This window comes from Clavelina lepadiformis, chromosome 3 (assembly GCF_947623445.1).
Source record: "Clavelina lepadiformis chromosome 3, kaClaLepa1.1, whole genome shotgun sequence".
NCBI lineage: Eukaryota > Metazoa > Chordata > Ascidiacea > Aplousobranchia > Clavelinidae > Clavelina > Clavelina lepadiformis.
Genome location: NC_135242.1, coordinates 918,169 through 990,257, shown reverse-complemented (window position 1 = coordinate 990,257; position 72,089 = coordinate 918,169). Strand labels below are relative to the sequence as shown.

At 36.3% G+C, this 72,089-nt stretch overlaps 4 protein-coding genes across 4 annotated transcripts in view; all 4 read left to right on the top strand.

Annotated features, from left to right (window-relative positions):
- Positions 1-3,251, top strand: part of LOC143450386 (uncharacterized) — a 7,412-nt gene extending 4,161 nt beyond the window's left edge. Inside the window, exons 6-19 of the mRNA XM_076950907.1 lie at positions 8-116; positions 210-290; positions 373-507; positions 578-635; positions 705-832; positions 1,437-1,540; positions 1,722-1,746; positions 1,896-1,960; positions 2,029-2,062; positions 2,181-2,233; positions 2,326-2,457; positions 2,643-2,749; positions 2,832-2,962; positions 3,130-3,251. Coding sequence (XP_076807022.1) covers positions 8-116; positions 210-290; positions 373-507; positions 578-635; positions 705-832; positions 1,437-1,540; positions 1,722-1,746; positions 1,896-1,960; positions 2,029-2,062; positions 2,181-2,233; positions 2,326-2,457; positions 2,643-2,749; positions 2,832-2,962; positions 3,130-3,172 — 1,205 coding nt within the window. The 3' untranslated portion in view covers positions 3,173-3,251. The remainder of the gene's footprint in view (positions 1-7; positions 117-209; positions 291-372; positions 508-577; positions 636-704; positions 833-1,436; positions 1,541-1,721; positions 1,747-1,895; positions 1,961-2,028; positions 2,063-2,180; positions 2,234-2,325; positions 2,458-2,642; positions 2,750-2,831; positions 2,963-3,129) is intronic.
- A 35,669-nt stretch (positions 3,252-38,920) lies between these two features.
- LOC143450385 (uncharacterized) lies at positions 38,921-46,344 on the top strand. Its single transcript, XM_076950906.1, has 19 exons — positions 38,921-38,980; positions 39,063-39,139; positions 39,228-39,341; positions 40,036-40,182; positions 42,964-43,000; positions 43,092-43,200; positions 43,294-43,374; positions 43,457-43,591; positions 43,659-43,716; positions 43,787-43,914; positions 44,531-44,634; positions 44,818-44,842; positions 44,992-45,056; positions 45,125-45,158; positions 45,277-45,329; positions 45,421-45,552; positions 45,736-45,842; positions 45,925-46,055; positions 46,223-46,344. The coding sequence occupies exons 1-19, from the start codon at positions 38,944-38,946 to the stop codon at positions 46,263-46,265; spliced, it is 1,617 nt and encodes a 538-aa protein (XP_076807021.1). The 5' UTR covers positions 38,921-38,943; the 3' UTR covers positions 46,266-46,344.
- Positions 46,345-46,576: 232 nt separating this feature from the next.
- Positions 46,577-51,542, top strand: LOC143448549 (uncharacterized). Its single transcript, XM_076948352.1, has 3 exons — positions 46,577-46,655; positions 50,818-50,997; positions 51,091-51,542. Exons 1-3 carry the CDS (start codon positions 46,577-46,579, stop codon positions 51,540-51,542), a joined length of 711 nt encoding a protein of 236 aa, XP_076804467.1.
- Positions 51,543-56,829: 5,287 nt separating this feature from the next.
- Positions 56,830-64,264, top strand: LOC143448548 (uncharacterized). Its single transcript, XM_076948351.1, has 18 exons — positions 56,830-56,889; positions 56,972-57,048; positions 57,137-57,250; positions 57,945-58,091; positions 60,967-61,115; positions 61,209-61,289; positions 61,371-61,505; positions 61,576-61,633; positions 61,704-61,831; positions 62,451-62,554; positions 62,738-62,762; positions 62,912-62,976; positions 63,045-63,078; positions 63,197-63,249; positions 63,341-63,472; positions 63,656-63,762; positions 63,845-63,975; positions 64,143-64,264. The coding sequence occupies exons 1-18, from the start codon at positions 56,853-56,855 to the stop codon at positions 64,183-64,185; spliced, it is 1,620 nt and encodes a 539-aa protein (XP_076804466.1). The 5' UTR covers positions 56,830-56,852; the 3' UTR covers positions 64,186-64,264.
- The last annotated feature ends 7,825 nt before the right edge of the window (positions 64,265-72,089 follow it).

Here is a 72,089-nt window from a genome sequence, read left to right as displayed (position 1 = left end):
GCATCAGAAACGGATGCTACTCGAGCGACGAGGAACAAGTCAATCACTGATGAGGAGCAATCTTCAATCAGTCCTACTTCCACGGTCAGTGTGCCGTGGAAGCAAGAGGAAGAGACGTGAGGGTGCAGAGCAACCCCAGTCACTGGGTGCTGCCTTTTATGTTCGAATTCTATTTGGCCACAGAAAAAAATTCTCACCGATTTTTGCAGTCCCAGGTCTGTCCGGTCAGAAGCAGAGTCAACCAATCGCCACGCATCGGTGCTTGAGGATTCCAACAAAGAAATAACAAAGTATTCACGTCGCGTGCTACTCGCTTGTACAGATTGATTTTCTGTTATAGTTTCGTAATGAAGCATTTTTGTTTAATCACAGAGATCACCAAACTATTGTGACATCATCAAACAAAGCACGAGATGAAGATGACGGTGCTAAGTCGCCTCACAAGGAAAACGAAATCGCTGAGTCGAAAGATGACGCTGAGAACATAGACAATGACACGAACGATAAGTAATTTGCTTGTAGTGAGTTTTTGTGTACAACTGGTCATCGTGACGTCATTCCACTATTTCTCATACAGACCCGCTGATAAATTGAGTACAAAGGTTTACGTCGCAGCAAAGAAAAGAAAAAAACATGTGAGTTGAGGAGACGGAGCACACGGACGCAACCAACCTTCTTCTTATCGTTAATTTGTTCTCGTTCAGGTGTTTTCTCCGACGTCGGATGCAAAACTCATCACTGGAGTGAAGAGGTTTGGTCGAGGCAAATGGAAAAAGATATTCGATCATCTCGACTTCCCGCCGTATCGGAAACCAGCTCATCTCAAAGACAGGTCACATTTATTGCACTTCCCGGTTGCGGAATAATTTTCTGTGTTTATTTAGTTGTAATTACCAGTTGGCACTTTTTTAATTTGATGTTGATGTGGCTTATGCTTGACATCAATTCCCTCATTACAATGATTATTGTTGCACTTATTATCCCGCGTGTAACTGATGTGGAAGTGTACATCAGTGTTGTGGCCAAGTCTTCTTTACGACTTGAGTGTCATCGAGTCTATTCAAGTTGTGACTCAAGACTTGAAGATTTTCCTGACGTCATACTATGCCTTGCGTTAAACCGGTTATCAAAGCATCATGGCTCTTTCCAAATTAATCTGGTTGATATTTTTTGGAGAAGAGTAATTTCTTAGAAAAATATCTGATTACCTATTTGTACCTAAACTTATTTAACCTAAAAATGTAACAAAATATTTTTTACTTGAAAATGTAAAACATTTGATTTTGTTGCTTAAAATTTTTTGCCGTCTTGACTGTCAACCAGACTCGAGTGAAGTCAAGTGAGAATGTGACTAAAGATGACTCAAGTCAATACAACACTGGTATGATACATGACTTACATAGAGCATACTCATGTTGCTATGTATATATGTTTAGATGGAGAACTCTTCAAGAAAAAGGCGATGTTTTAGTGTCTGGTGGATCAGTTGTGATTCAAGGGATAGTGCAAAGAAATGCCTTCAACAAATTGGAAGCATCAGGTATGTTTGGTGATGATTAGGACATTTCAACCCATGGTCGTTGGTTGGGTCGTCCTAAATTCATTCTTAGTTTAATAGTTTGTGGGTTGAATCGGCCTGGAACCAATGAACATGTTATTGCCAGTGAAGTATTTTCCTGCCTAATTGTTATATTCTGTGTCATGTGTTCCTTTCTGTGCAGGAAAGCTGTCAAAGTCATCTGAAAGGTGCAGGTTATGATTTATGAGCTATGAGATTAATTCTAAATTAAACTCAAGTTTTTATTTATCCATTTTTTGCGGTTTCATAAGTTTCGGTAAAAATTATTTTCTTAACCTTATTAATGCGATGTTATTTTCATCTATTTTGACGATAGACTGGAACAATCCAGCTCATCATTTACTTTATCCCACGGCACTGATACCTTTGCTTCTACGTCAAGTGAGTCAGATTTCTTTTTAAAACTTGTCACATTACTTGAATCACAATGTTCTTTAATTGTTATTTAGGCACTCCTACAATTTGCTTGAAAGATATCAACAAGTATGTCGGTTTCTTATTCTATCTATTTTCTATAAAACTGACACATTTCTGTAAAGTGCGTATCTTATTAAATATATTATTAAAAAAAGAGATGTGATGTAAGATGTCTATTGCCCAGGAACGACAAATTATTAGAGGAAAATACAAGCCTTAATGAAGACAATCCACCTGGTAGGGTATTGCCATTTGTTAGTGTCAATGTAAATGAGATATTATGCTGAGAATAATTCAAATTTTGAGTTGGTCAAAAAAATTTTTGCAAGATCTTCGTGAAAGTGGCAACAGTTTGTCAAATAATTCGGAACCCAAGGAGACCTTGCTCGTTGACAATGAAGCTGACATGAGTCCTGTTAGTGGGGGGAAAACTTTGAGTCCTGTCAAATCGGCAAAGAAGGGTAAGTCCCGGCATGTGGTTATCAGTCGAGCGAATAAACAATTACATTTATTTACCATATGACCAGTGTTAGTAGAATACATGTCCAGCCCATGGGTCCTGGACCACTGGTGAGGCACGAATATTGAATGCAAGTGCAAGTGCAATGAAAGAACAATGAGAATTATTAACCACCTTTGTTTCAAGTGAGAAAACGGAGAATATGGGATGGTTCTGGGGAAGCCATGAAGTGGGACGAAGAAGATCCGACTCCTCTGTTCGCTTCGAGTCGTTCGAAAACTCGCACGAAGAAAGTAAGCGAAAAGTTTTTTGTGGAAATCTTATAATTTTAAACGGAGCAGCATGGAAATAAAATTTTCTCAAAATTTTGTTCAGCCTTGGACAGACTGGGAGGAGGAGAACTTGATCAAAGGGGTCCGGAGGTACGGCAAGGGATGTTGGGCGATGATCCTCGACCAATATCGATTCCAGAATCGTAGCGCCATAATGCTCAAGGATAAATTCAGGTCTTATCAGAAAGTTTGTTCCAGTCACCAGCTTGCCCTGCTAAGTCTGGCTTGTTGGTTTATTTCTATGCCCTGGTGACCCTTGTCAGTTTTAAGCTTTTAATGAGGTCTAACACAGCTGTGAGCCAAAATGCAACTTACGCAATGAAATTTTTCTGCTTCCATAGAAATCTATCCTCAAGCAACCGACTGCCCCGAGACCTCTTGTGACGTCATTGTTTATGCTTCTTTCAAATATTTTCCTTTTCGAATCTTTCATTTCGTGTCGAATAAAATCTTTCACAAACGACTAGTTGTTGTGACTAGGACGGACAGCTTTGAGATCACGAGGAGAAAGTCGTTGTTTCATCCAGAAAATTGTCGTTCACTGTGTTCGTCCATTAGGCCTAGTTTCAAGAATAATCGCTCTTCTGGCAAAAATAATGGAGCTGGTAGAGTCCCCGAGGTTTCCTGTGAATTTTCCGGAGCAAAAAAAATTAAAAGCCCTTCATCTTCGCCATAAGAACTTAATTACTAAGAGATTGGAAACATTGAAACTTTCATCCCCGCATATTATGCAGCGTCTCACTTTATTGGAACGTCCGCATGATGGTGCTAAAGGTTAGCGGTGAAAATTTAAAAAAGGAAATTTCTGTCGATAGATTGCGTCACCAATCGCCGACCGACGCAATTTACAAACCTGCTCAAATTGGAAATCTCGCGTTTGCCTGCGATAATGTGCTTGCACTTCGTATGACCTGATTTAAACTTATTACATTGACGTATTGTTTGCCTTTTGTTAAGCTGTTAACTATCTCATATCCATTGATAACTGATTTTTAATTAAAAAAACGTCACCTTCTCTTCTGACGCAAACATGCTTTCAGCTGCCATCATTGAATCGTCATTATTACGCGATTTATGCACCACCTGCTGGTTAGACCGTCCATTAGAGCCGACATACTGGAAATCAATTTTTACCAAAGGACGCCCCACGTCATAGAGAGAAATAATGAGCTAATAAAGACGATAACAACCACAATTTCCGCGATTTTTCGCTCAATACAAAAAGACTAAGGCTTAATCATTGTGAGCTCTTTAGTCAAGTGGAAAGGCTTCCCACAGAGAGTCAGGGCCTTTGAAATGAATTGGACGAATTAAATTGAATCAAAATGTCCAAGTCCTATAACGAAACAAAAGCTGGGTATGACCTCACTCAGTCAAAAGCAATAAATCAAACCATCGTTGTCATTATTCTCATTTCTCACAACTATGTGGCTTGGACACATGTGGCTTGGACGTTGGACCGAAAGTTTTACAGTTTTTTCAACATTTTTTAAAAGTCAGTGAGAACAAAGCTTTCCTGCTGCGTCAGCTGCATAAGGCATTGCATCATTAACTTTCTAGGGCGCTTATCTTAGTTTCTTTTGTTCTAAACTCACCATGGTATAATTGATAACGTTTTCGATCGTTAGGTCAGTATCCCACGGTGAATTAACTTTACGCCCTATTTGTCTCATTTAATTCGTAAAATTTATGGTTTTGTTAAACCGAGTAACCTATTTCTAGATATTGGTTCATTTGTCGTCATTTTTTTCCCACAGTGTATTGTCAAATGGGAACTGACTATATAACGCATCACGTTTCGTTGGAAGAACAGTTACATGATCAGCTTGCCAGGCAGCTACAGGAACACACGTGGCTTGGACCGAAAGTTTTATCGTTTTTTAACTATTTTCAAGTTAGCCATAGTCGTTGATCAGATAGAGCTCAAAAACAGTTAGAGTACAGTATAATGTTTCCCAATAGGCTAAAAAAACCCAAAGTAAATGCATAAGTTAATTTGTACAGGTGATATCAGTAAAGAAATTAACGACTTTGAATATGAACCAAATGTGTTAAACATAAAATATTTATTTTGTATTTTTATACCTTTATTGCAATTGTATATGGTATTTATTTTATTAGAAAGTTGCAGGTATAACTGGTATAATAATATATTATGTATACATAAAGGAATTATTTTAAGTCTACATCTTTTGTTGTTGATATTTTGACAATGGAAGAAAAACCACGTTTGTTGTATAATGTTTTTCACATGAATCAATGAAGTTGAAAAAATTACAGTGAAATAATCCATTCTTAGAATGTAAGAAATAAGCATGTCAATTTCCAGAAAACTGATTTTGAGGCCATAAAATGTTGAATGAATGTTGTCAATTCTTTACCACATAATACTGTAGATACCACAATTTATTTTACAGCTTAATATTCAGTGTCTAGAATATACTAAGGTTAAGCAATATATCATGAATCAAAGGCACGCTTTGATTTTTAGTAATTGCATGCTGCTTGTCAAGAGCCTATATTGTACATATTTTGTGGTTAAATTTGCTCGATATTTGAGATAATATTGTGACCAAAGCTGACTGTCTGCTGAAAAAACATAAATTTAGCAAACATATAACTTATTAGTTATTTTGTGGTTGACGATATTAATACCATGTGTAAAATGCTGTGTCAGTTTGAGGAGCCTATATATGAGTAGGACCGCGCAATGTGATTCCATTGATTTAGACTTGGCTACTTGACCTGAAGTGTTACGTTGTATATATCTCACGATCGAGCAGTTGTAACGCCTTACGCGGAGAAAGCTGAAGCGCATTCCCGGTTAGACATTGTTTATGTCAATACCATGGTTTTTAAAAATGGCCGAAATTTAACTAAATTGGGACTTTTGAAAACGTCGGCAAGCAAGTTAAAGTGAAAGATTATTTTAAAATGATTCAATTAAACCGAACTACTGTGCATAGATTACAAAATTTACCAGAAATAAGTGTTTAAATTATGCTTGTATAGCTACAAGTTTTACTCTCAAACGAAATAGCTTTTGCTGAATGAGGCAACAGTTTTTCAGTTTCAAGGTTTCTTTGAGGAAAGTTGTCAGGTGCTTAGTCATAATGTACAAAGTATGATCACTATAAAGCTATTATTTCTTGGGTAAAAGTTGCGTTAAAATTGGTAAAAATTGGTAAAAATTGCGGTTGGAATTATACTGGTTTCTAGGGAACGACTGTAGCCGGGCATATGATGCTAATTTCTTAAGAAGTAATAAATGATGAAAAATGTTGATTGAATAATCTCTGTCGTTCATTATAAATGTGTATAACCTGCCAGTTTCTGCGTTAAATGTTGAAAGCTGCAGCAAATGGCTCAGGTGCGGTGCCATATGCAGAAAGGATCAGGACCTTTTTCCTTGTAGTAGAAACAATAGCCATGAAAATGCAGCGTGACTTCTGCAATGATTGATTTTTCCGAAATACTAAAGCGTTGAAAATATTTTGAACGATGAAATTCTGCGCTAGGACTTCCCCTGATAAAATTTCAGCTGGGATGTAATAAGCCCTTCAACCTTTCCCCTTTCAAAACAAAAAGCTTTATCTACATTTACAAACACAGCAAAGGTATTTCTTAAATTTCGTTTTAAGTTAATATTTAATTTTTTTGCCAATAATATTATATTTTGTTTGGACCAATAAGAAGTTTACGAAGGTTGCTTAAGGTGTCGAAAACTCTCTAAATGTGCGATTTTAAGTACCTTGTTTTCAGAAGTTTCAATCACGTATCACGCTGCCTATGAGGCGTACCGAGTTATCCTAAAATTATCAAGTGCATCTTTAAATGATTGAGATACCAAAATTCAAGACGTTCTACATATCATAAAGTCAGATCTCCGTAAGCAACTACATGAAAGCAGCTTCTGTTTGCGAGTGAATTTTAAAAATGGCTTACCCAGTCCAAAACAAGCGATTAGAAGTCAATGGACTAGCTTACAGCTTACATCGATTGTCATTGTTCAATATTAGCAGATTTCAATCTTATCTACATCAAACTGTTTTCCCTTGACTCTCACGTTAATGGTGTCACTTAATTATCGCAATCTAATTGTTTTATCGCATCGTTTTAGGTCTGTTTTCTACTTTTCTGCCAACATATACAATTATACAGCAACCAGTCGCGTCACTGTGTCATTGTGTTTTCTGAGGGAAGGCGAAGTAAGAAGGTTATGTCTGAAACATTTTAGTTTCAAAGTTTGTTGCAAAGAACTACAGTATAGTACATGTTGACCTTAGTTAAAAAGCTGCCAGTAAGTTTACCGGAGACTGAGTTATTTTCAGCATTTGCCGCTCACATTAACTTTACTCTTGAAAGGAAATATAACGGATATATCCGTATATTTGGAATTTATCTAACCGGTTAACCGGATATTATCTGCAAAGTGAGACAATCGATTTCACGAGGATTGCGTGAAAAATGGATTGTAAAATCATTACGCAGTTTTATTGTAGATCTATGTACACGCTCAGTACGAGCGAATGCGAGAAAAAACACTCAAATTCAATGTTCACTGCTTCTGCAACGCCCTCCTTATAAACAGGGTTGCCATCAGTCTCAACTCAAAAATAAGGACGACTAGAAATTGAAAGACGAATACCACCTTAAACAGTGTACAACAGGAGAAAGCAACCAATGTTCCTAAAAAATAAGGACGAAAGTGAAAATAAGGACATTTCTTAGAAAAAAGCACAAACATATTTTCTAAGACACGGACCTTTAAAATAAGGATAAATTCTAGAAATAAGGACGGTATGGCAACCCTGCTTAAAAAGCACAATGCATCAATTGTGGAATCCTGTAGACGGGACCGGAGTTTTGTAACAAAGAGTCCACATGCACTGAATGCTCTTTCTGCTTCCACAGAAGTGGGCTGAATAGTAAGCCCCAAACTGGATTATCACTTTTGAAAGGTTTAAATTCAATCTCTAAAATTTAGTCACTTCAAACAAGATTGTAGTCAAAGCTTTTCAACTGACACTTCACAGACTTTACCTTGCCCTCTTTGTGACGTGATAGTAAATTTCACATGTGCATTTTACGAGTACCGTAGTTGAAAGTATAAGACAATAGAAGTGTGAACAAAGGTTTAATTGCACTCATTAATTGCATACATTGCTGTTTCTACAGATTATACGTAGAAATTATACATCGAAAAACTAAACTTTGATATTAGGTAATTTAGTGCTGATAATGTTTGATCATTTTTCATTTTTTCAGAATTGTGTGATGCTGTGTTAATTCACCAAGCAATCGACCAATCATAAAGACAACGAAATTGTTGCGAAACATTTTATGAAGCCCAGTTTTGTATATCGTAAAAATGGGTTAGCGGTAAAAATGGTAACTATGGTAAAAACTATGGTAAAAAAAACTATGGTAAAAATGGTTATTCTCAGTAGCCATCACCAGACGCGCTGAAAGGCCTTCCCTCTCTTTGCGGCTTTGGTTTTAAGTATAATTTGGGGCACTGAGATTTTGACCTAGATCGCCGGCCAATTTGTCGCCGGTTAATTTGATCGCCGGCCAGTTTGTTGCCGGTCAGTTGATCACGACCAATTGAATTTGTTCACCGTCAATTGACGTGATCCCCCAAATAATAATCCTAATTAGCAAATCGTTACACACAGTAGCCATCGGTTAACTCTTTGTGGCAATTGGTAACTGTAAAAGGCAAAATGTTACCGTGGGTAGCCAAATACTAATCCGATTTAGCAAATTGTTACACTCAGTAGCCATCTGTTAACTTTATGTAGCAAATGGTAACTGGAATTGTGGCAAATGTAAACCCTAAATAGCAAAAGATTACAATTGGTTGCCAAATGCCAATCCTTTCATTGCCGGCACAACAATTACACTTTGTATTAGTTTTCACGTCTTTACCTTTAAAAATAATTATGATTTCGTGACAAGTTTAACTCTCCAGGTTAATTGCCAATTGCAATGTATGTCCGGAGTGATTTATTCCTTCAAGTCATGATATGATGTTGTGATGTTCATCATTGATCAAATGTAATATGTTTGTTGCATAATGTTTTTCACATGAATTAATGAAATTGAAACAATTAAAGTGAAATAATCCATTCTTCGAATGTAAAAAATTAGCATGTCAATTTTCAGAAAACCGATTTTTAAGCCATAAAATGTTGGGTAAATGTTGTCACTTCTTTACCACATAATAGATACCCCAACTTATTTTACAGCTTAATATACAGTGTCTAGAATAGACTAAGGTTAAGCAATATATTATGAATATGATTTTTAATAATAGCATGCTGGTTGTCAAGAACCTATATTGTACATATTTTGTGGTTAAATTTGATCGATTTTTGGAGAAAGTTTGACTTCTAGAAAGTAACTTTTTTAATTACAGAAATTGTTTGAGATTACGTTTTTTTTGATATCACTGATTAAGATTATTAGGTATGATTTTGGATGTTTGGTGTTACTACCTCTTATGTTATAAAACATGAGTGCTGTGCAGAGCAGTTTCGCGGTCATTGCCCATTTCCCTGTCTCTTTTCAGGTTTTGATATGCACTAATGCAGACTTCTGTCGGGATCGCACCACTACGGTTCTCGTTCTCTCGTCGTCGTCGAATAACCAGACACTTTTAAACAAGTAATTCTTAAATTTAATGTACGATGCAGGTAGTGGAAAACGCAATTGGAAATTTACAATGTAATAGAGTTCGGCTTGCTCGAAAAACGCATGTTGACTTTGCTGGATTGGGGCGATAACTGGTGATGGCTACGGATGCAAAAACTTTGGCAGTAGGCGATATGGAGCACACCGGCTTGCTAGTATTCTACTGGTGAATCATTCGCCCATTCCGCTTACCGGCCATGAATAGTGTAAAACGTGAATTGTTTCGCCTTAAACTCTACTTCACGCGATAATTGCGTGATTCATTTTGATAAGTCTCCGTTACTACGCTCTGCTCGGATTGTTCAAATTTTCAAAGTTTGCTAAATGTGTTGTTCTAAGATTTTTAAGTGAACTGAGCACGGTTTATTGTATGTAATTTCATTAAAATGATTTCGTATATTTTGCATCTTGAAATTACGCAGAAGTCTTTAGAAGTTTGTCATAACTCATAAGTCTATTACCCAAATTGGCAGTTTGCAAACTCATATGAGAACTCAAACTGGAGAGCGACCTTATCAATGCGATGTGTGCCACAAGGCATTTTGCGTTAGTAGTAATTTTGAAAACTCATATGAGAACTCACACTGGTGAGCGACCTTATCAATGCCAAGTTTGTCACAAGTCATTTATCCAAATTGGCAGTTTGCAAACTACAGGGAACCTTTTTGATATTCATTTTTATATGTGACAGTCACTGCTTTTTTTACTTTGTAATTAATTTTGAAAACAATTATTGAGATTGATGAATTATTTTTATTACAACAGGTACACATTATATGAGTTTACTCCTATCAATAAAACCTTCAAATATTTTAAGTTCTTTTCAGAAAATAGGTTATAAGGTTGTATAATAATAACGCAATGGATCGTCAAGTAGTTGGAATGCAAGTTGACGTTTTGTTAAAAGCAATTAGTGATGGGATTTCACAAGAATTTTTCAACAAAGAAGGACAAGAAAAGCATTTTTCCTGCAAATTTTGTGATAAATTATTCAAATACAAAAGCCACTTGAAAGATCATTTAAGAACTCACACAGGTGAGCGACCTTATCAATGCAATGTGTGCGACAAGTCATTTACCCAACGCAGCAATTTGAAAACTCATGTAACAACTCATACTGGAGAGCGTAATTATCACTGCAAGTTATGTGAAAAGTCATTTACTCAAAGCAGTAGTTTAAAAAATCATATGAGAAGCCACACTGGTGAACGACCTTATCAATGCCAGGTTTGTCACAAGTCATTTACCAGAAGCAGTATTTTGCAAACTCATATGAGAACTCACACTGGAGAGTGCTCTTATCAATGCGATGTGTGCGACGAGTCATTTACGCAAAGCAGCAATTTGAAAACTCATGTAACAACTCATACTGGAGAGCGTAATTATCACTGCAAGTTATGTGAAAAGTCATTTACTCAAAGCAGTAGTTTGAAACGTCATATGAGAAGCCACACTGGTGAATGACGGTTGCATTAAACCTCCTATAGAGGAAATCTAAATAGTTTGAAGTAGTCTTTGGAGAAAACTTAGCATCGAAAAACATTTACAAACCATTCATCCAGATGCTGCATCCATTTGTTTGTGTTTTATTTGTCCACTTTTGCATGTTTTTTTCAATGTTTTATCAATGTCTAGAAGCATTTTGTGTGAGGAAATTTTATCGCATCACGCTGAGGCATAATTTACATTAAAATGATTGTTTAACCAGGTTAAAAACTCAACCAAGCAAGGCATTTCGATAGGTTATTAATCATCATTAAATTAAACAATGCTGAAGTGGTTTCAGCAATGTTTATTGTGTGTGTGGCAGGTGTGGGTTAGTTCAGGTCAAACTGGTGTGTAATGTCATTTCAGATGATTTCGTGTGTACAATGTGTACTTTTTATTTTATAATAGCCTAGTGGACAGAGACTTTACATTTTTCATGTTTTGTATTATTATGTCCCAGTGTGTGTTATTGTTGTCTTATTGATCAATTTTTTAAGCTCATCAATTTTTGCTCATTTTGAAAACAGTAAAGAGGAATTTTTGTTTTTCTGTGAATGATGGGTTTTTGTCAGAGCAGGAATCGAAAAGTTTTGAAAACGCAACAATTAAAGAACCTTGTGCAAGTAGTGCTTTAGAAAATTGTCAACAGCCCATTAATCAAAAAAGTGTAACTGGGAAATGTTGTCGTGAAACTGTGGCGTTTGGACATAATCAAATTATAACAAGTTATGTAATTGGCATTTTAAAAAGGGGATTGTGTGTTCCTCCAGTTAGAGGCAATTGAATGTTTAATCAGATGTATTACTTGTGGTTAAGCAGTTATGTAAACAAAGGAGTTTTAAATGTTTCAAATACCATATTGTATTTTTAACGTTTTGATGGTACTTTGGTCAAGAGCTTCGGTGACCATAGAATACTGTTAGATGTGACATAGTTTAAACGTAAGCATACATAAATAACATATGGCACGCGCCCATTGGTAAATACGACGAGTATAAAATCTAATGTTTGATAAAAAATGGCTATCTTAGGTTTTATATTCTCCCTTCGTGATTTTCGGATTATTCTGCTTGCTGAACTATACGGAATTGAAATCATTACTGAATTCGAGTTATGGCTTTGTTTAAAATGTGAAAAGATGGGGTAAATGTTTCTAATTCGACACAACCTATTCGTACAATATAAGTACTGTATTAGACTTTATGAAGCTGGTGTTGATTTGAAGAAACATTATAGAGACAGCAAACGCAACGGAGTCAAAGACAATTGTCTATAGCAGTCTAACAGTAAGACAGTTAGTTTTGGCTTTAGGCCAACCTAAAAGCAATCCACACCACCATCTCCACAAAACCGTGACTTAAGTTGTCTGCATGAACAAGGCATGTTCACAAAACTCTTGCATCTTTCGTCTTAAACTGCTAGAGGCCAGTATACCTGTGAAATCTGCGGTAAGGAATTTGGAAAAAGGTTCAAACTTTAGAGACATAAGCGTTGTCTTCACCCAAATGAAACTGTCGTTATAAAATGTCAACACATTTGTGAAATTTATGGTAAGGAGTTTGTAAAAAACTGTGGTACGTACGTAACATCACACTATAATAGGATAAGCGTAGTAAGGCACATAAAAACGTCTATGTACACATAATTGCAGATCTAAATCTAACGGAACAAAAACTGACACTGTATGGAATGCAGAATTAATTTATGATAAAACAAATGATTTAGTTAGCGAAAAGTGTAGACTAATTACAGGTCTACGATAAGCGCGCCACCGGTATATTAAAGTCCCTTGAACAGAGCAGTTGTTAAAAAAACCATTAAGCAAAAATGTCCACAAACCCACCATTGTTCACCCTGTGCAAAGTGAAGACAAACACCGTCCATTGGAACAGAATAGTGCTGCACCATCATAAAAGCAAACCAGCGATTCAATAAGAATATAAACGAGTAAATAAATAAAGTAAAAAAATTCTGATTGAAAACGGTGAAACAGCAACATTGTTACGTACGTAAAATGGCGCAATTAACGTACATCTAGACAACGATTGTAAAACGGCATTGCAGTAGACTACCGGGATATCGAATGTTAACAGGTTAGTTTTAGCCTACGTACAGCAATTACTGGCTAATATTTTAAGCAACATTTGTGTAAGTCCTCTCAGCCATGATTTTGTTACAGCAAAAGTTCTACATATCAATTGCCCATCAGTTTACGAATTCTCTCCACTACAGCATGGTGTGCCTCTTCGAGTGATGCAAACGTCACCAACGCTTCCCCGGCAGGTAAAAGCTGGTCATTGTAAAAAAGCTTAGTCGACACATGACAACTCCAATTATTCCCACTATTCTGGCATGGGTAAATAACCACATATTTTATGCAAGCAAGATTTACATAACCGCCTTTGTATCAGAAACAACAGTAATGCTGCTTTAGCTATTGTTCCTCCTGAGACTGTACCAACCGCTGGTTCAATAACTGCAGTACGGGACTCTTCTAATGCAACCTCCAGTCGTTTCACAACCTGGAATACCAACCTTGCAAACTCTTGATTTGATCCAGGCTCAAAAATTAATTATCGGCCATTTCATTGCGCGAATTAGGTATGTTAAGTTACTATATAATTTTCAAGTTGCATTGACTTGAATGGTTAATTCACTATGGACATACTTTACAATTAGCAATTGGCATCACAAAGTACTAACCACGACCCGGAGATTTAAACTTGTAACGAATTCTGTATTTTTAAAAGCAAAGACGTGAAAACCAATACAAAGTGTATTTGTTGTGTCGGCAATGAAAGGATTAGCATTTGGCTACCAATTGTAATCTTTTGCTATTTAGGGTTTACATTTTCCATACTTCCAGTTACCATTTGCTATATAGAGTTAACAGATGGCTACTGAGTGTAACAATTTGCTAAATCGGATTATTATTTGGCTACCCATGGTAACCTTTTGCTATTTCCATTTACAAATTTCCACAGAGTTAACCGATGGCTACTGAGTGTAACAATTTGCTAATTAGGATTATTATTTGGGGATCACGTCAATTGACCGTGAACAAATTCAATTGGTCGTGATCAACTGACCGGCAACAAATTGGCCGGCGATCAAATTAACCGGCGACAAATTGGCCGGCGATCTAGGTTAAAATTCCAGTACCCAAAATTATACTTAGAACCAAAGCCGCAAAGAGAGAGAAGGCCTTTCAGCGCGTCTGGTGATGGCTACTGAGAATAACCATTTGCTAAATAGGGTTAACAAATGGCTACTGAGTGTACCCAATGTAAACGATGGCACAATGCACCATAAATTGCATTTGCCACACAGAGTTAACAGATGGCTACTGAGTGTAACAATTTGCTAAATATGATTAGTATTAGGCTACCTACGGTAACCTTTTGCTATTTATAGATTACATTGGGCAACTTCCATTGGTCAACTGACCGGCAACAAATTGGCCGGCGATCAAATTAACCGGCGACAAATTGTCCGTCAAAAGGTCAAATTTCTAATTCACTTTCTAGTCGCGCATCAGCTTTAATCCCAGCCAATTTAGTATGTGTATTGCAGTCAAGGTTGTCACTCGTAGGGTTTGTTGGCCCCTTGTAGGGTGTAGGGTGACCCTACGGGTTTTTCACCTTTACTCATAGATTTCCTATTGTTACATGCATTTTCCAGGTCTAGACGAGTTGTTTGATGAAATTATTAAACAATTCAGCACTTGCACGGTCAATTTACCCCCCGGTCAATTTTCATTCTGGTCAGTCTGTTCCCGGATAGTTTGTTCGCGGTCAATTTACGTCACGTTCAGTTGTCCCCGGTGAGTTTGTTCGCGGTCGATTTCCCGCGGTCAAATGTCATGGAACCGTAATTTATATATATACTGCCTTTGACTTCAGAAGACTACTTTTGCCGGCTTTTGGGATTCCCCAAATCTGAAAACTGGTTAAATCCTAAACTTTACGTAAACATCATATAATTCAAAATAAATATTTGGGTATTTTTGTCTATTACGATTAATTTAACAATGCCTACACCACTGAAACAAATATCGCTTACTTAAAACTACCGAATTTCATTTCTTTTTTATGTATAACCCCTAAAATGTATTTTTTTTCTCTTATGCTCGAATTTTAATATCGTTTGAAAAAATAAAACTGTCAATCAACACAGTCACAGGCTAATATGTCACAAACGCATGTTGCCTTAATGGAACAATGCAATGAAATTTTTATGCTTGTCAAGGGTAAAGCACACAGTGAAAAGCCTATAGGTCTTGTCGAAATTAACAAACGTTCGCAAACTTATCGGCCAATACAAAGAATTGGCCCTAATTGAAATATTTTTCACACAGCGAGGTCGGAGAAAATATTAATATATGACTAAGGGAGTTTTAATAAAAGTCACAATTACTGGATTTATGGGTGTAATTTAGTTACAGTTACGTTTGCACAATTACGTTGCGCCGCGGAAATCGAACCCGGTGGTAGATAAAAATTAGATTAAACTAATGAACTTTGCCACATTGTGAGCTCTTTAGTCAAGTGGAAAGGCTTCCCACAGAGAGTCAGGGCCTTTGAAATGAATTGGACGAATTAAATTGAATCAAAATGTCCAAGTCCTATAACGAAACAAAAGCTGGGTATGACCTCACTCAGTCAAAAGCAATAAATCAAACCATCGTTGTCATTATTCTCATTTCTCACAACTATTGATCATCAATAAAAGTCATGATAAACGTAATTTTATACAATGACTTAACTGGAGCATAAACGAACCCATTATTTACATGTCTGCGCTTTTCAAAGATTTCTGTTCAAGTTGCCTCACCAAGACCCAAATTTATGGACTGCTGTTCAGTTTGGCATCCAGCTTAAAGAACACATGTGGCTTGGACGTTGGACCGAAAGTTTTACAGTTTTTTCAACATTTTTTAAAAGTCAGTGAGAACAAAGCTTTCCTGCTGCATCATTAACTTTTTAGGGCGCTTATCTTAGTTTCTTTTGTTCTAAACTCACCATGGTATAATTGATAACGTTTTCGATCGTTAGGTCAGTATCCCACGGTGAATTAACTTTACGCCCTATTTGTCTCATTTAATTCGTAAAATTTATGGTTTTGTTAAACCGAGTAACCTATTTCTAGATATTGGTTCATTTGTCGTCATTTTTTTCCCACAGTGTATTGTCAAATGGGAACTGACTATATAACGCATCACGTTTCGTTGGAAGAACAGTTACATGATCAGCTTGCAAGGCAGCTACAGGAACACACGTGGCTTGGACCGAAAGTTTTATCGTTTTTTAACTATTTTCAAGTTAGCCATAGTCGTTGATCAGATAGAGCTCAAAAACAGTTAGAGTACAGTATAATGTTTCCCAATTGGCTAAAAAAAGCCAAAGTAAATGCATAAGTTAATTTGTACAGATGATATCAGTAAAGAAATTAACGACTTTGAATATGAACCAAATGTGTTAAACATAAAATATTTATTTTGTATTTTTATACCTTTATTGCAATTGTATATGGTATTTATTTTATTAGAAAGTTGCAGGTATAACTGGTATAATAATATATTATGTATACATAAAGGAATTATTTTAAGTCTACATCTTTTGTTGTTGATATTTTGACAATGGAAGAAAAACCACGTTCGTCAAAAAATTCAGGTTTTGCAGCCTAACTTTTATAGCTAACTTATCTGCATGTAGGTTAATGGTTGTTTTGTTAAACTTTGATATAATATGTTTGTTGTATAATGTTTTTCACATGAATCAATGAAGTTGAAAAAATTACAGTGAAATAATCCATTCTTAGAATGTAAGAAATAAGCATGTCAATTTCCAGAAAACTGATTTTGAGGCCATAAAATGTTGAATGAATGTTGTCAATTCTTTACCACATAATACTGTAGATACCACAATTTATTTTACAGCTTAATATTCAGTGTCTAGAATATACTAAGGTTAAGCAATATATCATGAATCAAAGGCACGCTTTGATTTTTAATAATTGCATGCTGCTTGTCAAGAGCCTATATTGTACATATTTTGTGGTTAAATTTGCTCGATATTTGAGATAATATTGTGACCAAAGCTGACTGTCTGCTGAAAAAACATAAATTTAGCAAACATATAACTTATTAGTTATTTTGTGGTTGACGATATTAATACCATGTGTAAAATGCTGTGTCAGTTTGAGGAGCCTATATATGAGTAGGACCGCGCAATGTGATTCCATTGATTTAGACTTGGCTACTTGACCTGAAGTGTTACGTTGTATATATCTCACGATCGAGCAGTTGTAACGCCTTACGCGGAGAAAGCTGAAGCGCATTCCCGGTTAGACATTGTTTATGTCAATACCATGGTTTTTAAAAATGGCCGAAATTTAACTAAATTGAGACTTTTGATAACGTCGGCAAGCAAGTTAAAGTGAAAGATTATTTTAAAATGATTCAATTAAACCGAACTACTGTGCATAGATTACAAAATTTACCAGAAATAAGTGTTTAAATTATGCTTGTATAGCTACAAGTTTTACTCTCAAACGAAATAGCTTTTGCTGAATGAGGCAACAGTTTTTCAGTTTCAAGGTTTCTTTGAGGAAAGTTGTCAGGTGCTTAGTCATAATGTACAAAGTATGATCACTATAAAGCTATTATTTCTTGGGTAAAAGTTGCGTTAAAATTGGTGAAATTGCGGTTGGAATTATACTGGTTTCTAGGGAACGACTGTAGCCGGGCATATGATGCTAATTTCTTAAGAAGTAATAAATGATGAAAAATGTTGATTGAATAATCTCTGTCGTTCATTATAAATGTGTATAATCTGCCAGTTTCTGCGTTAAATGTTGAAAGCTGCAGCAAATGGCTCAGGTGCGGTGCCATATGCAGAAAGGATCAGGACCTTTTTCCTTGTAGTAGAAACAATAGCCATGAAAATGCAGCGTGACTCCTGCAATGATTGATTTTTCCGAAATACTAAAGCGTTGAAAATATTTTGAACGATGAAATTCTGCGCTAGGACTTCCCCTGATAAAATTTCAGTTGGGATGTAATAAGCCCTTCAACCTTTCCCCTTTCAAAACAAAAAGCTTTATCTACATTTACAAACACAGCAAAGGTATTTCTTAAATTTCGTTTTAAGTTAATATTTAATTTTTTTGCCAATAATATTATATTTTGTTTGGACCAATAAGAAGTTTACGAAGGTTGCTTAAGGTGTCGAAAACTCTCTAAATGTGCGATTTTAAGTACCTTGTTTTCAGAAGTTTCAATCACGTATCACGCTGCCTATGAGGCGTACCGAGTTATCCTAAAATTATCAAGTGCATCTTTAAATGATTGAGATACCAAAATTCAAGACGTTCTACATATCATAAAGTCAGATCTCCGTAAGCAACTACATGAAAGCAGCTTCTGTTTGCGAGTGAACTTTAAAAATGGCTTACCCAGTCCAAAACAAGCGATTAGAAGTCAATGGATTAGCTTACAGCTTACATCGATTGTCATTGTTCAATATTAGCAGATTTCAATCTTATCTACATCAAACTGTTTTCCCTTGACTCTCACGTTAATGGTGTCACTTAATTATCGCAATCTAATTGTTTTATCGCATCGTTTTAGGTCTGTTTTCTACTTTTCTGCCAACATATACAATTATACAGCAACCAGTCGCGTCACTGTGTCATTGTGTTTTCTGAGGGAAGGCGAAGTAAGAAGGTTATGTCTGAAACATTTTAGTTTCAAAGTTTGTTGCAAAGAACTACAGTATAGTACATGTTGACCTTAGTTAAAAAGCTGCCAGTAAGTTTACCGGAGACTGAGTTATTTTCAGCATTTGCCGCTCACATTAACTTTACTCTTGAAAGGAAATATAACGGATATATCCGTATATTTGGAATTTATCTAACCGGTTAACCGGATAATAACTGCAAAGTGAGACAATCGATTTCACGAGGATTGCGTGAAATGCGCGTCATTACACAGTTTTATTGTAGATCTATTTACACGCTCAGTACGAGCGAATGCGAGAAAAAACACTCAAATTCAATGTTCACTGCTTCTGCAACGCCCTCCTTATAAACAGGGTTGCCATCAGTCTCAACTCAAAAATAAGGACGACTAGAAATTGAAAGACGAATACCACCTTAAACAGTGTACAACAGGAGAAAGCAACCAATGTTCCTAAAAAAATAAGGACGAAAGTGAAAATAAGGACATTTCTTAGAAAAAAGCACAAACATATTTTCTAAGACACGGACCTTTAAAATAAGGATAAATTCTAGAAATAAGGACGGTATGGCAACCCTGCTTAAAAAGCACAATGCATCAATTGTGGAATCCTGTAGAAGGGACCGGAGTTTTGTAACAAAGAGTCCACATGCACTGAATGCTCTTTCTGCTTCCACAGAAGTGGGCTGAATAGTAAGCCCCAAACTGGATTATCACTTTTGAAAGGTTTAAATTCAATCTCTAAAATTTAGTCACTTCAAACTAGATTGTAGTCAAAGCTTTTCAACTGACACTTCACAGACTTTACCTTGCCCTCTTTGTGACGTGATAGTAAATTTCACATGTGCATTTTACGAGTACCGTAGTTGAAAGTATAAGACAATAGAAGTGTGAACAAAGGTTTAATTGCGCTCATTAATTGCATACATTGCTGTTTCTACAGATTATACGTAGAAATTATACATCGAAAAACTAAACTTTGATATTAGGTAATTTAGTGCTGATAATGTTTGATCATTTTTCATTTTTTCAGAATTGTGTGATGCTGTGTTAATTCACCAAGCAATCGACCAATCATAAAGACAACGAAATTGTTGCAAAACATTTTATGAAGCCCAGTTTTGTATATCGTAAAAATGGGTTAGCGGTAAAAATGGTAACTATGGTAAAAACTATGGTAAAAAAAACTATGGTAAAAATGGTTATTCTCAGTAGCCATCACCAGACGCGCTGAAAGGCCTTCCCTCTCTTTGCGGCTTTGGTTTTAAGTATAATTTGGGGCACTGAGATTTTGACCTAGATCGCCGGCCAATTTGTCGCCGGTTAATTTGATCGCCGGCCAGTTTGTTGCAGGTCAGTTGATCACGACCAATTGAATTTGTTCACGGTCAATTGACGTGATCCCCCAAATAATAATCCTAATTAGCAAATCGTTACACACAGTAGCCATCGGTTAACTCTTTGTGGCAATTGGTAACTGGAAAAGGCAAAATGTTACCGTGGGTAGCCAAATACTAATCCGATTTAGCAAATTGTTACACTCAGTAGCCATCTGTTAACTTTATGTAGCAAATGGTAACTGGAATTGTGGCAAATGTAAACCCTAAATAGCAAAAGATTACAATTGGTTGCCAAATGCCAATCCTTTCATTGCCGGCACAACAATTACACTTTGTATTAGTTTTCACGTCTTTACCTTTAAAAATAATTATGATTTCGTGACAAGTTTAACTCTCCAGGTTAATTGCCAATTGCAATGTATGTCCGGAGTGATTTATTCCTTCAAGTCATGATATGATGTTGTGATGTTCATCATTGATCAAATGTAATATGTTTGTTGTATAATGTTTTTCACATGAATTAATGAAATTGAAACAATTAAAGTGAAATAATCCATTCTTCGAATGTAAAAAATTAGCATGTCAATTTTCAGAAAACCGATTTTTAAGCCATAAAATGTTGGGTAAATGTTGTCACTTCTTTACCACATAATAGATACCCCAACTTATTTTACAGCTTAATATACAGTGTCTAGAATAGACTAAGGTTAAGCAATATATTATGAATATGATTTTTAATAATAGCATGCTGGTTGTCAAGAACCTATATTGTACATATTTTGTGGTTAAATTTGATCGATTTTTGGAGAAAGTTTGACTTCTGGAAAGTAACTTTTTTAATTACAGAAATTGTTTGAGATTAGGGTTTTTTTTCATATCACTGATTAAGATTATTAGGTATGATTTTGGATGTTTGGTGTTACTACCTCTTATGTTATAAAACATGACTGCTCGGCAGAGCAGTTTCGCGGTCATTGCATCCCTGTCTCTTTTCAGGTTTTGATATGCACTAATGCAGACTTCTGTCGGGATCGCACCAGTACGGTTCTCGTTCTCTCGTCGTCGTCGAATAACCAGACACTTTTAAATAAGTAATTCTTAAATTTAATGTACGATGCAGGTAGTGGAAAACGCAATTGGAAATTTACAATGTAATAGAGTTCGGCTTGCTCGAAAAACGCATGTTGACTTTGCTGGATTGGGGCGATAACTGGTGATGGCTACGGATGCAAAAACTTTGGCAGCAGGCGATATGGAGCACACCGGCTTGCTAGTATTCTACTGGTGAATCATTCGCCCATTCCGCTTACCGGCCATGAATAGTGTAAAACGTGAATTGTTTCGCCTTAAACTCTACTTTACACGATAATCGCGTGATTCATTTTTATAAGTCTCCGTTACTACACTCTGCTCGGATTGTTCAAATTTTCAAAGTTTGCTAAATGTGTTGCTCTAAGATTTTTAAGTGAACTGAGCACGGTTTATTGTATGTAATTTCATTAAAATGATTTCGTATATTTTGCATCTTGAAATTACGCAGAAGTCTTTAGAAGTTTGTCATAACTCATAAGTCTATTACCCAAATTGGCAGTTTGCAAACTCATATGAGAACTCAAACTGGAGAGCGACCTTATCAATGCGATGTGTGCCACAAGGCATTTTGCGTTAGTAGTAATTTTGAAAACTCATATGAGAACTCACACTGGTGAGCGACCTTATCAATGCCAAGTTTGTCACAAGTCATTTATCCAAATTGGCAGTTTGCAAACTACAGGGAACCTTTTTGATATTCATTTTTATATGTGACAGTCACTGCTTTTTTTACTTTGTAATTAATTTTGAAAACAATTATTGAGATTGATGAATTATTTTTATTACAACAGGTACACATTATATGAGTTTACTCCTATCAATAAAACCTTCAAATATTTTAAGTTCTTTTCAGAAAATAGGTTATAAGGTTGTATAATAATAACGCAATGGATCGTCAAGTAGTTGGAATGCAAGTTGACGTTTTGTTAAAAGCAATTAGTGATGGGATTTCACAAGAATTTTTCAACAAAGAAGGACAAAAAAAGCATTTTTCCTGCAAATTTTGTGATAGATTATTCAAATACAAAAGCCACTTGAAAAATCATTTAAGAACTCACACAGGTGAGCGACCCTATCAATGCGATGTGTGCGACAAGTCATTTATCCAACGCAACAATTTGAAAACTCATGTAACAACTCATACTGGAGAGCGTAATTATCACTGCAAGTTATGTGAAAAGTCATTTACTCAAAGCAGTAGTTTAAAAACTCATATGAGAAGCCACACTGGTGAACGACCTTATCAATGCCAATTTTGTCACAAGTCATTTACCAGAAGCAGTATTTTGCAAACTCATATGAGAAGCCACATTGGAGAGTGCTCTTATCAATGCGATGTGTGCGACGAGTCATTTACCCAAAGCAGCAATTTGAAAACTCATGTAACAACTCATACTGGAGAGCGTAATTATCACTGCAAGTTATGTGAAAAGTCATTTACTCAAAGCAGTAATTTGAAACGTCATATGAGAAGCCACACTGGTGAACGACCTTATCAATGCCAAGTTTGTCTTAAGTCATTTACCCAAAGCCACAGTTTAAAAGCTCATATGAGGATCCACAATGGAGATTGATCTTATTATTGCCAAGTGTGTCAGCATTCCTTTTCTCAAAAGAAAAATTTGCGAAGTCATGAAACTATCCACACTGGAAAGCGATATTGACAATGTTCAATGACGGTTGCATTAAACCTCCTATAGAGGAAATCTAAATAGTTTGAAGTAGTCTTTGGAGAAAAATTAGCATCGAAAAACATTTACAAACCATTCATCCTGATGCTGCATCCATTTGTTTGTGTTTTATTTGTCCACTTTTGCATGTTTTTTTCAATGTTTTATCAATGTCTAGAAGCATTTTGTGTGAGGAAATTTTATCGCATCCCACTGAGGCATAATTTACATTAAAATGATTGTTTAACCAGGTTAAAAACTCAACCAAGCAAGGCATTTCGATAGGTTATTAATCATCATTAAATTAAACAATGCTGAAGTGGTTTCAGCAATGTTTATTGTGTGTGTGGCAGGTGTGGGTTAGTTCAGGTCAAACTGGTGTGTAATGTCATTTCAGATGATTTCGTGTGTACAATGTGTACTTTTTATTTTATAATAGCCTAGTGGACAGAGACTTTACATTTTTCATGTTTTGTATTATTATGTCCCTGTGTCTGTTATTGTTGTCTTATTGATCAATTTTTTAAGCTCATCAATTTTTGCTCATTTTGAAAACAGTAAAGAGGAATTTTTGTTTTTCTGTGAATGATGGGTTTTTGTCAGAGCAGGAATCGAAAAGTTTTGAAAACGCAACAAACAAAGAACCTTGTGCAAGTAGTGCTTTATCAAATTTTCAACAGCCCATTAATCAAAAAGGTGTAACCGGGAAATGTTGTCGTGAAACTGTGGCGTTTGGACATAATCAAATTATAACAAGTTATGTAATTGGCATTTTAAAAAGGGGATTGTGTGTTCCTCCAGTTAGAGGCAATTGAATGTTTAATCAGATGTATTACTTGTGGTTAAGCAGTTATGTAAACAAAGGAGTTTTAAATGTTTCAAATACCATATTGTATTTTTAACGTTTTGATGGTACTTTGGTCAAGAGCTTCGGTGACAATAGAATACTGTTAGATGTGACATAGTTTAAACGTAAGCATACATAAATAACATATGGCACGCGCCCATTGGTAAATACGACGAGTATAAAATCTAATGTTTGATCAAAAATGGCTATCTTAGGTTTTATATTCTCCCTTCGTGATTTTCGGATTATTCTGCTTGCTGAACTATACAGAATTGAAATCATTACTGAATTCGAGTTATGGCTTTGTTTAAAATGTGAAAAGATGGGGTAAATGTTTCTAATTCGATACAACCTATTCGTACAATATAACTACTGTATTAGACTTTATGAAGCTGGTGTTGATTTGAAGAAACATTATAGAGACAGCAAACGCAACGGAGTCAAAGACAATTGTCTATAGCAGTCTAACAGTAAGACAGTTAGTTTTGGCTTTAGGCCAACCTAAAAGCAATCCACACCACCATCCCCACAACACCGTGACTTAGGTTGTCTGCATGAACAAGGCATGTTCACAAAACTCTTGCATCTTTCGTCTTAAACTGCTAGAGGCCAGTATACCTGTGAAATCTGCGGTAAGGAATTTGGAAAAAGGTTCAAACTTTAGAGACATAAGCGTTGTCTTCACCCAAATGAAACTGTCGTTATAAAATGTCAACACATTTGTGAAATTTATGGTAAGGAGTTTGTAAAAAACTGTGGTACGTACGTAACATCACACTATAATAGGATAAGCGTAGTAAGGCACATAAAAACGTCTATGTACACATAATTGCAGATCTAAATCTAACGGAACAAAAACTGACACTGTATGGAATGCAGAATTAATTTATGATAAAACAAATGATTTAGTTAGCGAAAAGTGTAGACTAATTACAGGTCTACGATAAGCGCGCCACCGGTATATTAAAGTCCCTTGAACAGAGCAGTTGTTAAAAGAACCATTAAGCAAAAATGTCCACAAACCCACCATTGTTCACTCTGTGCAAAGTGAAGACAAACACCGTCCATTGGAACAGAATAGTGCTGCACCATCATAAAAGCAAACCAGCGATTGAATAAGAATATAAACGAGTAAAAAAATAAAGTAAAAAAATTCTGATTGAAAACGGTGAAACAGCAACATTGTCACGTACGTAAAATGGCGCAATTAACGTACATCTAGACAACGATTGTAAAACGGCATTGCAGTAGACTACCGGGATATCGCCGGGATATCGAATGTTAACAGTTTAGTTTTAGCCTACGTACAGCAATTACTGGCTAATATTTTAAGCAACATTTGTGTAAGTCCTCTCAGCCATGATTTTGTTACAGCAAAAGTTCTACATATCAATTGCCCATCAGTTTACGATTTCTCTCCACTACACCATGGTGTGCCTCTTCGAGTGATGCAAACGTCACCAACGCTTCCCCGGCAGGTAAAAGCTGGTCATTGTAAAAAAGCTTAGTCGACACATGACAACTCCAATTATTCCCACTATTCCAACACCGGTACTTTTAATTTTAACGAACAACCAGCAGACGTTAATGTCGTCCCATGCTCAGATATCACCTGCGTATCAGCAGCCTATCACGCCGGGTTGTATTCGCAATTGCATCAGGTATATCCAGGTTTGTTTGTAATTGTAGGGTCGACCTTCAAGAGACGCTTTTATTCAACTTTGTTTTCCTGAGAAAGCTGGAATTGCTGGTTTAGATGTAAGCAAGGGAGGGTGTCACAAAAAACATATGGGGTAAAGATACGTAGAAGTTTTCCAGTGTTTTGGAGCTGAAATGAACATTGTATTGATGGGGGGACACTGAACAGGAACGGAATGATGCCACCCCCTGGCATGGGTAAATAACCACATATTTTATGCAAGCAAGATTTACATAACCGCCTTTGTATCAGAAACAACAGTAATGCTGCTTTAGCTATTGTTCCTCCTGAGACTGTACCAACCGCTGGTTCAATAACTGCAGTACGGGACTCTTCTAATGCAACCTCCAGTCGTTTCACAACCTGGAATACCAACCTTGCAAACTCTTGATTTGATCCAGGCTCAAAAATTAATTATCGGCCATTTCATTGCGCGAATTAGGTATGTTAAGTTACTATATAATTTTCAAGTTGCATTGACTTGAATGGTTAATTCACTATGGACATACTTTACAATTAGCAATTGGCATCACAAAGTACTAACCACGACCCGGAGATTTAAACTTGTAACGAATTCTGTATTTTTAAAAGCAAAGACGTGAAAACCAATACAAAGTGTATTTGTTGTGTCGGCAATGAAAGGATTAGCATTTGGCTACCAATTGTAATCTTTTGCTATTTAGGGTTTACATTTTCCATACTTCCAGTTAGCATTTGCTATATAGAGTTAACAGATGGCTACTGAGTGTAACAATTTGCTAAATCGGATTATTATTTGGCTACCCATGGTAACCTTTTGCTATTTCCATTTACAAATTTCCACAGAGTTAACCGATGGCTACTGAGTGTAACAATTTGCTAATTAGGATTATTATTTGGGGGATCACGTCAATTGACCGTGAACAAATTCAATTGGTTGTGATCAACTGACCGGCAACAAATTGGCCGGCGATCAAATTAACCGGCGACAAATTGGCCGGCGGTCTAGGTTAAAATTCCAGTGCCCAAAATTATACTTAGAACCAAAGCCGCAAAGAGAGAGAAGGCCTTTCAGCGCGTCTGGTGATGGCTACTGAGAATAACCATTTGCTAAATAGGGTTAACAAATGGCTACTGAGTGTACCCAATGTAAACGATGGCACAATGCACCATAAATTGCATTTGCCACACAGAGTTAACAGATGGCTACTGAGTGTAACAATTTGCTAAATATGATTAGTATTAGGCTACCCACGGTAACCTTTTGCTATTTATAGATTACATTGGGCTACTTCCAGATTAAATTTGGCTACTTACTCATAAAATGTGTAATTTATGGGATCACGTGAATTGGCCGTGAACATATTCACCGGCGACAACTGGTAGTGGTCAACTGACCGGCAACAAATTGGCCGGCGATCAAATTAACCGGCGACAAATTGTCCGTCAAAAGGTCAAATTTCTAATTCACTGTCTAGTCGCGCATCAGCTTTAATCCCAGCCAATTTAGTATGTGTATTGCAGTCAAGGTTTCCACTCGTAGGGTTTGTTGGCCCCTTGTAGGGTGTAGAGTGACCCTACGGGTTTTTCACCTTTATTCATAGATTTCCTATTGTTACATGCATTTTCCCGGTCTAGACGAGTTGTTTGATGAAATTATGAAACAATTCAGCACTTGCACGGTCAATTTACCTCCCGGTCAATTTTCATTCTGGTCAGTCTGTTTCCGGATAGTTTGTTCGCGGTCAATTTACGTCACGTTTTGTTGTCCCCGGTGTGTTTGTTCGCGGTCGATTTCCCGCGGTCAAATGTCATGGAACCGTAATTTATATATATACTGCCTTTGACTTCAGAAGACTACTTTTGCCGGCTTTTGGGATTCCCCAAATCTGAAAACTGGTTAAATCCTAAACTTTACGTAAACATCATATAATTCAAAATAAATATTTGGGTATTTTTGTCTATTACGATTAATTTAACAATGCCTACACCACTGAAACAAATATCGCTTACTTAAAACTACCGAATTTCACTTCTTTTCGATGTATAACCATTAAAATGTATTTTTTTCTCTTATGCTCGAATTTTAATATCGTTTGAAAAAATAAAACTGTCAATCAACACAGTCACAGGCTAATATGTCACAAACGCATGTTGCCTTATTGGAACAAAGCAATGAAATTTTTATGCTTGTCAAGGGTAAAGCACACAGTGAAAAGCCTATACGTCTTGTCGAAATTAACAAACGTTCGCAAACTTATCGGCCAATACAAAGAATTGGCCCTAATTGAAATATTTTTCACACAGCGAGGTCGGAGAAAATATTAATATATGACTAAGGGAGTTTTAATAAAAGTCACAGACACCGGATCTATGGGTGTAATTTAGTTACAGTTACGTTTGCACAATTGCGTTGCGCCGCGGAAATCGAACCCGGTGGTAGATAAAAATTAGATTAAACTAATGAACTTTGCCACATTGTGAGCTCTTTAGTCAAGTGGAAAGGCTTCCCACAGCGAGTCAGGGCCTTTGAAATGAATTGGACGAATTAATATGAATCAAAATGTCCAAGTCCTATAACGAAACAAAAGCTGGGTATGACCTCACTCAGTCAAAAGCAATAAATCAAACCATCGTTCTCATTATTCTCATTTCTCACAACTATCGATCATCAATAAAAGTCATGATAAACGTAATTTTATACAATGACTTAACTGGAGCATAAACGAACCCATTATTTACATGTCTGCGCTTTTCAAAGATTTCTGTTCAACTTGCCTCACCAAGACCCAAATTTATGGACTGCTGTTCAGTTTGGCATCCAGCTTAAAGAGCACATGTGGCTTGGACGTTGGACCGAAAGTTTTACAGTTTTTCAACATTTTTTAAAAGTTAGTGAGAACAAAGCTTTCCTGCTGGGTCAGTTGCATAAGGCATTGCATCATTAACTTTCTAGGGCGCTTATCACGGTGAATTAACTTTACGCCCTAGTTTTCTCATTTATTTTGTAAAATGTATGGTTTTGTCAAACCGAGTAACCTATTTCTAGATATTGGTTCATTTGTCGTCATTTTTTTCCCACAGTGTATTGTCAAATGGGAACTGACTATATAACGCATCACGTTTTGTTGGAAGAACAGTTACATGATCAGCTTGCCAGGCAGCTACAGGAACACACGTTGCTTGGACCGAAAGTTTTATCGTTTTTTAACTATTTTCAAGTTAGCCATAGTCGTTGATCAGATAGAGCTCAAAAACAGTTAGAGTACAGTATAATGTTTCCCAATTGGTTAAAAAAAAAGCCAAAGTAAATGCATAAGTTAATTTGTACAGGTGATATCAGTAAAGAAATTAACGACTTTGAATATGAACCAAATGTGTTAAACATAAAATATTTATTTTGTATTTTTATACCTTTATTGCAATTGTATATGGTATTCATTTTATTAGAAAGTTGCAGGTATAACTGGTATTATAATATATTATGTATACATAAAGGAATTATTTTAAGTCTACATCTTTTGTTGTTGATATTTTGACAATGGAAGAAAAACCACGTTCGTCAAAAAATTCAGGTTTTGCAGCCTAACTTTTATAGCTAACTTATCTGCATGTAGGTTAATGGTTGTTTTGTTAAACTTTGATATAATATGTTTGTTGTATAATGTTTTTCACATGAATCAATGAAGTAGAAAAAATTACAGTGAAATAATCCATTCTTAGAATGTAAGAAATAAGCATGTCAATTTCCAGAAAACTGATTTTGAGGCCATAAAATGTTGAATGAATGTTGTCACTTCTTTACCACATAATACTGTAGATACCACAATTTATTTTACAGCTTAATATTCAGTGTCTAGAATATACTAAGGTTAAGCAATATATCATGAATCAAAGGCACGCTTTGATTTTTAATAATAGCATGCTGCTTGTCAAGAGCCTATATTGTACATATTTTGTGGTTAAATTTGCTCGATATTTGAGATAATATTGTGACCAAAGCTGACTGTCTGCTGAAAAAACATAAATTTAGCAAACATATAACTTATTAGTTATTTTGTGGTTGACGATAATAATACCATGTGTAAAATGCTGTGTCAGTTTGAGGAGCCTATATATGAGTAGGACCGCGCAATGTGATTCCATTGATTTAGACTTGGCTACTTGACCTGAAGTGTTATGTTGTATATATCTCACGATCGAGCAGTTGTAACGCCTTACGCGGAGAAAGCTGAAGCGCATTCCCGGTTAGACATTGTTTATGTCAATACCATGGTTTTTAAAAATGGCCGAAATTTAACTAAATTGAGACTTTTGAAAACGTCGGCAAGCAAGTTAAAGTGAAAGATTATTTTAAAATGATTCAATTAAACCGAACTACTGTGCATAGATTACAAAATTTACCAGAAATAAGTGTTTAAATTATGCTTGTATAGCTACAAGTTTTACTCTCAAACGAAATAGCTTTTGCTGAATGAGGCAACAGATTTTCAGTTTCAAGGTTTCTTTGAGGAAAGTTGTCAGGTGCTTAGTCATAATGTACAAAGTATGATCACTATAAAGCTATTATTTCGTGGGTAAAAGTTGCGTTAAAATTGGTAAAAATTGGTAAAAATTGCGGTTGGAATTATACTGGTTTCTAGGGAACGACTGTAGCCGGGCATATGATGCTAATTTCTTAAGAAGTAATAAATGATGAAAAATGTTGATTGAATAATCTCTGTCGTTCATTATAAATGTGTATAATCTGCCAGTTTCTGCGTTAAATGTTGAAAGCTGCAGCAAATGGCTCAGGTGCGGTGCCATATGCAGAAAGGATCAGGACCTTTTTCCTTGTAGTAGAAACAATAGCCATGAAAATGCAGCGTGACTCCTGCAATGATTGATTTTTTCCGAAATACTAAAGCGTTGAAAATATTTTGAACGATGAAATTCTGCGCTAGGACTTCCCCTGATAAATTTTTAGCTGGGATGTAATAAGTAAAAGCCCTTCAACCTTTCCCCTTTCAAAACAAAACGCTTAATCTACATTTACAAACACAGCAAAGGTATTTCTTAAATTTCGTTTTAAGTTAATATTGAATTTTTTTGCCAATAATATTATATTTTGTTTGGACCAATAAGAAGTTTACGAAGGTTGCTTAAGGTGTCGAAAACTCTCTAAATGTGCGATTTTAAGTACCTTGTTTTCAGAAGTTTCAATCACGTATCACGCTGCCTATGAGGCGTACCGAGTTATCCTCAAATTATCAAGTGCATCTTTAAATGATTGAGATACCAAAATTCAAGACGTTCTACATATCATAAAGTCAGATCTCCGTAAGCAACTACATGAAAGCAGCTTCTGTTTGCGAGTGAACTTTAAAAATGGCTTACCCAGTCCAAAACAAGCGATTAAAAGTCAATGGATTAGCTTACAGCTTACATCGATTGTCATTGTTCAATATTAGCAGATTTCAATCTTATCTACATCAAACTGTTTTCCCTTGACTCTCACGTTAATGGTGTCACTTAATTATCGCAATCTAATTGTTTTATCGCATCGTTTTAGGTCTGTTTTCTACTTTTCTGCCAACATATACAATTATACAGCAACCAGCCGCGTCACTGTGTCATTGTGTTTTCTGAGGGAAGAAGGTTATGTCTGAAACATTTTATTTTTAAAGTTTGTTGCAAAGAACTACAGTATAGTACATGTTGACCTTAGTTAAAAAGTTGCCAGTAAGTTTACCGGAGACTGAGTTATTTTCAGCATTTGCCACTCACATTAACTTTACTCTTGAAAGGAAATATAACGGATATATCCGTATATTTGGAATTTATCTAACCGGTTAACCGGATATTAACTGCTAAGTGAGACAATCGATTTCACGAGGATTGCGTGAAAAATGGATTGTAAAATCATTACGCAGTTTTATTGATTCAAATTATTTTACAGCTTAATATACAGTGTCTAGAATAGACTAAGGTTAAGCAATATATTATGAATATGATTTTTAATAATAGCATGCTGGTTGTCATGAACCTATATTGTACATATTTTGTGGTTAAATTTGATCGATATTTGAAAAAAGTTTGACTTCTGGAAAGTAACTTTTTTAATTACAGAAATTGTTTGAGATTAGGTTTTTTTTTTATATCACTGATTAAGATTATTAGGTATGATTTTGGATGTTTGGTGTTACTACCTCTTATGTTATGAAACAAGATTGCTCGGCAGAGCAGTTTCGCGGTCATTGCATCCATGTTTCTTTCCAGGTTTTGATATGCACAAATGCAGACTTCTGTCGGGATCGCACCAGTACGGTTCTCGTTCTCTCGTCGTCGTCGAATAACCAGACACTTTTAAACAAGTAACTCTTTATTTTAATGTACGATGCAGGTAGTGGAAAACGCAATTGGAAATTTACGATGTAATAGAGTTCGGCTTGCTCGAAAAACGCATGTTGACTTTGCTGGATTGAGGCGATAACTGGTGATGGCTACGGATGCAAAAACTTTGGCAGTAGGCGATATAGAGCACACCGGCTTGCTAGTATTCTACTGGTGAATCATTCGCCCATTCCGCTTACCGGCAAACTTCACGTAATTCACGTGTGCCATCATCGTCTTTGTTTCGAATCATACCATTCAAGTCTGAAGCCAGCCGAAATTAACAACGCAAGAAAGTGCTGCTTGTAAAACCAGTTTTGCATTGGCCATGACAAGTGTAAAACGTGAATTTTTTCTTCACACGATAATTGCGTGATTCATTTTGATAAGTCTCCGTTACTACACTCTGCTCGAATTGTTCAAATTTTCAAAGTTTGCTAAATGTGTTGCTCTAAGATTTTTAAGTGAACTGAGCACGGTTTATTGTATGTAATTTCATTAAAATGATTTCGTATATTTTGCATCTTGAAACTACGCAGAAGTCTTTAGAAGTTTGTCATAACTCATAAGTCTATTATCCAAATTGGCAGTTTGCAAACTCATATGAAAACTCAAACTGGAGAGCGACCTTATCAATGCCAAGTTTGTCACAAGTCATTTATCCAAATTGGCAGTTTGCAAGCTACAGGGAACCTTTTTGATATTCATTTTTATATGTGACAGTCACTGCTTTTTTTACTTTGTAATTAATTTTGAAAACAATTATTGAGATTGATTAATTATTTTTATTACAACAGGTACACATTATATGAGTTTACTCCTATCAATAAAATCTTAAAATATTTAAAGTTCTTTTCAGAAAATAGGTTATAAGGTTGTATAATAATAACGCAATGGATCGTCAAGTAGTTGGAATGCAAGTTGACGTTTTGTTAAAAGCAATTAGTGATGGGATTTCACAAGAATTTTTCAACAAAGAAGGACAAGAAAAGCATTTTTCCTGCAAATTTTGTGATAAATCATTTAAATACAAAAGCAACTTGAAAGATCATTTAAGAACTCACACAGGTGAGCGACCTTATCAATGCGATGTGTGCGACAAGTCATTTACCCAACGCAGCAATTTGAAAACTCATGTAACAACTCATACTGGAGAGCGTAATTATCACTGCAAGTTATGTGAAAAGTTATTTACTCAAAGCAGTAATTTGAAACGTCATATGAGAAGCCACACTGGTGAACGACCTTATCAATGCCAATTTTGTCACAAGCCATTTACCAGAAGCAGTATTTTGCAAACTCATATGAGAAGCCACATTGGAGAGTGCTCTTATCAATGCGATGTGTGCGACAAGTCATTTACCCAACGCAGCAATTTGAAAACTCATGTAACAACTCATACTGGAGAGCGTAATTATCACTGCAAGTTATGTGAAAAGTTATTTACTCAAAGCTGTAATTTGAAACGTCATATGAGAAGCCACACTGGTGAACGACCTTATCAATGCCAAGTTTGTCTCAAGTCATTTACCCGAAGCCACAGTTTAAAAGCTCATATGAGAATCCACAATGGAGTTTGATCTTATTATTGCCAAGTGTGTCAACATTCCTTTTCTCAAAAGAAACATTTGCGGAGTCATGAAACTATTCACACTGGAAAACGACATTGACAATGTTTAATGACGGTTGCATTAAACACATATTAAACCTCCTATAGAGGAAATCTAAATAGTTTGAAGTAGTTTTTGGAGAAAATTTAGCATCGAAAAACATTTACAAACCATTCATCCAGATGCTGCATCCATTTGTTTGTGTTTTATTTGTCCACTTTTGCATGTTTTATCAATGTTTTATCAATGTCTAGAAGCATTTTGTCTGAGGAAATTTTATCGCATCCCGCTGAGGCATAATTTATATTAAAATGATTGTTTAACCAGGTTAAAAACTCAACCAAGCAAGGCATTTCGATAGGTTATTAATCATCATTAAATTAAACAATGCTGAAGTGTTTTCAGCAATGTTTATTGTGTGTGTGGCAGGTGTGGGTTAGTTCAGGTCAAACTGGTGTGTAATGTCATTTCAGATGATTTCGTGTGTACAATGTGTACTTTTTATTTTATAATAGCCTAGTGGACAGAGACTTTACATTTTTCATGTTTTGTATTATTATGTCCCTGTGTCTGTTATTGTTGTCTTATTGATCAATTTTTTAAGCTCATCAATTTTTGCTCATTTTGAAAACAGTAAAGAGGAATTTTTGTTTTTCTGTGAATGATGGGTTTTTGTCAGAGCAGGAATCGAAAAGTTTTGAAAACGCAACAAACAAAGAACCTTGTGCAAGTAGTGCTTTATCAAATTTTCAACAGCCCATTAATCAAAAAGGTGTAACTGGGAAATGTTGTCGTGAAACTGTGGCGTTTGGACATAATCAAATTATAACAAGTTATGTAATTGGCATTTTAAAAAGGGGATTGTGTGTTCCTCCAGTTAGAGGCAATTGAATGTTTAATCAGATGTATTATTCGTGGTTAAGCAGTTATGTAAACAAAGGAGTTTTAAATGTTTCAAATACCATATTGTATTTTTAACGTTTTGATGGTACTTTGGTCAAGAGCTTCGGTGACACAAGAATACTGTTAGATGTGACATAGTTTGTACGTAAGCATACATAAATAACATATGGCACGCGCCCATTGGTAAATAAGGCGAGTATAAAATCTAATGTTTGATCAAAAATGGCTATCTTAGGTTTTATCTTCTCCCTTCGTGATTTTCGGATTATTCTGTTTGCTGAACTATACGTAATTGAAGTCATTACTGAATTCGAGTTATGGCTTTGTTTAAAATGTGAAAAGATGGGGTAAATGTTTCTAATTTGATACAACCTATTCGTACAATATAACTACTGTATTAGACTTTATGAAGCTGGTGTTGATTTGAAGAAACATTATAGAGACAGCAAACGCAACGGAGTCAAAGACAATTGTCTATAGCAGTCTAACAGTAAGACAGTTAGTTTTGGCTTTAGGCCAACCTAAAAGCAATCCACACCACCATCCCCACAACACCGTGACTTAGGTTGTCTGCATGAACAAGGCATGTTCACAAAACTCTTGCATCTTTCGTCTTAAACTGCTAGAGGCCAGTATACCTGTGAAATCTGCGGTAAGGAATTTGGAAAAAGGTTCAAACTTTAGAGACATAAGCGTTGTCTTCACCCAAATGAAACTGTCGTTATAAAATGTCAACACATTTGTGAAATTTATGGTAAGGAGTTTGTAAAAAACTGTGGTACGTACGTAACATCACACTATAATAGGATAAGCGTAGTAAGGCACATAAAAACGTCTATGTACACATAATTGCAGATCTAAATCTAACGGAACAAAAACTGACACTGTATGCAATGCAGAATTAATTTATGATAAAACAAATGATTTAGTTAGCGAAAAGTGTAGACTAATTACAGGTCTACGATAAGCGCGCCACCGGTATATTAAAGTCCCTTGAACAGAGCAGTTGTTAAAAAAACCATTAAGCAAAAATGTCCACAAACCCACCATTGTTCACCCTGTGCAAAGTGAAGACAAACACCGTCCATTGGAACAGAATAGTGCTGCACCATCATAAAAGCAAACCAGCGATTAAATAAGAATATAAACGAGTAAATAAATAAAGTAAAAAAATTCTGATTGAAAACGGTGAAACAGCAACATTGTCACGTACGTAAAATGGCGCAATTAACGTACATCTAGACAACGATTGTAAAACGGCATTGCAGTAGACTACCGGGATATCGAATGTTAACAGGTTAGTTTTAGCCTACGTACAGCAATTACTGGCTAATATTTTAAGCAACATTTGTGTAAGTCCTCTCAGCCATGATTTTGTTACAGCAAAAGTTCTACATATCAATTGCCCATCAGTTTACGAATTCTCTCCACTACAGCATGGTGTGCCTCTTCGAGTGATGCAAACGTCACCAACGCTTCCCCGGCAGGTAAAAGCTGGTCATTGTAAAAAAGCTTAGTCGACACATGACAATTCCAATTATTCCCACTATTCCAACACCGGTACCTTTAATTTTAACGAACAACCAGCAGACGTTAATGTCGTCCCATGCTCAGATATCACCTGCGTATCAGCAGCCTATCACGCCGGGTTGTATTCGCAATTGCATCAGGTATATCCAGGTTTGTTTGTAATTGTAGGGTCGACCTTCAAGAGACGCTTTTATTCAACTTTGTTTTCCTGAGAAAGCTGGAATTGCTGGTTTAGATGTAAGCAAGGGAGGGTGTCACAAAAAACCTATGGGGTAAAGATACGTAGAAGTTTTCCAGTGTTTTGGAGCTGAAATGAACATTGTATTGATGGGGGGACACTGAACAGGAACGGAATGATGCCACCCCCTGGCATGGGTAAATAACCACATATTTTATGCAAGCAAGATTTACATAACCGCCTTTGTATCAGAAAGAACAGTAATGCTGCTTTAGCTATTGTTCCTCCTGAGACTGTACCAACCGCTGGTTCAATAACTGCAGTACGGGACTCTTCTAATGCAACCTCCAGTCGTTTCACAACCTGGAATACCAACCTTGCAAACTCTTGATTTGATCCAGGCTCAAAAATTAATTATCGGCCATTTCATTGCGCGAATTAGGTATGTTAAGTTACTATATAATTTTCAAGTTGCATTGACTTGAATGGTTAATTCACTATGGACATACTTTACAATTAGCAATTGGCATCACAAAGTACTAACCACGACCCGGAGATTTAAACTTGTAACGAATTCTGTATTTTTAAAAGCAAAGACGTGAAAACCAATACAAAGTGTATTTGTTGTGCCGGCAATGAAAGGATTAGCATTTGGCTACCAATTGTAATCTTTTGCTATTTAGGGTTTACATTTTCCATACTTCCAGTTACCATTTGCTATATAGAGTTAACAGATGGCTACTGAGTGTAACAATTTGCTAAATCGGATTATTATTTGGCTACCCATGGTAACCTTTTGCTATTTCCAATTACAAGTTGCCACAGAGTTAACCGATGGCTACTGAGTGTAACAATTTGCTAATTAGGATTATTATTTGGGGGATCACGTCAATTGACCGTGAACAAATTCAATTGGTCGTGATCAACTGACCGGCAACAAATTGGCCGGCGATCAAATTAACCGGCGACAAATTGGCCGGCGATCTAGGTTAAAATTCCAGTGCCCAAAATTATACTTAGAACCAAAGCCGCAAAGAGAGAGAAGGCCTTTCAGCGCGTCTGGTGATGGCTACTGAGAATAACCATTTGCTAAATAGGGTTAACAAATGGCTACTGAGTGTACCCAATGTAAACGATGGCACAATGCACCATAAATTGCATTTGCCACACAGAGTTAACAGATGGCTACTGAGTGTAACAATTTGCTAAATATGATTAGTATTAGGCTACCTACGGTAACCTTTTGCTATTTATAGATTACATTGGGCTACTTCCAGATTAAATTTGGCTACTTACTCATAAAATGTGTAATTTATGGGATCACGTGAATTGGCCGTGAACATATTCACGGGCGACAACTGGTAGTGGTCAACTGACCGGCAACAAATTGGCCGGCGATCAAATTAACCGGCGACAAATTGTCCGTCAAAAGGTCAAATTTCTAATTCACTATCTAGTCGCGCATCAGCTTTAATCCCAGCCAATTTAGTATGTGTATTGCAGTCAAGGTTGTCACTCGTAGGGTTTGTTGGCCCCTTGTAGGGTGTAGGGTGACCCTACGGGTTTTTCACCTTTATTCATAGATTTCCTATTGTTACATGCATTTTCCCGGTCTAGACGAGTTGTTTGATGAAATTATGAAACAATTCAGCACTTGCACGGTCAATTTACCTCCCGGTCAATTTTCATTCTGGTCAGTCTGTTCCCGGATAGTTTGTTCGCGGTCAATTTACGTCACGTTCAGTTGTCCCCGGTGAGTTTGTTCGCGGTCGATTTCCCGCGGTCAAATGTCATGGAACCGTAATTTATATATATACTGCCTTTGACTTCAGAAGACCACTTTTGCCGGCTTTTGGGATTCCCCAAATCTGAAAACTGGTTAAATCCTAAACTTTACGTAAACATCATATAATTCAAAATAAATATTTGGGTATTTTTGTCTATTACGATTAATTTAACAATGCCTACACCACTGAAACAAATATCGCTTACTTAAAACTACCGAATTTCACTTCTTTTCGATGTATAACCCCTAAAATGTATTTTTTTCTTTTATGCTCGAATTTTAATATCGTTTGAAAAAATAAAACTGTCAATCAACACAGTCACAGGCTAATATGTCACAAACGCATGTTGCCTTAATGGAACAATGCAATGAAATTTTTATGCTTGTCAAGGGTAAAGCACACAGTGAAAAGCCTATAGGTCTTGTCGAAATTAACAAACGTTCGCAAACTTATCGGCCAATACAAAGAATTGGCCCTAATTGAAATATTTTTCACACAGCGAGGTCGGAGAAAATATTAATATATGACTAAGGGAGTTTTAATAAAAGTCACAGACACCGGATTTATGGGTGTAATTTAGTTACAGTTACGTTTGCACAATTACGTTGCGCCGCGGAAATCGAACCCGGTGGTAGATAAAAATTAGATTAAACTAATGAACTTTGCCACATTGTGAGCTCTTTAGTCAAGTGGAAAGGCTTCCCACAGAGAGTCAGGGCCTTTGAAATGAATTGGACGAATTAAATTGAATCAAAATGTCCAAGTCCTATAACGAAACAAAAGCTGGGTATGACCTCACTCAGTCAAAAGCAATAAATCAAACCATCGTTGTCATTATTCTCATTTCTCACAACTATTGATCATCAATAAAAGTCATGATAAACGTAATTTTATACAATGACTTAACTGGAGCATAAACGAACCCATTATTTACATGTCTGCGCTTTTCAAAGATTTCTGTTCAAGTTGCCTCACCAAGACCCAAATTTATGGACTGCTGTTCAGTTTGGCAGCCCGCTTAAAGAACACATGTGGCTTGGACCGAAAGTTTTATCGTTTTTTAACTATTTTCAAGTCAGCCATAGTCGTTGATCAGATAGAGCTTAATAACAGTTAGAGTACAGTATAATGTTTCCCAATTCGCTAAAAAGAAGCCAAAAAAATGTATTAGTAAATTTCTACAGGTGATATCAGTAAACAAATTAAAGACATTGAATAAGAACCAAATGACTGACATCGAGATGGTTGACTTTGTGACATCAGGTATTGTACACTAGCTTGTGTAACCGAGTGCGTACTTATGTAACCAGGTACGTGTGTTAAATAATTTGATATTCGTTTCTAGGGGAAGAGAATTGTGCGGGAAGGAATCATAAAGAAGAGGACCAAAATCAGTCTGACCTCCGTTTGAGGAAACATCGTGTTGGTTGCATTTATCGATAAAATAATAAAGGCAATGTCAATTTTACTGGCAAAAATAAAACATACCGGTTTAATCGTATCTCTGCAGGAGGAACAAGAAGGTGATGAAAATAAAAAGGAAGAACATTGCGACGATGACAGCTTCGTGGGCACGGGAAATGGACCAGCGTTGTCGGAAAACGCGACATTGGGCTCTTTTGAAGTAAGCTGGCTTTGGACATAAGTCTGCATTTTGAAATTTTTCATGTTGTTACGACTAATTATTATGAGTAGGCCGGCGAAACTTCATTCCATAGGTTTAGACGTGGCAACTTTTCTTGCAGTGCTTTGGTGTATATATCTCAGCGGGTAAAATAACATACCTGTGCCGAACGTAATGCTGCGTCAGTTGCGTAATGCAGTTTATTTTCCTTTCCCGGCTAATTATTTCATATTTACCCGAAAATGTATCGTTACAAGCCATTGGCAAGTAAGATGATATATGAAAATCAACTAATATCGAATGAGGCAAAAACTTGATAAAAAATTTTCCCTTTCAAAGTAAAACATAGGAGGTCACGCCACATCCTATTTAACCTGACGTTATGACAACGCAAATTAAAATGTTATTGCTTTTGATAAGGTGTCTATAAAAGATTTTAGTAATACGAATGCGAATTTTAAAAGCTTTAGTTTAAACGATAATTCATTTCATAGCAAAGCACAAACACCCATTAAATGTGTTAAAAATTAACCATTTTCGACAATGGTGTGGGTAGCCAAATACTAATCCGATTTAGCAAATTGTGACACTCAGTAGCCATCTGTTAACTCTATGTAGCAAATGCAATTTATGGTGCATTGTGCCATCGTTTAATTTCATATCAATCTTTCCGTGATCATGTCTCTATTTGTAGGTGCTGGCCGACACAAACCAATGTGCTGTTCATAGCATCATTGAAAGCAAAAGCAAATTTCGAGTGATCGTGGAGGGATTTATGAATGAGACTGCGCAGTTTGTCGAACAAGCCCAGGAAACTCTCACTCCAACTTGTATAAGCAGAGTTAGTCCATTTTATTAATAATAACTTTTTAACAGTTGTAATTAGTAATGATTAGGGCCCGCAAAAGTCAATAAAGTCAAAACTTTTTAAGGACCTCGTCTGACCACGAATCAAAGAATAAAGTTGTTTTCAGCACCTACCGGATTGTTTCTAAGAAGTTTATTGGTCGAAATAATGTCAAAACTTACAATAAAGTCAAAATTTTCAATAAAGTCAAAATTTGTCAAAATTTGGCTTTTTACAAAGTTTTTGTGTTTCTTGAGAGATATTTTTGTAAAAATCCTCGTGGAAGCATTGTAAATCAGGAACTGCGACACAATTAAACCATATTAATAGGCGCCGAAGTTTACAAAATGTAGGGCGGAAAATTTAATGGGTTCATATGTTTGGGAATTTCCCGTGTCAAGGATTGTTGTAAAACCACAAAATAAGATAAAATATACTCATAATCAACGTTATTTGCGACAACAACCATGCTACAAGTTTTTGTTTTATATAAAAATTCTAGACTTGTTGGTTATGCTAACCTAACACTTATAGCTCAATTGTATTTATCGTCCGTGATTTTCTGCACCTCTTCTAGTTTTTCTCTCAGTATTCTCTTTAAATTCTTCGCATGCGTCGTCCCAAGGTTATTTTTGGTCATTATGTTTGTCTGTACACACGTAACACCAGAGAAAGGCAGAGATGGGAAAACACTTCCAACAAAAGCAGATCAGTCGAATCCGATTAATTGCATAGTCAATTTGCCAAGCCTTTTTATGCGATTAAACGAATTATGCGTTTATGCGAAAGTGCAAATTCCACTTATTTTCTTACTTGACGTGCGACGTTGGTCACGTGTAAAGACGTCAACACGCAAAACACTAACGTTTATTGTGTATAGCGATCATTCATTCATTCAAGCACGCAAAAGATGAAAACATGCTTTCTTGCATTTGTGTTTTTAAGCGCACAAATGTGGCCATGTCCGCCCCTTCAAACTGTAGTCGTTGGCGAGTTGTATGAAGTACATGCAGAACTTATTTATTTTTTGGTGTCGTCACAACGATTGCGTCAGCAGAGCTTTCTTTATTGTTGTTGTCTTTTTCAACTTGTTTGTTTCGTAAAATTTCTTCACATATTACGGCATCATCTTAACGCAACGCTTAAATGAAACTAAAACAGTGCGAATGTTAATGTGTGCGTATTGACAGCCACGTGTTAATGCTTAAATTGAGCATTGTTGGTTTCATTGTTTCGTAACAAAGCGCACCACAAGTCACAAAGCTTACGCATTGCGTGTGCGCACCCAGTGCGCTTTGTTTTCAATTTTATCTTTTAAAAACTTTTCAATAATGGAATAAATTATCTTCATTTTTATTCAATTATGCGGATTATGCGATAAACCGAAGTATTGTCTTTACAAATGATAGACTACGCCTACGGTTTAGGACTTGCGCCCTTTATGCGATAAAACGAATTATTTGATTATGCAGAATGCAATTAACCGGATTTGACAGTATAACTTTTTGAACATAAAATCGCTATTACTTGTTAGAAAAATCCACCCTGTCCACCCAAGTTCGGCGCCCGTGATATAACCCAGGTCTCCCCAAACTTTTTTGTTCGCGACCCCTTTCAAACTTCTGAAGTTTTCCGCGACCCTTCACGTTTAAATTGATTAGCAATGCGAAATATACATTAGTCATTCATTAGTGACATTTATTGACATGCAAAGACTGAATTCAAGCAACCAGAACTCAAAGCCTACTTACTACTTTACACACATGTAGGCTACTGGAAACAAAACAGCACACACATTTATTCAGTGTGATTGGTGCGACTGCTTTCTGCTACAAAGCAAGTCCAGCCGTGGCTCAATATCTGTTAATGCTGGTCTCAAGGCGGTTTCAATGTTGATTAGGCTGGAACGATATTTTGTTTTGATTGTATTTTGTACTTCGTGTAAAATTGGTATACGCTGAGCGACCCCTGAAGTTCGTTACGCGACCCCCAGTATGGGAAGCCCTGATATAACCTATAAAAGCAGGAAATAAGTCACGATGTCCACTTGGATCAGCAGTAACTTTTATTGCAGATTGACCATTGTTTATTGATCGTTACGTATTTAAATAATTCTTATAAAACACTTCCACTTTATAAACGTGGTATTTTCGAAGATCAACAGTTTGGATTTTAGGAATAGCCTACTGACATTCTGTAATACAAAAATGCCTAAGCAAGTTAAATCGTCTTCAGCAAAACTTAGACAGATTTTTCGAGATTTTTCTGATGAATTTAATGCAACTCCCGGGGGTGATTTAAGGTGCCATTTTTGCGAGGCTATAGTGAAGTGCGATAAAAAGTATTTTGTTGAAGGCCACAGGAAAAGTAAACACCATCAAGCTAGATTGGAGCAACAACAAGCATTCCCTGTTTAATTTTCTGTTTATTAGAATTTACCATGCGGAGAAAATCGAGGCAAAGTGCCCTTTTCACAAGGACAAAATAACACAAGCTACCTAAATCTATCGCCAAAAAACACGACGCACTTTTTATAATCCATAAAACACCTTGAATTTTCGACAAAATATTACGATTGGGTCTGAAATCGACAAAATATTATGTTTGGGTAACTGGAGGAAGAACTGTGTCCTCTACAAATAAGCAATTTCGTTAGGTCAAAATAAAGTCAAAATTTGATAAAAATAAAGTAAAAAAAATTTTTTTAGGTCAAAATAAAAATGGCCCTAGTAATATATTGCTGCACTGCATATTAAAGAGTATCTTTGCTTTCAGATTGTTGAAGATTATGAAAGAAGAATCGAAGTTAAAGGTATCCAAAATTCCAAATCTTATCGTTTGTTCAAAATGCTTTGGTTGTTATTAGCAAGATAACATAGAAATCATGAAATATGTTGCATCAGAAACGGATGCTACTCGAGCGACGAGGAACAAGTCAATCACTGATGAGGAGCAATCTTCAATCAGTCCTACTTCCACGGTCAGTGTGCCGTGGAAGCAAGAGGAAGAGACGTGAGGATGCAGAGCAACCCCAGTCACTGGGTGCTGCCTTTTATGTTCGAATTCTATTTGGCCACAGAAAAAAATTCTCACCGATTTTTGCAGTCCCAGGTCTGTCCGGTCAGAAGCAGAGTCAACCAATCGCCACGCATCGGTGCTTGAGGATTCCAACAAAGAAATAACAAAGTATTCACGTCGCGTGCTACTCGCTTGTACAGATTGATTTTCTGTTATAGTTTCGTAATGAAGCATTTTTGTTTAATCACAGAGATCACCAAACTATTGTGACATCATCAAACAAAGCACGAGATGAAGATGACGGTGCTAAGTCGCCTCACAAGGAAAACGAAATCGCTGAGTCGAAAGATGACGCTGAGAACATAGACAATGACACGAACGATAAGTAATTTGCTTGTAGTGAATTTTTGTGTACAACGTGACGTGACGTCATTCAAATATTTCTCATACAGACCCGCTGATAAATTGAGTCCAAAGGTTTACGTCGCAGCAAAGAAAAGAAAAAAACATGTGAGTTGAGGAGACGGAAGCACACGAAAGTGACCAACCTGCTTCTTATCATTAATTTGTTCTTGTTCAGGTGTTTTCTCCAACGTCGGATGCAAAACTCATCACTGGAGTGAAGAGGTTTGGTCGAGGCAAATGGAAGAAGATATTCGATCATCTCGACTTCCCACCGTATCGGAAACCAGCTCATCTCAAAGACAGGTCACATTTATTGCACTTCCCGGTTGCGGAATAATTTTCTGTGTTTATTTAGTTGTAATTACCAGTTGGCACTTTTTTAATTTGGTGTTGATGTGGCTTTTGCTAAACATCAATTCACTCATTACAATGATTATTGTTGCACTTATTATCACGCGTGTAACTGATGTGGAAGTGTACATCAGTGTTGTGGCCAAGTCTTCTTTACGACTTGAGTGTCATCGAGTCTATTCAAGTTGTGACTCAAGACTTGAAGATTTTCCTGACTTCATACTATGCCTTGCGTTAAACCGGTTATCAAAGCATCATGGCTGTTTCCAAATTATTCTGGTTGAGATTTTTTGGAGAAGAGTAATTTCTTAGAAAAATATTTGATTACCTATTTGTTACCTAAACTTATTTAGGTATTTTGTTACCTAAAAATGTAACAAAATATTTTTTATTTGAAAATGTAGAATATTTGATTTTGTTGCTTAAAATTTTTCGCCGTCGTGAATGTCAACCAGACTCGAGTGAAGTCAAGTGAGAATGTGACTAAAGATGACTCAAGTCAATACAACACTGGTATCGTACCTGACTTACATAGAGCATACTCATGTTGCTATGTATATATGTTTAGATGGAGAACTCTTCAAGAAAAAGGCGATGTTTTAGTGTCTGGTGGATCAGTTGTGATTCAAGGGATAGTGCAAAGAAATGCCTTCAACAAATTGGAAGCATCAGGTATGTTTGGTGATGATTAGGACATTTCAACCCATGGTCGTTGGTTGGGTCGTCCTAAATTCATTCTTAGTTTAATAGTTTGTGGGTTGAATCGGCCTGGAACCAATGAATATCTTATTGCCAGTGAAGTATTTTCCTGCCTAATCGTTAAATATTCTGTGTCATGTGTTCATTTCTGTGCAGGAAAGCTGTCAAAGTCATCTGAAAGGTACAGGTTATGATTTATGAGCTATGAGATTAATTCTAAATTAAGCTCAAGTTTTTATTTATCCATTTTTTGCGGTTTCATAAGTTTCGGTAAAAATTATTTTCTTAACCTCATTAATACGATGTTATTTTCATCTATTTTGACGATAGATTGGAACAATCCAGGTCATCAATTACTTTATCCCACGGCACTGATGCCTTTGCTTCTACGTCAAGTGAGTCAGATTTCTTTTTAAAACTTGTCACTTTACTTGAATCACAATGTTCTCTAATTTTTATTTAGGCACTCCCACAATTTGCTTGAAAGATATCAACAAGTACGTCGATTTCTTGTTCTATCTATTTTCTATAAAACTGACACATTTCTGTAAAGTGCGTATCTTATTAAATGTATTATTAAAAAACGAGATGTGATGTAAGATGTCTATTGCCCAGGAACGACAAATTATTAGAGGAAAATACAAGCCTTAATGAAGACTATCCACCTGGTAGGGAATTGCCATTTGTTAGTGTCAATGTAAGTGAGATATTATGCTGAGAATAATTCGAAGTTTGAGTTGGTCAAAAAATTTTTGCAAGATCTTGGTGAAAGTGGCAACAGTTTGCCAAATAATTCCGAACCCAAGGAGACCTTGCTCGTTGACAATGAAGCTGACATGAGTCCTGTAAGTGGGGGGAAAACTTTGAGTCCTGTCAAATCGGCAAAGAAGGGTAAGTCCCGGCATGTGGTTATCAGCCGAACGAATAAACAATTACATTTATTTCGCACATGACCAGTGTTAGTAGAATACATGTCCAGCCCATTGGTTCTGGACCACTGGTGAGGCACGAATATTGAATCGCTGCCAGTGCAATGAAAGAACAATGAGAATTATTAACCACCTCTCTTTCAAGTGAGAAAACGGAGAATATGGGATGGCTCTGGGGAAGCCATGAAGTGGGACGAAGAAGATCCGACTCCTCTGTTCGCTTCGAGCCGGTCGAGGACTCGCACGAAGAAAGTAAGCGAAAAGTTTTTTGTGGAAATCTTATAATTTTAAACGGAGCAGCATGGAAATAAGATTTTCTCAAAATTTTGTTCAGCCCTGGACGGACTGGGAGGAGGAGAACTTGATCAAAGGGGTCCGGAGGTACGGCAAGGGATGTTGGGCGATGATCCTCGACCAATATCGATTCCAGAATCGTAGCGCCATAATGCTCAAGGATAAATTCAGGTCTTATCAGAAAGTTTGTTCCAGTCAACAGCTTGCCCTGCTAAGTCTGGCTTGTTGGTTTATTTCTATGCCCTGGTGACCCTTGTCAGTTTTAAGCTTTTAATGAGGTCTAACACAGCTGTGAGCCAAAATGCAACTTACGCAATGAAATTTTTCTGCTTCCATAGAAATCTATCCTCAAGCAACCGACTGCCCCGAGACCTCTTGTGACGTCATTGTTTATGCTTCTTTCAAATATTTTCCTTTTCGAGTCTTTCATTTCGTGTCGAATAAAATCTTTCACAAACGACTAGTTGTTGTGACTAGGACGGACAGCTTTGAGATCACGAGGAGAAAGTCGTTGTTTCATCCAGAAAATTGTACTTCACTGTGTTCGTCCATTAGGCCTAGTTTCAAGAATAATCGCTCTTCTGGCAAAAATAATGGAGCTGGTAGAGTCGCCGAGGTTTCCTGTGAATTTTCCGGAGCAAAAAAAACTAAAAGCCCTTCATCTTTGCCATAAGAACTTAATTACTAAGAGAATGGAAACATTGAAACTTTCATCCCCGCATATTATGCAGCGTTTCACTTTATTGGAACGTCCGCATGATGGTGCTAAAGGTTAGCGGTGAAAATTTAAAAAAGGAAATTTCTGTGGATAGATTCCATCACCTATCGCCGACCGACGCAATTTACAAACCTGCTCAAATTGGAAATCTCGCGTTTGCCTGCGATAATGTGCTTGCACTTCGTATGACCTGATTTAAACTTTTTACATTGACGCATTGTTTGCCTTTTGTTAAGCTGTTAACTATCTCATATCCATTGATAACTGATTTTTAATTTAAAAAAACGTCACCTTCTCTTCTGACGCAAACATGCTTTCAGCTGCCATCATTGAATCGTCATTATTACGCGATTTATGCACCACCTGCTGGTTAGACCGTCCATTAGAGCCGACATACTGGAAATCAATTTTTACCAAAGGACGCCCCACGTCATAGAGAGAAATAATGAGCTAATAAAGACGATAAAAACCACAATTTCCGCGATTTTTCGCTCAATACAAAAAGACTAAGGCTTAATCATTGTGAGCTCTTTAGTCAAGTGGAAAGGCTTCCCACAGAGAGTCAGGGCCTTTGAAATGAATTGGACGAATTAAATTGAATCAAAATGTCAAAGTCCTATAACGAAACAAAAGCTGGGTATGACCTCACTCAGTCAAAAGCAATAAATCAAACAATCGTTGTCATTATTCTCATTTCCCACAACTATTGATCATCAATAAAAGTCATGATAAACGTAATTTTATACAATGACTTAACTGGAGCATAAGCGAACCCATTATTTACATGTCTGCGCTTTTCAAAGATTTCTGTTCAAGTTGTCAGTGAGAACAAAGCTTTCCTGCTGCATCATTAACTTTCTAGGGCGCTTATCTTAGTTTCTTTTGTTCTAAACTCACCATGGTATAATTGATAACGTTTTCGATCGTTAGGTCCCACGGTGAATTAACTTTACGCCCTATTTGTCTCATTTAATTCGTAAAATTTATGGTTTTGTTAAACCGAGTAACCTATTTCTAGATATTGGTTCATTTGTCGTCATTTTTTCCCCACAGTGTATTGTCAAATGGGAACTGACTATATAACGCATCACGTTTCTTTGGAAGAACAGTTACATGATCAGCTTGCCAGGCAGCTACAGGAACACACGTGGCTTGGACCGAAAGTTTTATCGTTTTTTAACTATTTTCAAGTTAGCCATAGTCGTTGATCAGATAGAGCTCAAAAACAGTTAGAGTACAGTATAATGTTTCCCAATTGGTTAAAAAAAAGCCAAAATAAATGTATAATTGAATTTGTACAGATGATATCAGTAAACAAATTAACGACTTTGAATATGAACCAAATGCGTTAAATATAAAATATTTATTTTGTATTTTTATACCTTTATTGCAATTGTATATGGTATTTATTTTATTAGAAAGTTGCAGGTATAACTGGTATAATAATATATTATGTATACATAAAGGAATTATTTTAAGTCTACATCTTTTGTTGTTGATATTTTGACAATGGAAGAAAAACCACGTTCGTCAAAAAATTCAGGTTTTGCAGCCTAACTTTTATAGCTAACTTATCTGCATGTAGGTTAATGGTTGTTTTGTTAAACTTTGATATAATATGTTTGTTGTATAATGTTTTTCACATGAATCAATGAAGTTGAAAAAATTACAGTGAAATAATCCATTCTTAGAATGTAAGAAATAAGCATGTCAATTTCCAGAAAACTGATTTTGAGGCCATAAAATGTTGAATGAATGTTGTCAATTCTTTACCACATAATACTGTAGATATCACAATTTATTCTGCAGCTTTATATACAGTGTCTAGAATAGACTAAGGTAGGTAATAATTTGGTAATTGTTACTTCGTGCATATTTGTACCCGTGCGAATTATAGCTTACAAAACTTACGTTTGTACCCGTGCCAATTATAATAAACTTTAACCCGATTTATAAAATGGTTACGCTCAGTAGGTATTTGTTAACCCTATTTACCAAATGGGTACACTCAGTAGCCATTTGTTAACCCTATTTACCAAAAGGGTACACTCAGTAGCCATTTGTTAACCCTATTTAGCAAATGGTTATTCTCAGTAGCCATCACCAGACGCGCTGAAAGGCCTTCCCTCTCTTTGCGGCTTTGGTTCTAAGTATAATTCGGGGCACTGGTATTTTGACCTAGATCGCCGGCCAATTTGTTGCCGATCAGTTGATAACGATCAATTGAATTTGTTCAGGGTCAATTGACGTGATCCCCCAAATAATAATCCTAATTAGCAAATTGTTACACTCAGTAGCCATCGGTTAACTCTGTGTGGCAATTAGTAACTGGAAAAAGCAAAATGTTACCGTGGGTAGCCAAATACTAATCCGATTTAGCAAATTGTTACATTCAGTAGCCATCTGTTAACTTTATGTAGCAATTGGTAACTGGAAGTATTGCAAATAAAAACGCTAAATAGCAAAAGATTACAATTGGTAGCCAAATGCCAATCCTTTCATTGCCGGCACAACAAATACACTTTGTATTGGTTTTCACGTCTTCACCTTTAAAAATGATTATGATTTCGTAACAAGTTTAACTCTCCAGGTTAATTGCCAATTGCAATGTATGTCCGGAGTGATTTAGTCCTTCAAGTCATGATATGATTTTGTGATGTTCATCATTGATCAAATGTAATATGTTTGTTGTATAATGTTTTTCACATGAATTAATGAAATTGAAACAATTAAAGTGAAATAATCCATTCTTCGAATGTAAAAAATTAGCATGTCAATTTTCAGAAAACCAATTTTTAAGCCATAAAATGTTGGGTAAATGTTGTCACTTCTTTACCACATAATAGATACCCCAACTTATTTTACAGCTTAATATACAGTGTCTAGAATAGACTAAGGTTAAGCAATATATTATGAATATGATTTTTAATAATAGCATGCTGGTTGTCAAGAACCTATATTGTACATATTTTGTGGTTAAATTTGATCGATTTTTGGAGAAAGTTTGACTTCTGGAAAGTAACTTTTTTAATTACAGAAATTGTTTGAGATTAGGGTTTTTTTTTATATCACTGATTAAGATTATTAGGTATGATTTTGGATGTTTGGTGTTACTACCTCTTATGTTACAAAACATGACTGCTCGGCAGAGCAGTTTCGCGGTCATTGCATCCCTGTCTCTTTTCAGGTTTTGATATGCACTAATGCAGACTTCTGTCGGGATCGCACCAGTACGGTTCTCGTTCTCTCGTCGTCGTCGAATAACCAGACACTTTTAAACAAGTAATTCTTAAATTTAATGTACGATGCAGGTAGTGGAAAACGCAATTGGAAATTTACAATGTAATAGAGTTCGGCTTGCTCGAAAAACGCATGTTGACTTTGCTGGATTGGGGCGATAACTGGTGATGGCTACGGATGCAAAAACTTTGGCAGTAGGCGATATGGAGCACACCGGCTTGCTAGTATTCTACTGGTGAATCATTCGCCCATTCCGCTTACCAGCCATGAATAGTGTAAAACGTGAATTGTTTCGCCTTAAACTCTACTTTACACGATAATCGCGTGATTCATTTTGATAAGTCTCCGTTACTACACTCTGCTCGGATTGTTCAAATTTTCAAAGTTTGCTAAATGTGTTGCTCTAAGCATTTTAATTGAACTGAGCACGGTTTATTGTATGTAATTTCATTAAAATGATTTCGTATATTTTGCATCTTGAAATTACGCAGAAGTCTTTAGAAGTTTGTCATAACTCATAAGTCTATTACCCAAATTGGCAGTTTGCAAACTCATATGAGAACTCAAACTGGAGAGCGACCTTATCAATGCGATGTGTGCCACAAGGCATTTTGCGTTAGTAGTAATTTTGAAAACTCATATGAGAACTCACACTGGTGAGCGACCTTATCAATGCCAAGTTTGTCACAAGTCATTTATCCAAATTGGCAGTTTGCAAACTACAGGGAACCTTTTTGATATTCATTTTTATATGTGACAGTCACTGCTTTTTTTACTTTGTAATTAATTTGAAAACAATTATTGAGATTGATGAATTATTTTTATTACAACAGGTACACATTATATGAGTTTACTCCTATCAATAAAACCTTCAAATATTTTAAGTTCTTTTCAGAAAATAGGTTATAAGCTTGTATAATAATAACGCAATGGATCGTCAAGTAGTTGGAATGCAAGTTGACGTTTTGTTAAAAGCAATTAGTGATGGGATTTCACAAGAATCTTTCAACAAAGAAGGACAAGAAAAACATTTTTCCTGCAAATTTTGTGATAAATTATTCAAATACAAAAGCCACTTGAAACAACATTTAAGAACTCATACAGGTGAGCGACCCTATCATTGCGATGTGTGCGACAAGTCATTTACCCAACGCAGTAATTTGAAAACTCATGTAACAACTCATACTGGAGAGCGTAATTATCACTGCAAGTTATGTGAAAAGTTATTTACTAAAAACCAACATTTAAAAACTCATATGAGAATGCACACAGGTGAACAACCTTATCAATGCCAAGTTTGTCTCAAGTCATTTACCACAAGCAGTAATTTAAAACGTCATATGAGAAGCCACACTGGTGAACGACCTTATCAATGCCAATTTTGTCACAAGTCATTTATCCAAAGCAGTATTTTGCAAACTCATATGAGAACTCACACAGGTGAGCGACCTTATCAATGCGATTTGTGCGACAAGTCATTTACCCAAAGCAGCAATTTGAAAACTCATGTAACAACTCATACTGGAGAGCGTAATTATCACTGCGAGTTATGTGAAAAGTCATTTACTCAAAGCAGTAGTTTAAAAAATCATATGAGAAGCCACACTGGTGAACGACCTTATCAATGCCAGGTTTGTCACAAGTCATTTACCCGAAGCCACAGTTTAAAAGCTCATATGAGGATCCACAATGGAGTTTGATCTTATTATTGCCAAGTGTGTCAGCATTCCTTTTCTCAAAAGAAAAATTTGCGGAGTCATGAAACTATTCACACTGGAAAGCGATATTGACAATGTTTAATGACGGTTGCATTAAACCTCCTATAGAGGAAATCTAATTAGTTTAAAGTAGTCTTTGGAGAAAACTTAGCATCGAAAAACATTTACAAACCATTCATCCAGATGCTGCATCCATTTGTTTGTGTTTTATTTGTCCACTTTTGCATGTTTTTTTCAATGTTTTATCAATGTCTAGAAGCATTTTGTGTGAGGAAATTTTATCGCATCACGCTGAGGCATAATTTACAATAAAATGATTGTTTAACCAGGTTAAAAACTCAACCAAGCAAGGCATTTCGATAGGTTATTAATCATCATTAAATTAAACAATGCTGAAGTGGTTTCAGCAATGTTTATTGTGTGTGTGGCAGGTGTGGGTTAGTTCAGGTCAAACTGGTGTGTAATGTCATTTCAGATGATTTCGTGTGTACAATGTGTACTTTTTATTTTATAATAGCCTAGTGGACAGAGACTTTACATTTTTCATGTTTTGTATTATTATGTCCCTGTGTCTGTTATTGTTGTCTTATTGATCAATTTTTTAAGCTCATCAATTTTTCTCATTTTGAAAACAGTAAAGAGGAATTTTTGTTTTTCTGTGAATGATGGGTTTTTGTCAGAGCAGAAATCGAAAAGTTTTGAAAACGCAACAAACAAAGAACCTTGTGCACGTAGTGCTTTAGAAAATTGTCAACAGCCCATTAATCAAAAAGGTGTAACCGGGAAATGTTGTCGTGAAACTGTGGCGTTTGGACATAATCAAATTATAACAAGTTATGTAATTGGCATTTTAAAAAGGGGATTGTGTGTTCCTCCAGTTAGAGGCAATTGAATGTTTAGTCAGATGTATTACTTGTGGTTAAGCAGTTATGTAAACAAAGGAGTTTTAAATGTTTCAAATACCATATTGTATTTTTAACGTTTTGATGGTACTTTGGTCAAGAGCTTCGGTGACAATAGAATACTGTTAGATGTGACATAGTTTAAACGTAAGCATACATAAATAACATATGGCACGCGCCCATTGGTAAATACGACGAGTATAAAATCTAATGTTTGATAAAAAATGGCTATCTTAGGTTTTATATTCTCCTTTCGTGATTTTCGGATTATTCTGTTTGCTGAACTATACAGAATTGAAATCATTACTGAATTCGAGTTATGGCTTTGTTTAAAATGTGAAAAGATGGGGTAAATGTTTCTAATTCGATACAACCTATTCGTACAATATAACTACTGTATTAGACTTTATGAAGCTGGTGTTGATTTGAAGAAACATTATAGAGACAGCAAACGCAACGGAGTCAAAGACAATTGTCTATAGCAGTCTAACAGTAAGACAGTTAGTTTTGGCTTTAGGCCAACCTAAAAGCAATCCACACCACCATCCCCACAAAACCGTGACTTAGGTTGTCTGCATGAACAAGGCATGTTCACAAAACTCTTGCATCTTTCGTCTTAAACTGCTAGAGGCCAGTATACCTGTGAAATCTGCAGTAAGGAATTTGGAAAAAGGTTCAAACTTTAGAGACATAAGCGTTGTCTTCACCCAAATGAAACTGTCGTTATAAAATGTCAACACATTTGTGAAATTTATGGTAAGCAGTTTGTAAAAAACTGTGGTACGTACGTAACATCACACTATAATAGGATAAGCGTAGTTAGGCACATAAAAACGTCTATGTACACATAATTGCAGATCTAAATCTAACGGAACAAAAACTGACACTGTATGCAATGCAGAATTAATTTATGATAAAACAAATGATTTAGTTAGCGAAAAGTGTAGACTAATTACAGGTCTACGATAAGCGCGCCACCGGTATATTAAAGTCCCTTGAACAGAGCAGTTGTTAAAAAAACCATTAAGCAAAAATGTCCACAAACCCACCATTGTTCACCCTGTGCAAAGTGAAGACAAACACCGTCCATTGGAACAGAATAGTGCTGCACCATCATAAAAGCAAACCAGCGATTAAATAAGAATATAAACGAGTAAATAAATAAAGTAAAAAAATTCTGATTGAAAACGGTGAAACAGCAACATTGTCACGTACGTAAAATGGCGCAATTAACGTACATCTAGACAACGATTGTAAAACGGCATTGCAGTAGACTACCGGGATATCGCCGGGATATCGAATGTTAACAGGTTAGTTTTAACCTACGTACAGCAATTACTGGCTAATATTTTAAGCAACATTTGTGTAAGTCCTCTCAGCCATGATTTTGTTACAGCAAAAGTTCTACATATCAATTGCCCATCAGTTTACGATTTCTCTCCACTACAGCATGGTGTGCCTCTTCGAGTGATGCAAACGTCACCAACGCTTCCCCGGCAGGTAAAAGCTGGTCATTGTAAAAAAGCTTAGTCGACACATGACAACTCCAATTATTCCCACTATTCTGGTATGGGTAAATAACCACATATTTTATGCAAGCAAGATTTACATAACCGCCTTTGTATCAGAAACAACAGTAATGCTGCTTTAGCTATTGTTCCTCCTGAGACTGTACCAACCGCTGGTTCAATAACTGCAGTACGGGACTCTTCTAATGCAACCTCCAGTCTTTTCACAACCTGGAATACCAACCTTGCAAACTCTTGATTTGATCCAGGCTCAAAAATTAATTATCGGCCATTTCATTGCGCGAATTAGGTATGTTAAGTTACTATATAATTTTCAAGTTGCATTGACTTGAATGGTTAATTCACTATGGTCATACTTTACAATTAGCAATTGGCATCACAAAGTACTAACCACGACCCGGAGGTTTAAACTTGTAACGAATTCTGTATTTTTAAAAGCAAAGACGTGAAAACCAATACAAAGTGTAATTGTTGTGCCGGCAATGAAAGGATTGGCATTTGGCTACCAATTGTAATCTTTTGCTATTTAGGGCTTACATTTTCCATACTTCCAGTTACCATTTGCTATATAGAGTTAACAGATGGCTACTGAGTGTAACAATTTGCTAAATCGGATTAGTATTTGGCTACCCATGGTAACCTTTTGCTATTTCCAATTACAAGTTGCCACAGAGTTAAGAGAAGGCTACTGAGTGTAACAATTTGCTAATTAGGATTATTATTTGGGGGATCACGTCAATTGACCGTGAACAAATTCAATTGGTCGTGATCAACTGACCGGCAACAAATTGGCCGGCGATCAAATTAACCGGCGACAAATTGGCCGGCGATCTAGGTTAAAATTCCAGTGCCCAAAATTATACTTAGAACCAAAGCCGCAAAGAGAGAGAAGGCCTTTCAGCGCGTCTGGTGATGGCTACTGAGAATAACCATTTGCTAAATAGGGTTAACAAATGGCTACTGAGTGTACCCAATGTAAACGATGGCACAATGCACCATAAATTGCATTTACCACACAGAGTTAACAGATGGCTACTGAGTGTAACAATTTGCTAAATATGATTAGTATTTGGCTACCTACGGTAACCTTTTGCTATTTATAGATTACATTGGGCTACTTCCAGATTAAATTTGGCTACTTACTCATAAAATGTGTAATTTATGGGATCACGTGAATTGGCCGTGAACATATTCACCGGCGACAACTGGTAGTGGTCAACTGACCGGCAACAAATTGGCCGGCGATCAAATTAACCGGCGACAAATTGTCCGTCAAAAGGTCAAATTTCTAATTCACTATCTAGTCGCGCATCAGCTTTAATCCCAGCCAATTTAGTATGTGTATTGCAGTCAAGGTTGTCACTCGTAGGGTTTGTTGGCCCCTTGTAGGGTGTAGGGTGACCCTACGGGTTTTTCACCTTTATTCATAGATTTCCTATTGTTACATGCATTTTCTCGGTCTAGACGAGTTGTTTGATGAAATTATGAAACAATTCAGCACTTGCACGGTCAATTTACCTCCCGGTCAATTTTCATTCTGGTCAGTCTGTTCCCGGATAGTTTGTTCGCGGTCAATTTACGTCACGTTCAGTTGTCCCCGGTGAGTTTGTTCGCGGTCGATTTCCCGCGGTCAAATGTCATGGAACCGTAATTTATATATATACTGCCTTTGACTTCAGAAGACTACTTTTGCCGGCTTTTGGGATTCCCCAAATCTGAAAACTGGTTAAATCCTAAACTTTACGTAAACATCATATAATTCAAAATAAATATTTGTGTATTTTTGTCTATTACGATTAACTTAACAATACCTACACCACTGAAACATATATCGCCTACTTAAAACTACCGAATTTCACTTCTTTTCTATGTATAACCCCTAAAATGTATTTTTTTTCTTTTATGCTCGAATTTTAATATCGTTTGAAAAAATAAAACTGTCAATCAACACAGTCACAGGCTAATATGTCACAAACGCATGTTGCCTTAATAAAACAATGCAATGAAATTTTTATGCTTGTCAAGGGTAAAGCACACAGTGAAAAGCCTATAGGTCTTGTCGAAATTAACAAACGTTCGCAAACTTATCGGCCAATACAAAGAATTGGCCCTAATTGAAATATTTTTCACACAGACAGGTTGGAGAAAATATTAATATATGACTAAGGGAGTTTTAATAAAAGTCACAATTACTGGATTTATGGGTGTAATTTAGTTACAGTTACGTTTGCACAATTACGTTGCGCCGCGGAAATCGAACCCGGTGGTAGATAAAAATTAGATTAAACTAATGAACTTTGCCACATTGTGAGCTCTTTAGTCAAGTGGAAAGGCTTCCCACAGAGAGTCAGGGCCTTTGAAATGAATTGGACGAATTAAATTGAATCAAAATGTCCAAGTCCTATAACGAAACAAAAGCTGGGTATGACCTCACTCAGTCAAAAGCAATAAATCAAACCATCTTTCTCATTATTTGCAAATCCCACAACTATTGATCATCAATAAAAGTCATGATAAACGTAATTTTATACAATGACTTAACTGGAGCATAAACGAACCCATTATTTACATGTCTGCGCTTTTCAAAAATTTCTGTTCAAGTTGCCTCACCAAGACCCAAATTTATGGACTGCTGTTCAGTTTGGCAGCCCGCTTAAAGAACACATGTGGCTTGGACCGAAAGTTTTATCGTTTTTTAACTATTTTCAAGTCAGCCATAGTCGTTGATCAGATAGAGCTTAATAACAGTTAGAGTACAGTATAATGTTTCCCAATTCGCTAAAAAGAAGCCAAAAAAATGTATTAGTAAATTTCTACAGGTGATATCAGTAAACAAATTAAAGACATTGAATAAGAACCAAATGACTGACATCGAGATGGTTGACTTTGTGACATCAGGTATTGTACACTAGTTTGTGTAACCGAGTGCGTACTTATGTAACCAGGTACGTGTGTTAAATAATTTGATATTCGTTTCTAGGGGAAGAGAATTGTGCGGGAAGGAATCATAAAGAAGAGGACCAAAATCAGTCTGACCTCCGTTTGAGGAAACATCGTGTTGGTTGCATTTATCGATAAAATAATAAAGGCAATGTCAATTTTACTGGCAAAAATAAAACATACCGGTTTAATCGTATCTCTGCAGGAGGAACAAGAAGGTGATGAAAATAAAAAGGAAGAACATTGCGACGATGACAGCTTCGTGGGCACGGGAAATGGACCAGCGTTGTCGGAAAACGCGACATTGGGCTCTTTTGAAGTAAGCTGGCTTTGGACATAAGTCTGCATTTTGAAATTTTTCATGTTGTTACGACTAATTATTATGAGTAGGCCGGCGAAACTTCATTCCATAGGTTTAGACGTGGCAACTTTTCTTGCAGTGCTTTGGTGTATATATCTCAGCGGGTAAAATAACATACCTGTGCCGAACGTAATGCTGCGTCAGTTGCGTAATGCAGTTTATTTTCCTTTCCCGGCTAATTATTTCATATTTACCCGAAAATGTATCGTTACAAGCCATTGGCAAGTAAGATGATATATGAAAATCAACTAATATCGAATGAGGCAAAAACTTGATAAAAAATTTTCCCTTTCAAAGTAAAACATAGGAGGTCACGCCACATCCTATTTAACCTGACGTTATGACAACGCAAATTAAAATGTTATTGCTTTTGATAAGGTGTCTATAAAAGATTTTAGTAATACGAATGCGAATTTTAAAAGCTTTAGTTTAAACGATAATTCATTTCATAGCAAAGCACAAACACCCATTAAATGTGTTAAAAATTAACCATTTTCGATAATGGTGTGGGTAGCCAAATACTAATCCGATTTAGCAAATTGTGACACTCAGTAGCCATCTGTTAACTCTATGTAGCAAATGCAATTTATGGTGCATTGTGCCATCGTTTAATTTCATATCAATCTTTCCGTGGTCATGTCTCTATTTGTAGGTGCTGGCCGACACAAACCAATGTGCTGTTCATAGCAACATTGAAAGCAAAAGCAAATTTCGAGTGATCGTGGAGGGATTTATGAATGATACTGCGCAGTTTGTCGAACAAGTCCAAGAAAGTGTCACTCCAACTTGTATAAGCAGAGTTAGTCCATTTTATTAATAATAACTTTTTAACAGTTGTAATTAGTAATGATTAGGGCCCGCAAAAGTCAATAAAGTCAAAACTTTTTAAGGACCTCGTCTGACCACGAATCAAAGAATAAAGTTGTTTTCAGCACCTACCGGATTGTTTCTAAGAAGTTTATTGGTCGAAATAATGTCAAAACTTACAATAAAGTCAAAATTTTCAATAAAGTCAAAATTTGTCAAAATTTGGCTTTTTACAAAGTTTTTGTGTTTCTTGAGAGATATTTTTGTAAAAATCCTCGTGGAAGCATTGTAAATCAGGAACTGCGACACAATTAAACCATATTAATAGGCGCCGAAGTTTACAAAATGTAGGGCGGAAAATTTAATGGGTTCATATGTTTGGGAATTTCCCGTGTCAAGGATTGTTGTAAAACCACAAAATAAGATAAAATATACTCCTAATCAACGTTATTTGCGACAACAACCATGCTACAAGTTTTTGTTTTATATAAAAATTCTAGACTTGTTGGTTATGCTAACCTAACACTTATAGCTCAATTGTATTTATCGTCCGTGATTTTCTGCACCTCTTCTAGTTTTTCTCTCAGTATTCTCTTTAAACTCTTCGCATGCGTCGTCCCAAGGTTATTTTTGGTCATTATGTTTGTCTGTACAGACGTAACACCAGAGAAAGGCAGAGATGGGAAAACACTTCCAACAAAAGCAGATCAGTCGAATCCGATTAATTGCATAGTCAATTTGCCAAGCCTTTTTATGCGATTAAACGAATTATGCGTTTATGCGAAAGTGCAAATTCCACTTATTTTCTTACTTGACGTGCGACGTTGGTCACGTGTAAAGACGTCAACACGCAAAACACTAACGTTTATTGTGTATAGCGATCATTCATTCATTCAAGCACGCAAAAGATGAAAACATGCTTTCTTGCATTTGTGTTTTTAAGCGCACAAATGTGGCCATGTCCGCCCCTTCAAACTGTAGTCGTTGGCGAGTTGTATGAAGTACATGCAGAACTTATTTATTTTTTGGTGTTGTCACAACGATTGCGTCAGCAGAGCTTTCTTTATTGTTGTTGTCTTTTTAAACTTGTTTGTTTCGTAAAATTTCTTCACATATTACGGCATCATCTTAACGCAACGCTTAAATGAAACTAAAACAGTGCGAATGTTAATGTGTGCGTATTGACAGCTACGTGTTAATGCTTAAATTGAGCATTGTTGGTTTCATTGTTTCGTAACAAAGCGCGCCACAAGTCACAAAGCTTGCGCATTGCGTGTGCGCACCCAGTGCGCTTTGTTTTCAATTTTATCTTTTAAAAACTTTTCAATAATGGAATAAATTATCTTCATTTTTATTCAATTATGCGGATTATGCGATAAACCGAAGTATTGTCTTTACAAATGATAGACTACGCCTACGGTTTAGGACTTGCGCCCTTTATGCGATAAAACGAATTATTTGATTATGCAGAATGCAATTAACCGGATTTGACAGTATAACTTTTTGAACATAAAATCGCTATTACTTGTTAGAAAAATCCACCCTGTCCACCCAAGTTCGGCGCCCGTGATATAACCCAGGTCTCCCCAAACTTTTTTGTTCGCGACCCCTTTCAAACTTCTGAAGTTTTCCGCGACCCTTCACGTTTAAATTGATTAGCAATGCGAAATATACATTAGTCATTCATTAGTGACATTTATTGAGATGCAAAGACTGAATTCAAGCAACCAGAACTCAAAGCCTACTTACTACTTTACACACATGTAGGCTACTGGAAACAAAACAGCACACACATTTATTCAGTGTGATTGGTGCGACTGCTTTCTGCTACAAAGCATGTCCAGCCGTGGCTCAATATCTGTTCATGCTGGTCTCAAGGCGGTTTCAATGTTGATTAGGCTGGAACGATATTTTGTTTTGATTGTATTTTGTACTTCGTGTAAAATTGGTATACGCTGAGCGACCCCTGAAGTTCGTTACGCGACCCCCAGTATGGGAAGCCCTGATATAACCTATAAAAGCAGGAAATAAGTCACGATGTCCACTTGGATCAGCAGTAACTTTTATTGCAGATTGACCATTGTTTATTGATCGTTACGTATTTAAATAATTCTTATAAAACACTTCCACTTCATAAACGTGGTATTTTCGAAGATCAACAGTGTGGATTTTAGGAATAGCCTACTGACATTCTGTAATACAAAAATGCCTAAGCAAGTTAAATCGTCTTCAGCAAAACTTAGACAGATTTGTCGAGATTTTTCTGATGAATTTAATGCAACTCCCGGGGGTGATTTAAGGTGCCATTTTTGCGAGGTTATAGTGAAGTGCGATAAAAAGTATTTTGTTGAAGGCCACAGGAAAAGTAAACACCATCAAGCTAGATTGGAGCAACAACAAGCATTCCCTGTTTAATTTTCTGTTTATTAGAATTTACCATGCGGAGAAAATCGAGGCAAAGTGCCCTTTTCACAAGGACAAAATAACACAAGCTATACCTAAATCTATCGCCAAAAAACACGACGCACTTTTTATAATCCATAAAACACCTTGACTTTTCAACAAAATATTACGATTGGGTCTGAAATCGACAAAATATCATGTTTGGGTAACTGGAGGAAGAACTGTGTCCTCTACAAATAAGCAATTTCGTTAGGTCAAAATAAAGTCAAAATTTGATAAAAATAAAGTAAAAAAAATTTTTTTTAGGTCAAAATAAAAATGGCCCTAGTAATATATTGCTGCACTGCATATTAAAGAGTATCTTTGCTTTCAGATTGTTGAAGATTATGAAAGAAGAATCGAAGTTAAAGGTATCCAAAATTCCAAATCTTATCGTTTGTTCAAAATGCTTTGGTTGTTATTAGCAAGATAACATAGAAATCACGAAAAATGTTGCATCAGAAACGGATGCTACACGAGCGACGAGGAACAAGTCAATTAGTGATGAGGAGCAATCTTCAATGAGTCCGACTTCCCCGGTCAGTGTGCTGCCTTCACAGCAAGAGGAAGAGACGTGAGGATGCAGAGCAACCCCAGTCACTGGGTGCTGCCTTTTATGTTCGAATTCTATTTGGCCACAGAAAAAAATTCTCACCGATTTTTGCAGTCCCAGTCCTGTCCGGTCAGAAGCAGAGTCAACCAATGGCCACGCATCGGTGCTTGAGGATTCCAACAAAGGAATAACAAAGTATTCACGCCGCGTGCTACTCGCTTGTACAGATTGATTTTCTGTTATAGTTTCGTAAAGAAATATTTTTTTTAATCACAGAGATCACCAAACTATTGTGACATCATCAAACAAAGCAGGAGATGAAGATGATGGTGCTGAGTCGCCTCACAAGGAAAACCAAATCGCTGAGTCGAAAGATGACGCTAAGAACGTAGACAATGACACGAACGAGAAGTAATTTGCTTGTAGTGAATTTTTATCTACAACTGGTCATCGTGACGTCATTCAAATATTTCTCATACAGACCCGCTGATAAGTTGAGTCCAAAGTTTTACGTCGCAGCAAAGAAAAGAAAAAAACATGTGAGTTGAGGAGACGGAAGCACACGGAAGTGACCAACCTTCTTCTTATCGTTAATTTGCTCTCGTTCAGGAGTTTTCTCCAACTTCGGATGCAAAACTCATCACTGGAGTGAAGAGGTTTGGTCGAGGCAAATGGAAAAAGATATTCGATCATCTCGACTTCCCGCCGTATCGGAAACCAGCTCATCTCAAAGACAGGTCACATTTATTGCACTTCCCGGTTGCCGAATAATTTTCTGTGTTTATTTAGTTGTAATTACCAGTTGGCACTTTTTTAATTTGGTGTTGATGTGGCTTTTGCTTGACATCAATTCACTCATTACAATGATTATTGTTGCACTTATTATTATCCCGCGTGTAACTGATGTGGAAGTGTACATCAGTGTTGTGACCAAGTCTTCTTTACGACTTGAGTGTCATCGAGTCTATTCAAGTTGTGACTCAAGACTTGAAGATTTTCCTGACGTCATACTATGCCTTGCGTTAAACCGGTTATCAAAGCATCATGGCTGTTTACAAATTATTCTGGTTGAGATTTTTTGGAGAAGAGTAATTTCTTAGAAAAATATTTGATTACCTATTTGTTACCTAAACTTATTTAGATATTTTGTTACCTAAAAATGTAACAAAATATTTTTTATTTGAAAATGTAAAACATATGATTTTGTTGCTTAAAATTTTTTGCCGTCTTGACTGTCAACCAGACTCGAGTGAAGTCAAGTGAGAATGTAACTAAAGATGACTCAAGTCAATACAACACTGGTATCGTACCTGACTTACATAGAGCATACTCATGTTGCTACGTATATATGTTTAGATGGAGAACTCTTCAAGAAAAAGGCGATGTTTTAGTGTCTGGTGGATCAGTTGTGATTCAAGGGACAGTGCAAAGAAATGCCTTCAACAAATTGGCAGCATCAGGTATATTTGGTGAGGATTAGGACATTTCAACCCATGGTCGTTGGTTGGGTCGTCCTAAATTCATTCTTAGTTTAATAGTTTGTGGGTTGAATCGGCCTGGAACCAATGAATATGTTATTGCCAGTGAAGTATTTTCCTGCCTAATCGTTAAATATTCTGTGTCATGTGTTCATTTCTGTGCAGGAAAGCTGTCAAAGTCATCTGAAAGGTACAGGTTATGATTTATGAGCTATGAGATTAATTCTAAATTAAGCTCAAGTTTTTATTTATCCATTTTTTGCGGTTTCATAAGTTTCGGTAAAAATTATTTTCTTAACCTCATTAATACGATGTTATTTTCATCTATTTTGACGATAGATTGGAACAATCCAGGTCATCAATTACTTTATCCCACGGCACTGATGCCTTTGCTTCTACGTCAAGTGAGTCAGATTTCTTTTTAAAACTTGTCACTTTACTTGAATCACAATGTTCTCTAATTTTTATTTAGGCACTCCCACAATTTGCTTGAAAGATATCAACAAGTACGTCGATTTCTTGTTCTATCTATTTTCTATAAAACTGACACATTTCTGTAAAGTGCGTATCTTATTAAATGTATTATTAAAAAACGAGATGTGATGTAAGATGTCTATTGCCCAGGAACGACAAATTATTAGAGGAAAATACAAGCCTTAATGAAGACTATCCACCTGGTAGGGAATTGCCATTTGTTAGTGTCAATGTAAGTGAGATATTATGCTGAGAATAATTCGAAGTTTGAGTTGGTCAAAAAATTTTTGCAAGATCTTGGTGAAAGTGGCAACAGTTTGCCAAATAATTCCGAACCCAAGGAGACCTTGCTCGTTGACAATGAAGCTGACATGAGTCCTGTAAGTGGGGGGAAAACTTTGAGTCCTGTCAAATCGGCAAAGAAGGGTAAGTCCCGGCATGTGGTTATCAGTCGAGCGAATAAACAATTACATTTATTTCGCATATGACCAGTGTTAGTAGAATACATATCCAGCCCATTGGTCCTGGACCACTGGTGAGGCACGAATATTGAATCGCTGCCAGTGCAATGAAAGAACAATGAGAATTATTAACCACCTCTGTTTCAAGTGAGAAAACGGAGAATATGGGATGGTTCTGGGGAAGCCCTGAAGTGGGACGAAGAAGAGCCGACTCCTCTGTTCGCTTCGAGTCGTTCGAAAACTCGCACGAAGAAAGTGAGCGAAAAGTTTTTTGTGGAAATCTTATAATTTTAAACGGAGCAGCATGGAAATAAGATTTTCTCAAAATTTTGTTCAGCCCTGGACGGACTGGGAGGAGGAGAACTTGATCAAAGGGGTCCGGAGGTACGGCAAGGGATGTTGGGCGATGATCCTCGACCAATATCGATTCCAGAATCGTAGCGCCATAATGCTCAAGGATAAATTCAGGTCTTATCAGAAAGTTTGTTCCAGTCACCAGCTTGCCCTGCTAAGTCTGGCTTGTTGGTTTATTTCTATGCCCTGGTGACCCTTGTCAGTTTTAAGCTTTTAATGAGGTCTAACACAGCTGTGAGCCAAAATGCAACTTACGCAATGAAATTTTTCTGCTTCCATAGAAATCTATCCTCAAGCAACCGACTGCCCCGAGACCTCTTGTGACGTCATTGTTTATGCTTCTTTCAAATATTTTCCTTTTCGAATCTTTCATTTCGTGTCGAATAAAATCTTTCACAAACGACTAGTTGTTGTGACTAGGACGGACAGCTTTGAGATCACGAGGAGAAAGTCGTTGTTTCATCCAGAAAATTGTCGTTCACTGTGTTCGTCCATTAGGCCTAGTTTCAAGAATAATCGCTCTTCTGGCAAAAATAATGGAGCTGGTAGAGTCCCCGAGGTTTCCTGTGAATTTTCCGGAGCAAAAAAAATTAAAAGCCCTTCATCTTCGCCATAAGAACTTAATTACTAAGAGAATGGAAACATTGAAACTTTCATCCCCGCATATTATGCAGCGTCTCACTTTATTGGAACGTCCGCATGATGGTGCTAAAGGTTAGCGGTGAAAATTTAAAAAAGGAAATTTCTGTGGATAGATTCCATCACCCATCGCCGACCGACGCAATTTACAAACCTGCTCAAATTGGAAATCTCGCGTTTGCCTGCGATAATGTGCTTGCACTTCGTATGACCTGATTTAAACTTTTTACATTGACGCATTGTTTGCCTTTTGTTAAGCTGTTAACTATCTCATATCCATTGATAACTGATTTTTAATTTAAAAAAACGTCACCTTCTTTTCTGACGCAAACATGCTTTCAGCTGCCATCATTGAATCGTCATTATTACACGATTTATGCACCACCTGCTGGTTAGACCGTCCATTAGAGCCGACATACTGGAAATCAATTTTTACCAAAGGACGCCCCACGTCATAGAGAGAAATAATGAGCTAATAAAGACGATAAAAACCACAATTTCCGCGATTTTTCGCTCAATACAAAAAGACTAAGGCTTAATCATTGTGAGCTCTTTAGTCAAGTGGAAAGGCTTCCCACAGAGAGTCAGGGCCTTTGAAATGAATTGGACGAATTAAATTGAATCAAAATGTCAAAGTCCTATAACCAAACAAAAGCTGGGTATGACCTCACTCAGTCAAAAGCAATAAATCAAACCATCGTTGTCATTATTCTCATTTCCCACAACTATTGATCATCAATAAAAGTCATGATAAACGTAATTTTATACAATGACTTAACTGGAGCATAAACGAACCCATTATCTACATGTCTGCGCTTTTCAAAGATTTCTGTTCAAGTTGCCTCACCAAGACCCAAATTTATGGACTGCTGTTCAGTTTGGCATCCAGCTTAAAGAACACATGTGGCTTGGACGTTGGACCGAAAGTTTTACAGTTTTTTCAACATTTTTTAAAAGTCAGTGAGAACAAAGCTTTCCTGCTGCATCATTAACTTTTTAGGGCGCTTATCTTAGTTTCTTTTGTTCTAAACTCACCATGGTATAATTGATAACGTCACCGATCCCACGGTGAATTAACTTTACGCCCTATTTGTCTCATTTAATTCGTAAAATTTATGGTTTTGTTAAACCGAGTAACCTATTTCTAGATATTGGTTCATTTGTCGTCATTTTTTTCCCACAGTGTATTGTCAAATGGGAACTGACTATATAACGCATCACGTTTCTTTGGAAGAACAGTTACATGATCAGCTTGCCAGGCAGCTACAGGAACACACGTGGCTTGGACCGAAAGTTTTATCGTTTTTTAACTATTTTCAAGTTAGCCATAGTCGTTGATCAGATAGAGCTCAAAAACAGTTAGAGTACAGTATAATGTTTCCCAATTGGCTAAAAAAAGCCAAAGTAAATGCATAAGTTAATTTGTACAGGTGATATCAGTAAACAAATTAACGACTTTGAATATGAACCAAATGTGTTAAACATAAAATATTTATTTTGTATTTTTATACCTTTATTGCAATTGTATATGGTATTTATTTTATTAGAAAGTTGCAGGTATAACTGGTATAATAATATATTATGTATACATAAAGGAATTATTTTAAGTCTACATCTTTTGTTGTTGATATTTTGACAATGGAAGAAAAACCACGTTCGTCAAAAAAATTCAGGTTTTGCAGCCTAACTTTTATAGCTAACTTATCTGCATGTAGTTTAATGGTTTTTTTGTTAAACTTTGATATAATATGTTTGTTGTATAATGTTTTTCACATGAATCAATGAAGTTGAAAAAATTACAGTGAAATAATCCATTCTTAGAATGTAAGAAATAAGCATGTCAATTTCCAGAAAACTGATTTTGAGACCATAAAATGTTGAATGAATGTTGTCAATTCTTTACCACATAATACTGTAGATACCACAATTTATTTTACAGCTTAATATTCAGTGTCTAGAATATACTAAGGTTAAGCAATATATCATGAATCAAAGGCACGCTTTGATTTTTAATAATTGCATGCTGCTTGTCAAGAGCCTATATTGTACATATTTTGTGGTTAAATTTGCTCGATATTTGAGATAATATTGTGACCAAAGCTGACTGTCTGCTGAAAAAACATAAATTTAGCAAACATATAACTTATTAGTTATTTTGTGGTTGACGATATTAATACCATGTGTAAAATGCTGTGTCAGTTTGAGGAGCCTATATATGAGTAGGACCGCGCAATGTGATTCCATTGATTTAGACTTGGCTACTTGACCTGAAGTGTTACGTTGTATATATCTCACGATCGAGCAGTTGTAACGCCTTACGCGGAGAAAGCTGAAGCGCATTCCCGGTTAGACATTGTTTATGTCAATACCATGGTTTTTAAAAATGGCCGAAATTTAACTAAATTGGGACTTTTGAAAACGTCGGCAAGCAAGTTAAAGTGAAAGATTATTTTAAAATGATTCAATTAAACCGAACTACTGTGCATAGATTACAAAATTTACCAGAAATAAGTGTTTAAATTATGCTTGTATAGCTACAAGTTTTACTCTCAAACGAAATAGCTTTTGCTGAATGAGGCAACAGTTTTTCAGTTTCAAGGTTTCTTTGAGGAAAGTTGTCAGGTGCTTAGTCATAATATACAAAGTATGATCACTATAAAGTGATTATTTCTTGGGTAAAAGTTGCGTTAAAATTGGTAGAAACTGCGGTTGGAATTATACTGGTTTCTAGGGAACGACTGTAGCCGGGCATATGATGCTAATTTCTTAAGAAGTAATAAATGATGAAAAATGTTGATTGAATAATCTCTGTCGTTCATTATAAATGTGTATAATCTGCCAGTTTCTGCGTTAAATGTTGAAAGCTGCAGCAAATGGCTCAGGTGCGGTGCCATATGCAGAAAGGATCAGGACCTTTTTCCTTGTAGTAGAAACAATAGCCATGAAAATGCAGCGTGACTTCTGCAATGATTGATTTTTCCGAAATACTAAAGCGTTGAAAATATTTTGAACGATGAAATTCTGCGCTAGGACTTCCCCTGATAAAGTTTCAGCTGGGATGTAATAAGCCCTTCAACCTTTCCCCTTTCAAAACAAAAAGCTTTATCTACATTTACAAACACAGCAAAGGTATTTCTTAAATTTCGTTTTAAGTTAATATTTAATTTTTTTGCCAATAATATTATATTTTGTTTGGACCAATAAGAAGTTTACGAAGGTTGCTTAAGGTGTCGAAAACTCTCTAAATGTGCGATTTTAAGTACCTTGTTTTCAGAAGTTTCAATCACGTATCACGCTGCCTATGAGGCGTACCGAGTTATCCTAAAATTATCAAGTGCATCTTTAAATGATTGAGATACCAAAATTCAAGACGTTCTACATATCATAAAGTCAGATCTCCGTAAGCAACTACATGAAAGCAGCTTCTGTTTGCGAGTGAATTTTAAAAATGGCTTACCCAGTCCAAAACAAGCGATTAGAAGTCAATGGACTAGCTTACAGCTTACATCGATTGTCATTGTTCAATATTAGCAGATTTCAATCTTATCTACATCAAACTGTTTTCCCTTGACTCTCACGTTAATGGTGTCACTTAATTATCGCAATCTAATTGTTTTGTCGCATCGTTTTAGGTCTGTTTTCTACTTTTCTGCCAACATATACAATTATACAGCAACCAGTCGCGTCACTGTGTCATTGTGTTTTCTGAGGGAAGGCGAAGTAAGAAGGTTATGTCTGAAACATTTTAGTTTCAAAGTTTGTTGCAAAGAACTACAGTATAGTACATGTTGACCTTAGTTAAAAAGCTGCCAGTAAGTTTACCGGAGACTGAGTTATTTTCAGCATTTGCCGCTCACATTAACTTTACTCTTGAAAGGAAATATAACGGATATATCCGTATATTTGGAATTTATCTAACCGGTTAACCGGATATTAACTGCAAAGTGAGACAATCGATTTCACGAGGATTGCGTGAAAAATGGATTGTAAAATCATTACGCAGTTTTATTGTAGATCTATGTACACGCGCAGTACGAGCGAATGCGAGAAAAAACACTCAAATTCAATGTTCACTGCTTCTGCAACGCCCTCCTTATAAACAGGGTTGCCATCAGTCTCAACTCAAAAATAAGGACGACTAGAAATTGAAAGACGAATACCACCTTAAACAGTGTACAACAGGAGAAAGCAACCAATGTTCCTAAAAAAATAAGGACGAAAGTGAAAATAAGGACATTTCTTAGAAAAAAGCACAAACATATTTTCTAAGACACGGACCTTTAAAATAAGGATAAATTCTAGAAATAAGGACGGTATGGCAACCCTGCTTAAAAAGCACAATGCATCAATTGTGGAATCCTGTAGACGGGACCGGAGTTTTGTAACAAAGAGTCCACATGCACTGAATGCTCTTTCTGCTTCCACAGAAGTGGGCTGAATAGTAAGCCCCAAACTGGATTATCACTTTTGAAAGGTTTAAATTCAATCTCTAAAATTTAGTCACTTCAAACTAGATTGTAGTCAAAGCTTTTCAACTGACACTTCACAGACTTTACCTTGCCCTCTTTGTGACGTGATAGTAAATTTCACATGTGCATTTTACGAGTATCGTAGTTGAAAGTATAAGACAATAGAAGTGTGAACAAAGGTTTAATTGCGCTCATTAATTGCATACATTGCTGTTTCTACAGATTATACGTAGAAATTATACATCGAAAAACTAAACTTTGATATTAGGTAATTTAGTGCTGATAATGTTTGATCATTTTTCATTTTTTCAGAATTGTGTGATGCTGTGTTAATTCACCAAGCAATCGACCAATCATAAAGACAACGAAATTGTTGCAAAACATTTTATGAAGCCCAGTTTTGTATATCGTAAAAATGGGTTAGCGGTAAAAATGGTAACTATGGTAAAAACTATGATAAAAAAAACTATGGTAAAAATGGTTATTCTCAGTAGCCATCACCAGACGCGCTGAAAGGCCTTCCCTCTCTTTGCGGCTTTGGTTTTAAGTATAATTTGGGGCACTGAGATTTTGACCTAGATCGCCGGCCAATTTGTCGCCGGTTAATTTGATCGCCGGCCAATTTGTTGCCGGTCAGTTGATCACGACCAATTGAATTTGTTCACGGTCAATTGACGTGATCCCCCAAATAATAATCCTAATTAGCAAATCGTTACACACAATAGCCATCGGTTAACTCTTTGTGGCAATTGGTAACTGGAAAAGGCAAAATGTTACCGTGGGTAGCCAAATACTAATCCGATTTAGCAAATTGTTACACTCAGTAGCCATCTGTTAACTCTATATAGCAAATGGTAACTGGAAGTATGGAAAATGTAAGCCCTAAATAGCAAAAGATTACAATTGGTTGCCAAATGCCAATCCGTTCATTGCCGGCACAACAATTACACTTTGTATTAGTTTTCACGTCTTTACCTTTAAAAATAATTATGATTTCGTGACAAGTTTAACTCTCCAGGTTAATTGCCAATTGCAATGTATGTCCGGAGTGATTTAGTCCTTCAAGTCATGATATGATGTTGTGATGTTCATCATTGATCAAATGTAATATGTTTGTTGTATAATGTTTTTCACATGAATTAATGAAATTGAAACAATTAAAGTGAAATAATCCATTCTTCGAATGTAAAAAATTAGCATGTCAATTTTCAGAAAACCGATTTTTAAGCCATAAAATGTTGGGTAAATGTTGTCACTTCTTTACCACATAATAGATACCCCAACTTATTTTACAGCTTAATATACAGTGTCTAGAATAGACTAAGGTTAAGCAATATATTATGAATATGATTTTTAATAATAGCATGCTGGTTGTCAAGAACCTATATTGTACATATTTTGTGGTTAAATTTGATCGATTTTTGGAGAAAGTTTGACTTCTGGAAAGTAACTTTTTTAATTACAGAAATTGTTTGAGATTACGTTTTTTTTTATATCACTGACTAAGATTATTAGGTATGATTTTGGATGTTTGGTGTTACTACCTCTTATGTTATAAAACATGAGTGCTGTGCAGAGCAGTTTCGCGGTCATTGCCCATTTCCCTGTCTCTTTTCAGGTTTTGATATGCACTAATGCAGACTTCTGTCGGGATCGCACCAGTACGGTTCTCGTTCTCTCGTCGTCGTCGAATAACCAGACACTTTTAAACAAGTAATTCTTAAATTTAATGTACGATGCAGGTAGTGGAAAACGCAATTGGAAATTTACAATGTAATAGAGTTCGGCTTGCTCGAAAAACGCATGTTGACTTTGCTGGATTGGGGCGATAACTGGTGATGGCTACGGATGCAAAAACTTTGGCAGTAGGCGATATGGAGCACACCGGCTTGCTAGTATTCTACTGGTGAATCATTCGCCCATTCCGCTTACCAGCCATGAATAGTGTAAAACGTGAATTGTTTCGCCTTAAACTCTACTTTACACGATAATCGCGTGATTCATTTTGATAAGTCTCCGTTACTACACTCTGCTCGGATTGTTCAAATTTTCAAAGTTTGCTAAATGTGTTGCTCTAAGATTTTTAAGTGAACTGAGCACGGTTTATTGTATGTAATTTCATTAAAATGATTTCGTATATTTTGCATCTTGAAATTACGCAGAAGTCTTTAGAAGTTTGTCATAACTCATAAGTCTATTACCCAAATTGGCAGTTTGCAAACTCATATGAGAACTCAAACTGGTGAGCGACCTTATCAATGCGATGTGTGCCACAAAGCATTTTGCGTTAGTAGTAATTTTGAAAACTCATATGAGAACTCACACTGGTGAGCGACCTTATCAATGCCAAGTTTTTCACAAGTCATTTATCCAAATTGGCAGTTTGCAAACTACAGGGAACCTTTTTGATATTCATTTTTATATATTACAGTCACTGCTTTTTTTACTTTGTAATTAATTTTGAAAACAATTATTGAGATTGATGAATTATTTTTATTACAACAGGTACACATTATATGAGTTTACTCCTATCAATAAAACCTTCAAATATTTTAAGTTCTTTTCAGAAAATAGGTTATAAGGTTGTATAATAATAACGCAATGGATCGTCAAGTAGTTGGAATGCAAGTTGACGTTTTGTTAAAAGCAATTAGTGATGGGATTTCACAAGAATTTTTCAACAAAGAAGGACAAGAAAAGCATTTTTCCTGCAAATTTTGTGATAAATTATTCAAATACAAAAGCCACTTGAAAGATCATTTAAGAACTCACACAGGTGAGCGACCTTATCAATGCGATGTGTGCGACAAGTCATTTACCCAACGCAGCAATTTGAAAACTCATGTAACAACTCATACTGGAGAGCGTAATTATCACTGCAAGTTATGTGAAAAGTCATTTACTCAAAGCAGTAGTTTAAAAAATCATATGAGAAGCCACACTGGTGAACGACCTTATCAATGCCAAGTTTGTCACAAGTCATTTACCAGAAGCAGTATTTTGCAAACTCATATGAGAACTCACACTGGAGAGTGCTCTTATCAATGCGATGTGTGCGACAAGTCATTTACCCAAAGCAGCAATTTGAAAACTCATGTAACAACTCATACTGGAGAGCGT

Excerpts from the sequence above, each read along its gene's own strand:
- LOC143450385 (XM_076950906.1), top strand. The coding sequence starts at position 38,944 with ATGACTGACATCGAGATGGTTGACTTTGTGACATCAG. Across the intron at positions 38,981-39,062 it reads GGTTGACTTTGTGACATCAG|GGGAAGAGAATTGTGCGGGA; the intron begins GTATTGTACACT and ends ATTCGTTTCTAG. Across the intron at positions 39,342-40,035 it reads CGACATTGGGCTCTTTTGAA|GTGCTGGCCGACACAAACCA; the intron begins GTAAGCTGGCTT and ends CTCTATTTGTAG.
- LOC143448549 (XM_076948352.1), top strand. The coding sequence starts at position 46,577 with ATGGAAACATTGAAACTTTCATCCCCGCATATTATGCAGCGTTTCACT. Across the intron at positions 46,656-50,817 it reads TCCGCATGATGGTGCTAAAG|CAATTAGTGATGGGATTTCA; the intron begins GTTAGCGGTGAA and ends TTTTGTTAAAAG. Across the intron at positions 50,998-51,090 it reads CAAGTCATTTACCCAACGCA|AAACTCATATGAGAATGCAC; the intron begins GTAATTTGAAAA and ends ACCAACATTTAA.
- LOC143448548 (XM_076948351.1), top strand. The coding sequence starts at position 56,853 with ATGACTGACATCGAGATGGTTGACTTTGTGACATCAG. Across the intron at positions 62,555-62,737 it reads CAACAAATTGGCAGCATCAG|GAAAGCTGTCAAAGTCATCT; the intron begins GTATATTTGGTG and ends ATTTCTGTGCAG. Across the intron at positions 63,976-64,142 it reads ATGCTCAAGGATAAATTCAG|AAATCTATCCTCAAGCAACC; the intron begins GTCTTATCAGAA and ends CTGCTTCCATAG.